Source organism: Lycium barbarum, chromosome 11 (genome assembly GCF_019175385.1).
Source record: "Lycium barbarum isolate Lr01 chromosome 11, ASM1917538v2, whole genome shotgun sequence".
In the NCBI taxonomy this organism is placed as follows: domain Eukaryota; kingdom Viridiplantae; phylum Streptophyta; class Magnoliopsida; order Solanales; family Solanaceae; genus Lycium; species Lycium barbarum.
The window spans coordinates 37,640,771-37,712,859 of NC_083347.1; the positions used below are offsets into that span (position 1 = coordinate 37,640,771).

Here is a 72,089-nt window from a genome sequence, read left to right on the forward strand (position 1 = left end):
GAAAGTGCCGATTCTGAAACAAATAAGCAGACGCCAATCACAAAACTACGTAGATCATCCAGGATCAGGAAGCCGATTCACAGGTACTCTCCATCCCTCAACTACATTCTACTCACTGATAGAGGGGATCCGGAATGTTATGAAGAAGCAATGCAAGTCGATGAATCGACCAAGTAGGAGCTGGCAATGAAAGATGAGATGGATTCACTATCGGCAAATCATACATGGGAATTAGCCGAGTTGCCAAAGGATAAGAGGGCATTGCAAAACAAATGGGTTTATCGGATAAAGGAAGAACCCAATGGAAGCAAGCGTTATAAAGCAAGGCTGGTTGCAAAGGGATTTCAACAGAAAGAAGGCATCGACTATACGGAGATCTTCTCTCCCGTAGTCAAGATGGTGACTATCAGAACTGTTCTTGGACTGGTAGCAAAGGAAAATCTACATCTGCAACAGATGGACGTGAAAACTGCATTTCTTCACGGTGATCTAGACGAGAAAATCTACATGCGACAGCCGGAGGGATTCAAAGTCAAAGGAAAGAAGGGCATCAAACTCTCACAAGAAGAATATGTGAGGAAAGTTATCAAAAGGTTCAACATGCATGATGCCAAGCCAGTCGGCACTCCCTTGGCTGGACACTTTCGGTTGTCAAAGGATCAGTCGCCGACAACCGAGGATGAGAAGAAGCAGATGGACAAGATACCTTATGCATCTGCAATCGGTAGTCTTATGTATGCAATGATATGTACAAGGCCAGACATTGCACATGCAGTGGGAGTTGTCAGCCGATTTATGAGCAATCCGGGAAAGCAACACTGGGAGGCTGTGAAGTGGATATTCAGATATCTGAAAGGCAGCTCGAGTTCAGCTCTGTATTTTCGAAAATCAAAAACAGGATTGCAAGGGTATGTTGATGCTGACAACGGTGGTGATGTTGATAGCAGAAAGAGCACATCCGGGTATGTTTACACCTTCGGAGGTACTGCAATCTCTTGGGTTTCCAAGTTGCAAAAGATAGTAGCTCTCTCTAGTTGTGAGGCTGAGTACGTTGCTGTGACGGAGGCCACAAAGGAAATGATGTGGCTACAATCTTTTCTGCGGGAATTGGATCAGGACCACGAGGGAAGTGTGCTATATTGTGATAGCCAAAGTGCCATTCATTTGGCAAAGAACCCGGTCTACCATGCTCGAACGAAGCACATACAACTCCGGTACCATTTCATTAGATCAGCTTTGGAAGATAGAGCGCTAGTGCTTGAGAAGATCGCAGGGAGTCAGAATCCAGCAGACATGCTGACAAAGGCAGTGACGATAGACAAACTGAAGCTATGCTCAGCTTCAGTTGGCCTGCACGAAGTATGAAACTAGGAAAGAGCTGCTGCATCGATCAAAGTGTGAAGACAAATTAAAATTAGTCTTCAAGTGGGAGATTTGTTGGGTCCGTCCCCTTATTTTGAGGAAGAAAACACCTCCCTTATTTTAGGGAAGAAAACACTTCCCTTGTTTTGAGGAAGAAAACATCTTCCTTGTCTTTGGAAAATTGTCAAGTGCTTGCTTGAGTCACTAATGACATCAATAGGTTCATCTCATACCTATAAATAGGGAAGCTTTCTCATTTGCTAGATACACCAAAAATTGAAGAAGACAACACATCCCATAGAGAGAAAAATCTAAGAGAAATACTCTTAGTGAAAGGCTTACGAGAAGTCTTTGAGAGAATTTTTAGAAAAATTCTTGAGTGTAATTGGGATTGGGGTTGTGAGGTTGAGTGTTATAAACACTTGTAATATTTCTTCTTTAATAAGATCTGCAGCAGCAACGTGGACGTAGCTCTCACATTGAGGGTGAACCACTATAAATCTGTGTGTGCTATTTATTCTTCGCTTACATCACGGCGTAAGTAGGTTCTGTCTAAGGAGGTTGGTATTTAAGTGGTCCAGCTGTGACTCTCCAATCTTTCCTGTGAACCTGCTTATAAAGGTCGGATTTGGGATTCAAAAATCCTAACAATAATATTATTTTATGATTTTGAGAATCGTACTATTTTAACTGATTAAAATTTTCTTTCACGTGATAGTACTAATTTTTCAATCATAATGTAATTTCTGTTTTTAGATTACCACTTGTATAATATAGAGATCAAATAAACACAGTGAATTCTATTCCTAGTAAGATGATCAGAGGGAACGTTATAATTATAATCTAAAATGATTAATATTCAACATTAGTAAATCGATCAAAATATGAATACACACTACAACGACGTAAAACTAGCAACAAAATTGTATAATCACATGATTGTAATTATAGGAAATTAATTGGTGATCTCTATGACTATATCGACGAGACAAATTGCGAAATATAGTCATAATTCGAGGCGCCGCCAGTCAGAATTTTATAAGTCTGACTAAGTTCTCGCCTATGCCAAGTCACCAACAACCCTTTTCACTGCTTCCTCGAAAGCAGACTCGTCCCATTCACTACCCTGGACCAACACAAGAAAATGAGACAAAGTTGGTAACTTGATTGCTAGGAAAGACAAATCAAACAAGAGTTTTAACTTGTACAAATTGATTATCTAATTAAATTATTTATAAATAGAAGGGGAGCACCGGTAACGATAAAATTGTCTTCGTCACGGGTCGGCTCGTGAAAACAGCCACAGATGCTAGCATTAGGGTAGATTGTCTACATCATACCTTTTTAGCTACGACCCTTCCCCGAATCCTGTTAACGCGGGATGTTTTGTGCACCGGACCATCCCCTTTAAATGATTTATAAATGATAAAAAAGTAATTTAATACTACCAAATAATAATTAATAATTTGAGAAAAATGTTACTCCATTTGTTTTAATTGATTGTCCTATTTTTCTTTTTAATCTTTTTAAAAAAGATGCATCTTTCCTAATTTGGCTACTCTTTAATTTCAACATCTCTCATGATATGTTTAAGACCATAAGATTAAACGGCATTTTGATACATTATACATATCTTTAATTAAAAATCACAAGATTCAATTTTTTTTTTTATCTTTCTCAAACTTCGTATTAAGTCAAACTAAGACAAACAAATTTAAATGCATGGAGTAATTAATTTGGTATAGCAAATTTTGTTGATAGAACAAAAAAGATTATATTATCAATATATATAATTTAAATAGTTCCGACAAACTTGTAGGCCAAATAGAGAACTAGAAAGTTGGAAAAAGTTATTCCTATAATGAAAGTGACAATTCCCCACTACTTAGTTTTCTATTTTGGAGGGCGGAGCAGCTCATAGAAGCCTGAGAGAAGCATCACCTTAAATGGTTTATTTGATAATTGATAGTATCCACTGATTATAAGCTTTACTAAAAGTATGGTAAGATAGCTATATTATGATCCATTACAAGAATTGTACCATAAAATATAATGTATCTAAGCTATATACAGCATACGATGATAATATAATGAATTTCTTACTCGTCTATATAATTTAACATGTTACAGTAAATATTACTTATTAGGTCACTAAGAAATTCACGTCTATATAATTTAACATGTTACAATATATGTTATTTATTTTAGGTTACTAATTAGTGCTAAAAAATAAAGCTACATGTGACATCCCTTTAAATGACATGATAGTGTAAAATACTTTTTACACCATCACCATATATATAAGAGTTTAAACTCTATTATAATATCTGTAGATGAAATAATATAATGTTTAAACTAATGCAAAATACTTAAAGAAAATTAATGACAATGTCCTACTTGGTTTTGCTATTTTGGTATATAATCTTGATCTCAATTCCACTAGGGTTGTGAACTAGAGAACAAATTCCATTTGGATAACATTATAAACATGATTTTTTAAAATAAAAATAAAAATCTATATATCTTTAGGAACTTGTTCGATGAAATTATGCTGCCCAAATAAGAAGTGAATCGAAAAATTATCAAAAAGTACTTCATGTTGAGATTTCTTTTCTCCCATTACTCGAAGGGCTGAGTAAATCAAGCAAAAAGATACTCCATAATCCATCATATATGAAGGCAATTTCGGAACTTCAAAATATTTCCATATACATAAGTAATAAACTTTATAAGGAAAAACAGTGGTCCGGTTTACTAATTCAGCAAAATAAGTGTAAGATTTAAACTTTATATTTTGTACACTTACAATATAATCTAAAAAATGTCTATAATCAGGTCTGCTTATAATAGACTCTTGTGGTCCGGCCGTTTTTCGGACCCCGCGCATAGCGAGAGCTTAGTGCACCGAGCCGCCCCGCTCTTTAATTAGGTCAATAAAAGTCAAATATAGGAAACTTGCTATAATAATCATTCGTAATTGGAAAAATGTAAGATATCAACCACAACTGATTAGTAATCCTATAATTTCTTTTGCGCTGTCAATGTATATAATTTAAATTTAATTAGTTACAGCGGTTAGTTTCAGAAAGTAAAATAGGCGTACCTCAATTCTAATTCTCAAAGTTATGTGTGTTGTTACTGGTGCTGATTGAACCATCGGCCTGGTGTTTGCTGCTACTGACTCTAAGCTTACCTGGTTGTCAGTTTTCAAGAATTCCAGCAAACGAGTAACCAAATCCAACATGCTGCATTCTCCTCTTACTGAAACTTGCAAGTCCATTATTCTTGATTCTGATGTTGATTCACCTACATTTATTATTTCAACAGCTACCCTTTCATTTCCATCAAATGAGGAGGAGCTAATGGCATCTGATTTCATCTGAGGTTTAACTTGTGCTTCCAGCATTTCATTCTTTTTACTAAGTTCTTCCACTTGAGCTTTCAAAGAACTTAAGTATTCTGTTGTATTGGCAAGAACTGATGCTTTGTCCTTCTGCAGAAGAAACAAACCCTATGAGATTTGAATCATTTCATTGTAACATTATAAGTTTTGGATTCAAGTCTCAGCGGCACCTATTTATTAAAAAGAATATCTACGTACATGTGAGGAAGCATGTTGAAGACATAACTGAGTAATCATACCTTTGTACCAGGTGGGAGTAAAGATCTAAGTAGTTGAAAACTATCGTTAAGCTTTTCTCGTCTTCTTCTTTCTGAAATCATGTGATGAACCTGATTGCTAGAGGGGGCACGTGGGCTCGCCTGGATTTGTTCTTGCCTTTTCATCATATTTAAATTCCTGAAGAATGTAATGGATCTTCTCAAGATGTTTTCTCGTCGAGTTCTGGCTGCTATTTGCAAATTAGTATTAGGACCTAAACCCGATCTAAACCTTCTGAATGCAGTGGCCTTTTGTGTTGCTACTTGATAATGCTCTGTTGCTACATTTTCTCGCGATTGGTGAGAGGACGAGGAAGAAGAAGGTGATGTCATGACCGCTAGATACGCTCTTGTCAATGCAGCATCTTCGGTTTCTACTCTCGGGAATTGAAATGTCTGAATAGCTTGCTGCTGGTATGACATGGCAGTGGCAGAAACTGGTCTTATGGTCTGCTCGGAAAAGGTATCCGTTCGGGGTGGTTCTGGTACATACGACGTGCTAGATACATTGAAGAGAAGTGATGAGTATTCTCCCGGGCTATCGAGAGAGAAAGATGAAGATGGTGATGGCCTATTTTGATCAATTGGCAGCAATGTCTGATGATGAGGAAGCCCTCGTCTTGCTGCTGCTGCTGCTGTCGCCGCCGCTTGATTTGAGAAATATTCGGCCAACAAGTGTTTCATCCCCATTTCCAAGTTTACCTTTATAATGGAAGTAGTGTTTGTGTGTTATATAAAGAACTTACATATATTGAAAGAATAGATTCTTGAAACAAAGAAAGGGCGGTCACACAAATTTTATAAAAAATTAATGGTCTTACTTGAGGGCTAGAAGTCATTCCAAGCTCAATTTCTCCTATGGTGCACCCCATCCAGATAGTTGTCTGAAGTAAAAAAAATAAAAATCAGAAGAAAAGAGTTTCATTACCAACCACATTATTGTATATGGATCATGTGATCATGAGATAAATTATGTACAAACCTTGATCCCAGCTTCCTGCAACATTAATTATATAAGGTTAGCTTGGACATATTTAATAAAGTAGTGAGAAAAATAAATTTACTATTTATCACAATCAAGTAGTACCTGATAGAATTGAAGCTGCACCGGATTGGATGCATGTGTTTGAAGATCTGCAAACTGCAGCGCCATATAAGGAAGATTGTTCTTGAAAGCGAGTCCTGGAATGCGGCTGCAGGTGAATAAATACACTTACTTAGAACAATTCTCCTTAATTCTTGCTTCTATTTCCCTCCATAGGATAATGTTTATCTAATAAGTACCTACCCATTATCCATGATAAGCAATGAATGCTTATATTCTTCAAATAGCCTCTGGGCAACATCATTTTCTCCATTGTAGATTCCACCAAAGGACATGAAAATGCTACAAAATGAACTCAGATTAGTTATCAAGAACAAATTTATGAAAATGTGGCATGCTAGCTAGAAGAATGTTTTTGGGCATGTACATATGTCTGTTTCGTACTGGAAGAAGTATCTAGACTATGATGAGTAGAGGGGATGAAGAAGTAGTCTTACTTAGAAGGTTGGAAGTATTGCCAGAGGCATATGTAAGTGCAACCAAAGGACTCCATTATCTTTAAGAGAAAGACGGCGCGGTCTCCTTCTTCAAGGAAGAAGATGGAGTCCATGGATTGAGCTCCAACAAATAGAAAATTTCTATATATGCTTACTTCATGAGAAAGGTCAATAATGCTACAATGTGGTTTTCATAGTTCTTAAGCTTTTGCATGCAGTCAAGGTGCTCTGTATAGAAAACTGAAACATATTTATGAGTTTCAAGAAGTTCTGGATGAACTCAAGAGCTAAAAAGGTTTCATTATTTGAATCTTGACAGCTAACACTTTTGGCTACCATTCATGTTTGGTGGTAGTTTCTTGTGGGGGAGATTGAAGGAAAGATTTGAAAAGTAGTAAGTAGAAGGGTTGGAAGGATCCCACAAATATATCATCATAAAAGGAAAATGAAAGGGACCCCACCAAACTAAAGAGTGATGATATATATGTGGGCACTACAAGTCTTTGAGAAGGCTAAGGGGATATTGAAAGAAAAGTAGTAAAGGAAAAATATAAGAACCTGAATTTTTCAAGGGATGAGAAAATTAGATTTGGAAAAGTCGGAGAGAAAAGAAGTAGCCAGCCAAGAGGGTGGAAAAGTAATGGTCAAAGTCCACCAAGGTAAAGATTTGAATTGAGTCAAGGGAGGATGGCAGAAAGTGACCCTTCCTTATTTTTCTTTATGTAACGTTTCTGGATAATTACACTAACCTAATCACACAATCTCTCTTGTTCTTTAAAATTGCAGAAAGGTCTCACCTATTTGAACACATATATAGTCAAACCTCTTTATAATTGTCACACGTTATAACAACATTTCACTATAATGGTCTGATTTTCTCCGGAACCGATTTTTTATATTATGTTTTACTTCTCTATAACAGCATTCTGCCTATAACAGCAATGACATTCATTATAGCGGTACACTCTTTGTAAAATTACCTCTCTATAACAGCCACACTCAAATATTGTGTAATAATATTTTGTAAGAAATATATTATCTATAAAATAAAATATTAAAATATTTATGATAATCATCATTAATGTCATGTATATAGTAAATTTCAAGTACGAATATCTAAAAATCTTCAATTATACTATTAAGTTCTTTAACAGCCTTCGAGGAAAAGCTATTGAATTCCCTTTTGCTGAAAATTTGAACAAAAATCTTCGTCAGTTCAAACGTTATATTATTACTAAGAGACTGAAACTTATGAAACAATCTACAATTTTAGAATTCTTGCATCAAACTTGAAAATTTAAAGTTTCAATTAATTTTAAATGCATATGTTCCTTAGATTTTAATTCTTTATCGGTATGGTATAACTAGTTATGGATTTTTTAGTAATTTATTAGTCCTTTCAATTTTTAATTAATGAAATCTGAAAATCAATTGGGATTTTAAAATTAACAAGTATTTTTGGTTTCGTTTATACTAGCTTAAAAAGTAAAAAAAACAAAAAATGTGTAGTTTTGTTTATAACAGTTAAATGAAATCTAAACACCAAATGCCAGTATACATACATAGCAACACCTCACTATAGCATTCATGAAATTTTCGGACAAACGCTATCAGTATAAAGAGGTTTGACTGTATATAATGTTACCTAGTAGATACTCCCTGTTTATTATTATTATTATTATTATTATTATTATTATTATTATTATTATTATTATTATTATTTGTTCCAAAAAGAACTTTCTAAATTTGAAAAGAATTCAACTTAAACTTCTAAGTTCACCTTTAAGAAATTCTTTTATAGTAATATAAATGTTATGAAATGCGTAAAGAACTATAAATTTCAAAAGTTTTGTAATCACATCTATATTGTGACATGCTTATGATCACAAGTTCCAAAAATCTTCATTATCTTTTCAAACTTCGTTTCTATTCAAGCTTTACCACATAAATTAGAAAGGAGAGATTATCATGTCATTTTGTAAAATCAGTTTAGAGCCCGTTTGGATTGACTTATTTTAAGTACTTTTAAGTCGAAACAACTTTTAAACCCTTTTGTAGTGTTTGAGTAAAGTAAAAAAGTGTTTTCAAACACTTATTTTTAATCTAAAATAACAAAAATAAGTTAAAAATTAAAAGTTAAACTTCCTTATGATTTATGCTTAAAATAAACTCATCCAAACTGGTAGTTACGTGACCTAGCATTTACTTATTTTACTAAGAATTTTAGTAACAGCACATGATAACATAAATGGTTTTAGTCTTTCCTGATTAAAAAGAAAGTTATGAAGTAGAAAATCAAAATGTATCTGTGGACGCTGAAATTTTATTAAATTTAAATTCACACGAAATGGATTATATTAAAATTCGAGATATATTGTCCAAATAAATATTGTGGACTAATATAATTGGATTAATTATTTAAGTTCAATTAATATGAATTTAATTAATGGTTTGATTTTGTTGGGTTAGTCCATCGATTTTGGCTACAAATGATGAGCCCACTTTACTAAGCCCAAGATATCGTCTTATTTAAGAGGCTCAGTTTGGTGTCACATATCAAATGACGTAGCACGCCAAGTCAAACAAAGGAGCCAAAGGGATCATTTCAGATTAAAAGCTAATGAAATGTGCACGTGTACAAGTGACATATGTTCCGACTAATCAAATATTGTCATGTCAACTTCAATCTGATTGGTCGAAAGGATCGAGTTCGTTTTTATCACAACTTCTCCATCCTACAACTATAAATAGAGTCCTCATAATTCAGAAAGGGGACCAAAATTAAAATGAGAAGTCAGAGGGACCTCGTGGATCAAACGCTACAAGTTTTCTATGAGCTGCAAGCATTCCTCTACAAGTTTCAAATACCCGAAGATCAAGAACAAAGGCAAATTAAATACCTAGGCGTTCAAGATCAAATTCAACGAAGGCAAATCAAATACCAAGGCCTCCAAGATCAAAGTTACTTGTTCATAGGATAAATACTGTCTATGGCGGCGATCAAAGCGTTATACAAGTCAAGATCAAATCCATCAAATTCGAGATCAAGCTCAAAGGACCTTAAATTTATTTACTGTCCAAAAGAAGAATCAGATGATTCATGGAGATTGTAACACTCACTATATCTATGATCGTTGCAATATTTTTCTGTCTTAATATTATTTTCTCGACGTAAATTTTATTGTCTACGGTACCTTATGGCTACAAAATACAACTCTTCTATAAGATAATCTTTAGATAAAATTATCAAATGAATAATATTCGAATTTTAGTTATTATATTTAGGGGGGAGATGTGTTTGTGGATGGGCTGTCATAGAGTGCTTTAATCATTTTATTTTACTAAAATACGTGAGAGTTAATCATTTTTAAAATGGATTTTAAAGAAATATAGAAAACAAATGGATGTTTTGTTAATAGATCGATCGTCCTTTTAAGTAAATAATTCCAAGTAATTTTTTTTAATATAATCTATACTATATTAAAAGTGTGAAGGCCTTAGAAATGTTAATTGATTTTTTTGTCCTTCATTAAAAGATTCTATAATAAACAAAATTGTCATTTACTATTTTTATCAAATTATTATTTTATTATATTTATAATATTTCACCCACCTTAAATTATTAGGATTCCTTTAAACCAATCAATATTACTTAGTTGTCTTTCTTTATTTAGGTTTAACATTCACTATAGGCTTCTCTACCAAAACCGTCGCAGGCAACAATTAGGTTTTTGTTTCATTATCTATACTACCACTTTAGGTTTAGTTTTCAATTATACCTCAATTTCTTTGAGAGAAAACAATTTAATCAGGGAGCTTCTTATCCTTATCACGGTTTCCTTGATAGTTAGTATGCAAAGCTTATATTTTTTCTTCATTCCATATTCTTTAACATAAAATTTTGATAGTGTCTATGGCTGCAAAAATAATTTGCTTGTGATTTAAGGTAAGCTTTTTAAAATTTAATTTCTCCTTGAAGTTACAACTTTGCTTGATCTAGCAAAGCTCTTATATTTGCTTCTTCATTCCATATTCTTTAACAAAAAATCTTGATAGTGTCGATGATCGCAGAAATAAATTTGCTTGTGATTTGAGGTAAGCTTTCTAAATTTTTAATATGTTCTTGAAGTTATACGATAATAGAAGATTGTATATTTTGATAGACAATCGCTAATTGAGAAGTTGTCAATTGTGGCTTTTGTTTGTACTAATATTCATATACAACTAATAATTTGCAATTGACTTATTTACAAATTTGTATAGGTTGTTTGGATCAATATTGCATTCAGTCACAAAAAATTTACTCATTGTTGAAGGTCGTGTGTCCACCAAACAGTATATGAGAGACCTGGTTGTGTACCAGTTCCCTTATGCAATGTTGTATGTAAAGGACACAGGATGTTACCGTGGAAAACTCCTTGCCCAAGGGATTAAAAACCACGACCTACCCCTGTAGGATTTCAACTCCACTACACGAGCAACTTCAGGTTACAACTCTATCGTAAGCTAGGAATTAACTCCCATAATCCCTCACCCTTAGAATAACGCTTTATGCAACCTAGGAACTAACCCCCGTAGTCCCTCCTCACTTGCAATGCTCCGATTACAATCACCTCTACTTGACTAACTCTAGCCAAGGACCACTAATACACCTAGACTAACTCTAGCCTAGTGTACCACTCAAAAGCTTGCGGAAACACACTTCCGGCAAATACACTTTGAGACTTTTAAAAACACCTACAAATAGCTTCTTAATAAAAAAGAGTAGATTTATAAATCAAGCACAAACGAACTAAGACATACAAAAACCTAACGAACGTAGACAATATTTTGTGTCTGGATCAGGTTCTTCAGCCTGTAAATGGCTTTGTTATTGAGAGATCTTGAGAAACTTGCGTCGGTAAATTTTGCACAATTTGAATTAGGTTTTTTCAAGTCTGCCCAATATATTGCCATCATGTTGTATTTATAGTGGGAGCAAGTGCGGTGAAAAGAGACCACTCTTCAATTTTAACCTAAAGCATGGGTCATCTTATTGCTGTACTTGTGAGCAGCAAGTGGCTCGGCTTTACAGTTGTCCTCTACTGACGGTGCAGGGTGCACAGGGAGCAGATTACAGACCAGGTCTTTATCTGTTCTGAAACAGTTTGACAATCATCAAAACATGAATTCACTTGGAACTATCAATTTTTCCCTTTTTGATGATGACAAACTCATAGACTGATGTTCCCCCCCTAAGAACCAGCTTCCCACTTGTTCCTCCTGCGAAGCAGATCATCATTGTCAAGGCACCTGTAACATGTTAGCAATATATAATACAACACATACAACACATTCCTCCTTTGTATATCTTCCCCCTTTTGGCATTATCAAAAAGTATAGCATATCCTTCCAATTTCAGTGTCGCCCTCACATAGAAGGAGCCCAAGCACATTAAGACATGACAAGCAGAAGATAAAACAAGCAGAGGATTAGCTACTGCCTTTACAGAGAAAAAGCCAGATCAAGCCATTATCAATGACAGCTGAAAGCAACATACATAGCAATTTTCCAGATACAACATATGATAATTAAAACACTAAAGAGAACCAAGGTCAATGAAGAAGATTAGAGAGGAAAACTTGAAAGATAGTGAGACAGCGAGAACAAGACGTAAGCATGGAGATGTGCAGATCATGGAATTAATATGGCTAAGAGACAGAGGCAAAGGCCTTGATAAGGTTGTCCAAACGTAAGTTGGCTGCCCGCTGATCGCTGACTAGCTGATCTTTGATCTCATCAATTTACTGTTTCAACTGTTCATTTTCAGCCTTCAGCCTTGTGTTTGCAGTTTCTTGTTTAGCGCAGGGATTAGGTTCCTCAAGCAACTAAGTCTTCAAGAGAACATTTTCAGCTCGTAGCCTATCCATTTTAGAAGTTGCTTTTTCTTGAGCATTAATTAGACTTGAAATAGTCGAAGTAGGTCCAACCCCAACCCTCTTGGGTATACACTTGCACTCCTCCAATGTGGTTATTATGACCATCTGCTTCTGGGTTCCCTCTGTGGCCTTGCCAGTTGTCACTCTAAAGTGTTCAAAGATCTTTGTTAAGAAGAAACCATAAGGAAGACCATGTCTACACTTGTTGGTATGTACGACCTTAATCATGTGCCCGATCATAAGAGACGGTAGGCTAACAAATCGATAATTTGCTAGAGCTTCAAGGAGATACAGGTCGGTGATAAAAGCTTTACTTTTCCCCTCAATTCTTGACAGCAACACTTTGTTAACAAGCTCGAACAGAAACTGATATTCAGGCTTGAGTTGTTTTTTGAAGATCCATTCTCCAGTGGTTGTGCCTTCGAGCTTGACAATCAAGTCCTTGAAGGCTTGAGTGGCTTTTCCTTCCACGGACTTTACGATAGGTAGATCGAGGATATTGCTCAGCCTAACTTCATCCAATTCAATCTCAGATCCATTCACATGAGATATCAAGGTGGTGTAGTAATTAGAATAGCAGAGGTTTGCATAAAATTCCTTTACTTCTCTACCAAACACTTTTGGTCCCGGAGCAACAAAAAGATGACTCCACTGTTGGAACTCGACAACCTCTAATAATTCATTCATTCCATTGTACTCGGTGATCTTTTCATCAAACTCTCTTCCAAGTAGCACTTTTTGCTTCCTCAAATTCTCTTGTCTCTGCAGTTTTAATTTTCTGAGTCTGCGTCTTTTTGCAGAGTGATCATGTAATCCTTTTGAACTGACTTTTCTTTTCTAGAAGATGAGTGATGGGTGTAAATTATTCATAATTTTATACATAAAAAAATAAGTTTTAAAATAAAACATGAATAATTATATCTTATTCTCGCATGTTTTCTGACAGAATCTTGCATGAAGAATATCTCGGAAGAATGAAAAATAAGCAAATGCCAAAGAGATAAGAAAATATTTCATGGGTGCAACCACAAGTCCATGTTCACAACCGTGAAATTTCACATGTGGGAATTACATAAAGACAACATTGGGAGAAGTTGCAAAATCCACGGGTGTGACCACCACTTTCATACTCACACCCGTCAAGTGTTGGCATCAAGAAAGAAGTTGTAAAATCCACAGGTGTGACCACCACTTTGATACTCACACCCGTGAAGTGTTGGCATCAAGAAAGAAGTTGCAAAATTCACGGGTGCAACTACCGTTGTCATACTCTCACCTGTCAAGTCTTGCCATCAAGAAAGGAGTTATAAAGTTCACGGTTGTGACCACCACTCCAAGAAATGCATTCATGGGGAGATACTATTTTTCCTATAAATAGAGGCATCACTTTGCTTAGAAATTATCTAATCCAATCCTTGAGAAACACATAAGAACAGTCTTTGCTCTATTTTCTCTTCTTTTTATTTTATATTTGTAGGAGTAGTATTTTATTTTTAATTTCTTTCTTACATACTCCTTAATGGAGTAGTTTCTTTTTGTTGGGATAGTTGAAGAAGCTTGGTGTGATGTTATAATAATTATCTTTACTTTAATTTTTTCATGTCTTGATATTCAAATCTTTGATCTTGCTTCTTTTAGTCCTAATTCTCACTGAGGGATTAATTCAAGCTAGTTTGTCGATTCAAAAATCTCAATATTATTTCTTTTATTCCTAATTCTCACGGAGGGATTAATTCAAATAATTTTGTTGGTTTAAAATTGTTATCTTATTTTTTTGGGTCCTAATTCTCACGGAGGGATTGACTCGAATAAGTTTAATGATTTGAGGGATCTCTATTTTATTTCTTTCAGTTCTAATTCTCGCAGAGGGACTGACTCAAATAAGTTTATTGATTTAAGGGCTAAGCGCAAGAGGTCTTTATTCCTCATAACACAAATCAAGTCAAATAATTTTTCCTATTCTTTTGTGAATTTACTAGAATAAGATTTTATTATAATTGTACAAAGTGGATTCAAAGACTTCCAACTCTTTTCTTTTTAAATTTTCTAATAAGTTGTTTGTTTTATTTTAAGTAATTTATAATTTCAAAACCTCTCCTTTCATCGATTGGATTCTCTCAAATAGTAATCAAGACAATACACATTTGTAGCCTAGGTGGTTCCAATCTCTTTGGGACGATATCTTAAACTATACGAGAATTTGACAGAGTACGAGCGAATTTTACTATGCACTATGGCCTCATCAATGAGGATCTCCCATTTTCTTTGGAATGCGCATCGTTCTCCTCAGATGCTTTTTCCTTTTCATTTCTTCTTCCCTTAGAGTTTCTTTCTTCTTGAGTAGGATTTTTCTCTTTCTCTCTCCCGACTTCAAAAATCACGATATTCACCGATAGATCAATGTCCTCATCGATGAGCCTTTTTCTTAGCAGTGTTGTTCTCTTTTTCCCTCCAGCCTCCCTCGACTTCTCTTGAGTAGAGGGACCAGATTCCTGTGTAAACTTCCCTCTTAACAATTTTGCTTTCTGACTTCCACCGTTGCGTTTTTCCACTGGTTGAACAACATCATCACAACACATCTCACTTTCTACTCCCTTCTCTGCCATTCCATGTGTCTTTAAGTTTTCCTCAAAGATTTTATTTCCATCAGCAGAGATATGCTCCTTTTCACTGACTTGATCCTCTATGTCCTCAATCTTTTCTTCATCTTCTTTTGAATTCCTCAATGTATTGAAGAGCTTCCACAACAGTCTCAATAAGTTTGGAGGGACGACTTTTGGAAGAGGATACAACCTTTTTGGGAATCTGACTCTTGTGAGTCGCGGAGGAGTCCAAAATTTTGGGTTTCGAGGGAGTGATAAAAGGATCTTGATTCGACAATGTCACGACCCGACTAGGGGCCGCGACGGGTACCCGGGGCTAACCACCGAGCACCGCTCGTTCTATTACTCGTCATACTCATTTACACTCTTTTATCAAATTTTATTCAAATCATAGAAAAATCATCTTTCATTTGAAACATACACACTTTCGTATACATTGGCCTTTCGGCTATCAAAACAATATATATATACATATATCCATAATAGCAACTTCGTGAGACCATATAACTCACACTGCGTATCTACGAGCCTCTACTAGAGTACTAGACATATGGACGGGACAAGACCCCGTCGTGCCCAAAATACATATACATATATATACACAAAAGTATAAACCCGATTAGCACCTCCGGAATAATGGAGTGCTCCTGAAAATCTGCTGATAGCTCCTATAGGTCTGCGCCGTCTCCCTGTCTACCTGTGGGCATGAACACAGTGTCCAAAGAAAACGGACGTCAGTACGAATATTGTATTGAGTATGTAAGGCATGAATGAAATAAACATGATAGAGAATCATAAGTCATGAGGTGAAGGCAAAACCTGTGCGACCTTTAAGGATGAATGCATTTCATACATATATCACATATACATAATCGTCATACATGAATCATCATAGCGTATACATCATCATGTCATATAATTCATCATCGTAATACCGTATCTGCTCATACACATAAAACGTTATCCGTATTCGGCCACGTAGGGATCGACAATATCCGTATTCGGCCACGTAGTGGCTCGACAGTATCACATACACAATATCCGTATTCGGCCACGTAGCGGCTCGACAGTATCCGTATTCAGCCACGTAGTGGCTCGACAAGTTCACGTACATATCTTCCATATTCGGCCACGTAGTGGCTCGACCATATTACATACATCATAACATGGATCGGTATATCTCATCATCATTGTCATCACATACATCTCATAAACGTATCGTAATCTTTCATTAATGCACACATTTCAATTTAAAGACAATCTATGAAAATCACATCATATTCGTAGCACGAATTTCGTATAAGTATCGTATGATAGTCTTTATAATATTTTTGGCTTCAGCTCATCATTACCATTATCGTTTCTATAGCATATCTCTCACCTTTATCTCATATGAAATCTTTTATGAACATAGACTCGTAATTTTTCGGAACATTGGTCATAGGACGTGCATTAAGGCTTATGGACAATCTATAACAATGTCAGGGTGACATGAGGTCGAGAACCCCCGAGTCCATTATGGAGCATTCATACGCATTATGCCTCACCTTGAAGGAATTAGCATATAAGGTGAGTGTAGTCAATGAACAATATCAATGGATCGTAATATGGATCATTAGCCTTATAGAACCATGATATTATAGGCCTTAGTATCTTTAGGCTTAGACTAATCATCATCATTATCGCATTCGTAACATGCCTCTTATCTATCCCATATGGATATTCATGAACATAGGCCCTTAGTTTTCCGGAAAGTAGGAAAGTCATGGAGAGGTAAGGAAAATACTATCATCGGAATCATATAAGGATCATTAGCTTCGTAGGAATATCATATCATAAGCTTTATGACCTCTAGACTTAGATTCATCATCGGTATTGTCATGTTCGTGACGTATCTCTTTTCTTTTTCTCGTATGAAGTTCTTTATACTCGTAGATTCATAGTTCGCAATATGTAGAAAAATCATGGAGAGATAGGAGGATTCATACCATAAGATTCATGCCTTAGAAAGAAAGGACTAGCCTTACATACCTTTGTCGTTTACTAATATGTCACTTGCTTGTTCTCCTTTAATGCCCACGTTTCTACCTTCAAGAGAAGTCGCATTAACATTAGTTAATCGGCTATAAGAACGTGTTACTATTTCTAGGGAAAATTGGGCAGCATTCCCTTTGTTTATACAAATTTTCCCATGTTCTATATCAACTTGCAAACGTTCATAACAACATTCACAATATCGCAAACAACAATCATCATTCATCTACATTTCCCACAACTCACCATTTTCCTACAATTTCTTCACAATTATGATTATAGCTCACTATCGCGTTTTCTCATATATAATGCTTATTTCCTGGTCTAAACATCATTTACAACATATTCATAATCATGGCACATCAACGTTTATGGTTCCATTCAACTACTATTCAATTATGACACTATTCTCCCATTTAAGACCCATTTTCCATGTCTTTCTACAACTCAAGCATCTTAGCTTTCCAATACCTTAAACAATATGCTAAAGTCATAAAACTTACCTTAGATGGTGGTGGAACAAGCCTAGAGTGGAGTTCTTCTTCCTTCCTCAAAACCCTATTTTTCCTTCCTTGGAATTTCTTGGTTTGGATGAACTTCACTTGAGTTTCACACACTTTGTTTCATGGATTTGGTGTTGTTGATCTTGATCTCCCTTTGATTCTCTTAAATTTTGTGGATGAAATGTTTGGATAAGTTCTAGAGGGTTCTTGAAGGTTGTAGATGAAATATGAATGGAAATGAATAAGGAAGCCACTTATAATAATCACAAAATCTGATTTTTAATGAATAGTCATCGGGGTGTACAGTGGTCGTAAACCACAGTTTACGGACCGTATACTAGTTTACGGGCCGTATAACGTGGTCGTATTTAAGCATATAAAAAACAGAAAGGTTTGTTGGAGGTCATGATGGTTTACGGCCACAGTTTACAGGTCGTATTTCAATTTACGGTCCATAAACTGGGTCGTATTTTACCATTTAAACTTTGGACAGAAAGTTGAAATTTTTGGAACGTTGGAGGACGATGGCAGTAGACGGTCCGTAAATCACTTTACGGGACGTATTCTGTTTTACGACCACTGGCTGAATTGAAATTCTACAACTTTCTTATTTCCAAAAATTCATGAATCGTCATTCCCTACTTAGTAAAACATCGTACACTCATACTCTTCGTTGGTCTATTCATTGTACGTTCACGGAGAAATTTCTGAGGTGTAACAGACAAAATAGGAAATTTTGGTAAAGAGGATTGAGGTTCTGGTTCTGATGAGATTGAGCTTTCAGAAGGAGAAGGAGCAATCTTTATTTTAGGCATGGTCGAAAATTCATATGAGACATGATCGAACCGAGAGAGGAGGAAGTGGAAGCCCAGAGTTCTTCACTAAGAGTTCTAGAAAGAGAATAGTCGGAGAGTTCAAGGAGAGTGGGATGGGAGCCTTTTAGTTAAGTAAAGTTAGCGATGAACCAATTTTGATTGGCTGGGAGAACGTTTCTTAATCAACTGGGTTGGTTTAGATAGATGAGGTGTTTTGGATCAGCGAGGTTGATATAAGGAAATAGTTTAATAACATGACACCCTTTAGCAATTTAAAGACATATCAGTACTGAAGAACTACTAACCTGAGTTTAGGGCACCAGGTTCTTCAACAAACGAGAATCAGAATGAACTCTGAGAAAAAGCAGATTCTTCAATACTTCAATCACCCTAGTATTTACCTGTGTGTATACCTTTACTCTTATTAATTCCATTCATGTACAAGAACCTTTGGGGGAGCACAACAGATTTCTTATAGATGGGAGAGTGTAGAGTCAGTTTTGCCACAATCTAAAGGATACACTCTCATTTTGCTAGGTCTTAAGTGAGAACAGAAACTTGATTTATTTTTGTTTGGTGATGTCTAATATTTGAGCCACACTGAGTATCCCTTTTGACTGCCTCCTCTCACTCAAGCCTTTCGGGAGAATTATTTATCAGACTTAGGAACCCAAACTAACTTGTGTCCCTTATCATGATAAAATGGATGAATCAGATTCTTCTTTGTCTATGCAGGAAACACCTTCTTCCTTGCCCAGAGACCAGGTCCCTCCATTTTGAGTTTCCATCTGATGGATTTCTTTCTTTTCTAAAGATACTGACGTCTAATTTTGAAGGCATCCTTGCAACAATTTCTCCAAGCATTGTGTGTATTTAGAAGATTTCCACTCTTAGTAATGATTTTTTTTTACAAGGTTGTTAGCAGCTTTATCATCCTGAACTTCAATTTTCTTCTTGCCTTCACAATCAACCATGACTATAGGAGCAGTCTCATTCATTGACCAGGACCAAGTTAAAGATTTTTCCAGAGAAATACTAATCCTTTTTAGATCCTCTTGTAGTTGTCTGTTCTTTTCTAGCTCAAAGGTGAACTTCACTTTGAATTTTTGAAGCTCATTTTCTAATTCAGGTTGAGCCTCACAGGGTTCTTCCTTTTTCTTTTGGAGTATTCATCCATTGCTTCTTTTGATTTTTTTAATAGAGTTTTTTATCTTATTACTTCAACAATTTGATTTTCAAGATCTTCAATGGAGGCTCCCATATCGTCTCTTTTAAGTTCCAACCCATTGATTTTCTCATAGAGAGAGTTGTTTTCTTTACCAAGACTATGAAAGGCATCAATTAGAGCATTCGCCAAGGACATCAACTTTATTTGAGAGTAATTTTTTAAGTTTTTCTGAACTTTAAAAAAGTTTACCTCAGTATCTTCATCTTCACTGTTCGAGTCAGATCCGGCCATGAGTGAACACGTTGATTCATTTTCAGAAGCCTCATTGTCATTTATCATGAGTGTTTTGCTTTGGACATTCTCATCTTTAGATCTACCGAAGATATCATTCCTAGCACTCTGCTTGCGAGAGGGACAAGTTCTAACAATGTGGCCACGTTTCCCACACTTGAAACAGCAGCATTGTTCTTTTGATTTTTCTGAGTTTCTTTTCGAAGCTGACTATTTCTTCGAGCTTTCTTCTTGCGTCCTTGATTTAAATAGTTCGGGTTAGACTCCTCCTCTCTTGAGTTGCTTTCGGCAGCTGCCTTGTGGCTCAGACTCTCTTCTTCTTTCAACTTTCTCCTTTCTAGATCTTGCACGGTTTCGTCATTTCTTATCTTGAGAAGTTTGAACTTTGTACTGAGCTTGTCAAATCCATTGTGTGTACTTTTGAGAACCTCCCCGATATCCTTTGTTGTCTTACAAAAGGCAACTAAGTTGTATTGACCTGATCTAATGCTTCGAAGAAGAATCCTTTTAGCCTTTTTATCCGTTTGCATGGTATGGCTATCTTGTACAGAAGTAAGAGTGCCATCTGAGATAATGTCCCATAACTCTGGGTCCTCAGCAATTATAAATTCTTTCATTTTACCCTTCCATCAGTCATAGTGTTCTGTACTGAATCTTGGTGGTTTTGAGATACACTCACCCTTCGTTTGGTTTGACGAGCTAGCCATGAAGAGGATCCTTTCTAGGTGTTAACCTTTTAGAAAGAACCCGCTCTGATACCAATTGTTGAAGGTCGTGCGTCCACCAAACAGTAGATGAGGGATCTGGTTGTGTACCAGTTCCTTTATGCAATGCAGTATGTAAAGGACACAGGATATTACCATGGAAAGCTCCTTGCTCAAAGGATTAAAAATCACGACCTGCCCCTGTAGAATTTCAACTTCATTACATGAGAAACTTCAAGTTACAACTTTATCGTAAGATAGGAATTCTCCCATAATCCCTCACCCTTACAATAACGCTTATGCAACCTAGGAACTAACCCTCATAGTCCCTCCCCACTTGCAATGCTCCGATTGCAAGCACATCTACTTGACTAACTCTAATCAAGGACCAGTAATACACGTCGACTACCTCTAGCCTAGTGTACCATTCAAAAGCTTGCAGAAGCACACTTCCAGCAAGTACCCTTTGAGACTTTTAAAAACACCTACAAATAGCTTCTTAATAAAAAAGAGTAGGTTTACAATTTAAGCACAAACAAAATAAGACATACAACAACCTAAAGAACGTAAACAATATCTTGTGTCTGGATTAGGTTCTTCAGCCTGTAGATGGCTTTGTTCTTGAGAGATATTGCCATCATGTTGTATATATAGTGGGAGCATGTGGGGTGAAAAGAGACGAGTCTTCAATTTTAACCTAAAGCATGGGTCAGTTTACTGCTGTACTTGTGAGCAGCAAGTGACTCGGCTTTACAGCTGTCCTCTACTAACGGTGCAGGGTGCACAGGGAGCAGATTACAGACCAGGTCTCTATCTAGTTCTGAAACAATTTGATAATCATCAAAACATGAATTCACTTGGAACTATCACTCATTTTTTGTAAGGAAAGAAAATTTATTACCTCTTTTAATTAATTGTATTGTATATATTACATGATTTAAAAATTCTATTATTAAGAATAGACGACATTGCATCTGGCGTTCATGCATCTAGCAGGAATTTTGATAGTTGCATGATTGCATCTGGCTGAAATATGTAGGAATTTCTAATATTTTGTACTTTAAAATTCATTAACAGAAATAAATTTGCTTGTGATTTAAGGTAAGCTTTCTAAATTTTTAATATGTTCTCGAAGTTATACAACAATAGACGATCGTATACTTTGATAGACAATCGCTAATTGAGAAGTTGTCAGTTGTGGTTAGTAATATTCATAGACAACTAATAATTTGAAATTGACTTATTTACAAATTTGTACAGGTTGTTTGGATCAATATTGCATTCAGTCACAAAAAAGTTGCTCATATTTTGTAAGAAAAGAAAATATATTACCTCTTTTAATTAATTGTATTGTATATACTACATGATTTAAAAATTGTGTTATTAAGAATAGACGACATTGCAGTTGGCGTTCGTGCATCTGGCTCAAATATGTAGGAATTTATAATATTTTGTACTTTAAAATTCATTAAATTTTCATCTTGTACCAATATTCATTAAAATTTCATCTTGCATCAATCGTTAATTAAATCATGTGACGAGAACTATAATTCCTTTCATCTTATGTATTTTGTTTTGAGTGTACAAATAATAGGTGGAGTGGACATATACAAATAGCTATCGAGCGGATAATTACGCTTCACGGTTCGGCTTATTGGTTATCGGCTTTTAAAAGTACTGATATGCTAGCCAACCGATAAGATATTCGTTGGTTCGGTATCGGGGTAGCAATTATCGGACGGTGTATCGGTTAATCAAACAAGTTGGTATACCAAGCTATTTCACAGTAAAAACTAAAAACTTTAACTAAATATTTGTCTCAAAAAAGTTGGGAAAAAAGTAAAAGTGCAAATGTAAGTAGTAGGGAGAACAGTTGAACATAAATAACTAGAAATTTGTAATTGATCAACTTCACACATGTTAGAGATACTTGATTAATAAGTATGTAGCAGGAGAACACTTGAACATTAGCTCCAATACATTTTCATTGGAGGCTTGGAGCAGATGAGGACTAGCAAGGAGACTTGAGCATAGGAAATTACCAAATTGAGCGAAGGTGTTGCTATACTATGTCCAAAGTACTTTATATATAGGTGTATCTATATAAAGTTAATAATTCTTAACGGGTTAACGGCTAACTGCCCGCACCGTTAAGCCGTTAACTATAAAATTTCAAACCATTCCCCAACCACTAATCCAATAACCCAATACCAATAAGCCGTTAAACCTAATTTGCGGTTGTGTTATCGGTTACGGTTCGATTTTGAACAGCCCTACTAATAACATCTTTGGCCAAGCTTTTCAAAGAAGTGCTTCTGAGGAAAAACTATTTTTTTAGCTTCTGAAACAATTTTTACTACTCTTCAAAAAACATTTATTTTCTCTCAAAAGCTTGACCAAACACCTCATAAATGGCTGATGATGATCGATCCAATCACATATGTACCTAATTAGATTCGTATTTAGTTATAAATTTTAAAAAATATGGGAATATTATACTTATAGGGGAAATAATAAAAAAGCTAAACCATTATCCAGTTTAACCATGCCAGACTTTTGATCGATAGTTGTTTAACTATTGAGTGAAAAAGCAGTAAATGGGTGAGACGAGTTTGTTTCCAACTCTGTCTTTCTTCCTTTTTTAATTAATGTCGGATGGTTAGAAAAATAAGGAAATATTATACTTTATTGATCAAAGTAAACTTGTACTAGCCAAATACTTAGCAGGTTACTTTGCATATAGTCTCGATTCATATTTTAAAAAGTCTTTTAATAATTTCAAATGCATATTTGGAATATTATTTATGTTATTTTGTTAACAAAAAGTTATTTTCGTCGATCAGGGTACACATGCAAATGCTTTGCCTTTTAAAAAAAGATTTCACACTGGATAAATAGTCTTTTAATTATTTTTCTAAAATTCAGGACTTTAAAGTCAACAAAATATTTGCTTACTAAATCTTTTCTTATTTGAACTACCATGTAGGAAGTCCTAATATTTAGAACTTTATTTAATATCAGGTAAAAACTTACCTTATGTAAACTTCTTTCCCACTCAATCAACATTTCTTTATTGTTTTCTTTAATAGAACATATAATAGTTGAATTTTGAGTAAAACGTAAAAACTAGACAAGCTATCCTCAACTTGATGATCACTAAAAAGGGAGCAATAGATAAGAACATGAAAAAAGAGAGGTTAACTCTCAGGAAGAGAAACAAAAATGTTGCTTCATGACTTATAATGTCAGTGTTTAAGAAGTTTTAGGGAGGAGAGTGCATAAAATAAAAAGAAAAATATTGTGACTTGAGTTCTGATCTTATGATAATTAGTTTCTCTATTTCACCACTTACGAGAAAATTTCTGACCCAATAAAAATACATTAATCTAATGGCGAGAGGTAGAAAAAAAAATAAAAAGAAAAGGATTAAAAGAGTCGAACTACGAAAGTGTGTATAGAATTCTTATATATGGAATAAAATTATAATTATAATTAAATATTTAAAATTTGAGATGAATTAATATCAAGAATATGAATTAATAAAAATAAATTAATTCCTTTGATTTTGCAAACAAATAATTAATATTTGAATAAACTAATTAGCAAAAGAATCCAATTTAATCTTTTTCAAATTCCTCATATCAGTAATTTATTTTTAACTCTTAAGTATATAAATTTGTTAAATAACAAAATATTGGTGGTGAAAGAAATTAGAAATAAAGTAAAAGATTACAATAAAATGTTAAATGTCAAATTGGTTATAAAATACTAATTTAAAATAATAAGGATGAAATAGTAGAAGATAAAATATAATGTTAATAAGTGGTCCTTATCTTTTGTGTTAAACGTAATCTTGCAATATTACTACCTATATTCTTTTATATATTAGGTTATTTCACTATTAAATAAGCATGAATATAATTAGTGACAAAAAGTTAAAAGTAAAATTCCCTATTTTCAACAGGTTAACGATGAATTATCATAAATGTTTGATAGCTAGTAGCAATTTAGCTACGGATTAACAAAAAAGTTCGTAGCTAAATCTATTTTTTTTTCTATGTTTTTCTTGTCCAATGAGGTACGCACTTCACGCGGAAAGCGCGTATTCATTTATAAAAAAATGAATTTTTCTTACATAAATTATTTATTAATTCACGCGATACAGACGTGCAACGCACGTACACTTAAGATTAGTTCTTCTTAAATATATAGATATTTCATTTGCCTAGAACTAGTAAAACAACAGAACTTTAACATATGGCGGGACTTACTTTAATTGCAAATCAAATACAGTATATATAGAGGTATAGGTAAAGTGAACACTAATTAGGAGTATATCCTTAGGAGTATATCCTTAAGGGAGGTTACGCAAATACTCCTACTTTAATTGCTGATATGTGTTGAGGTGGTCTTAAATTTAGCTTCTTTAGTTAAAAAAATTTATTCGTTTATTTATAATAAAATAAAAAAAAGAACTCCCAAATGGTGTTTGAAGCCGAGTAGAATGATCCAATGGATATTAATGTAACTAATTCCCAGAACTTTCTCCAGCTTTCTACTTGTCAATGATCCTGACAAAGACTGAAGATTTAGTTCACATATTAAGAGTTGGTGGATGAGGAAAAAGAGTACCTAACTTAAGTTGGTCCCTAATTAAAAATGTGCATATATAAGAATTCTATAAACTACTAGATGTTGCATTCCGTAAGTAATTTTCTCCATCAGTTGTTCAATTATGTACGTAATAGCTCCAACATGCAGACAATGATCATTATGAGGTGCTTGAAACACGCAAAATGTTGCATAGATGTAGACTATAGATATACCTCTTTCCCTCACTTACAAGGCGTCTGATTCTCATCATAGACACTGTATAAACTCTCAGTTATAACAAAGCACTCAAGTTCTTACTTTTCCGTTACACTGTCTTCCAGTTCCACCCAAGACAATTCAAAAAGATCTATTTTTCTCTCTCTATTTATTGCCTTATAATTTGTTATTCTTATTCTTTATTTCAGTTATCTCTACAAGCAAGTCATTTAGTATCAAAATACTAATATTTGATCATTGTGATGTGCGCATCCTTGACTTTTAAATAGAAATCTACTAGATGGCCTATGCATGGGCATTTTCCCAACACTGCTGTAAAAATGATACCTAACGTTGGGAAAGGTATTCACAGTTCTTGAAATTGTGTGGTAGGATTGTCAAAAAAAAAAAAAAGTATCATCAAATTGAATTTTAACATAATATTCTTCTTACAATATACAATCATTTGTGAAACAAAGTTATAAAAAGTCACATTCTTAAGCTTGCTAGAAAGACCAAAACAGTGAGATTGTTCATGTTCATGCAGGTGCTCCAACTTAGCCTAAGCTACAATTGGGTGAAATCTAAATTTTAGCAGCTGCCATTGGCAACACATATCTTAACTGGGTATCCGCTGAAGAAAGAAAGGCAAGCATTAGAATTAGAGTGCTTCTTTGGGTAGTAAGTAACCATAAGGTAGGAAAGTCTGCAAATTAACTGGCTTCATCAATCATCTTCTGTAGGTATTGAGTCCAATTAGCTCCGACTAAATCTATTCCCGGCCTTGTGATATTACCTGAATATGAAATTGAAAAAAGTTATTCAAGCAGTACAGAGACTAAGTGATATATGATTTGAAGGCTAGCCATTGTAAACCAAATCCTCCTCTTGATCCAATCATGCGCATCCGTTAACATACTTATAATGTTTTTTGAAAAGACAAGTTCCTTAGGTTGTATAGAATGAGGATTTTTGCAATGACATTTATATGTAGCTAAGAAATAGAAAATGAAGATAAAACAGAGAAAAGATTTTAATGATCCGTACTTTCTGTTTGGAAGTTCATAGTTAGGGTCCTCTTTAACATCTTAAGAAATTAATCTAACCAACTGTAAACCGGCCAAGCAACAGTTTTAATATACTCTGGTTGAGAATAACCACTAATATGACCACTTTGATTCTTAGGTTCACAAAGAAACGACATAGGCACAAGTCTCAAAGATATTGGATGCACTTTTCAGTTCTTCATATAAACTAAACTTGCGAGAAATTCAAAGTAGACTTGCCATGTTTCCTTCATCTTCCACTAAATGCCAGCATAAGCAGGTTACTGTAAGCCAATCCAATCATCACTAACAATTAAAATTCTAAAGTATTTATAGATGCATACAGACAGTCAAAGAACTTGATGATGAAACCAAGTGACTGTGTGATTGGTATGCCATAAAATGAAGGTAATCTGTTTATACTTGTTCCTCTGCGAGTGGCTTTTCAGGCCCCTCTTGAAACCATTGCTGAGTGTACATTAAGCAATTAATATATTTTGAAAATAAATTATTTGAAACTTAGTGTATGCCTTAGGTCTTTAGCTTGTTTTATGATGATCTATTTAACATCTGCAAAATAGGCAAGAACTTACAATCTCTTTGGTAAAAGCGAAATTTAGTAAAGACTAACAAACACCTTAAAAGTTACCCTCCAAAATTAAACGGGACACCTAAAATTAATTAAATAGCTAAAAACACCGTCATGATAAATGGTTGCAAAAGAACCCAGTGCCTACAAGAAACTATAGATATATTAGAAAGAACAATTACAAGCCTAGGGTGCAAGGAGAGTGACATCATCTCCTAATGGTGTGCTTCTTCATGGTGAAGGGATTTTATTTTTCTCTCATCATTTTCAGATGCTCTTGTGGAATTCTTTCTGAGCTTTTTTTCAAGTATGTTAATTCTTAACTTGCTGATTGCATCTTTCAAATGGAACACAACCTTTTCTATAGCCTCCACTGCCATGAATTTGCTTGCACAAGTTCTATAAAACTAATCCTCCTATACCTACTCTTTCATCGTTATTCATAAACTTCAACCACCAGATGAAGTTCCCATCAGAAACCATTCTCATCCCCAAGAAATTGTAGTTCTCATTTAAGTTATTCAATTTAGTAGATCTCAAAAGAGCACAAATCTTTTGAATTTAAAATAAATCTATGAGCCAATTGTGTTTGATAAATGAAAAAGGCAGTGTTGAATTGTCAATATTTAGGGGATAAGAGTAGGATCCAATTGTGGGACTTTTAACAAATAAAAAAGGCAGTATAGAATTGTCAATATTTAGTCTGATGGGAATAGGTTCAAAACCTAAACCTATCTAATGCTTATGGTTGAAGGTACGTCATTAACATGTAAAGTAAGAAAACCGGAGAAATTTAGTCAGACAACTAATAATTAATTGGGACTTGTTTGTGCCAGATAAAGCTACGAAAGATACTTTAAGTCAATAAAACTATTAAACAACATAACTTCCCTCTTTCTTTTCCTTTGTTAGAGATTTTTTAAGTGCATCAACATCTCCAATAGGAATTAGAATTCCGTGGAACCAGAAATTAATAGAAATGGATAAAAGTAAAAAAGAAAAAGGTCAAAGCAAGTGCATGGAGTAACAATATTCTCCTTTTTCCTATTACACCTACATATTTGTTATTACTTGAAAAAGTCAGGTAGAGCTAAATAATGGTACCTAAAAATATCAAAAAAGTAAATCGAAGTGCTAACCTGGGATAATCTTCTTTCTATAGCTGCTTCAAGATATTGAATTGCTACTTATTTTTCTCAATCTGATTTTGGCAGGTGATCCATCAACATGCCTTGAATGCAATAAAATGCATCATAAGTCCACAAATATAGAGAGAATAAGTTGTAGTTAGATGTAAAGCGATGAACCAATATTAGAATATCTGAATACATAGGAAATATTAGTACCTAGTAAGCTCTGGTCCTTTGGCCCCGCTGTTGTTATGGAAAACCACATGCTGCATATCTGCCAAAGTACACATCATACAAATGGAAGTTTTAGTCTATCGTTGCACCAAATGGTCACAACTGAGTAGTCATTTTCCTGCCAATTAAATACATATTTGACCTTTCTTTATCAGCTGATCCTGCACGCATGCCTACAAACATCAGTTGGTCTGGCCTTCTTTCACCGTAAATAAATCCATGATATACAAAACCAATCGCTGTGGCATCTCTTGATTTTTTTACTACCTCTAAGAATATTGCACAAGAATTGCTTGATCATCGAAAACTTTTCCAGGTCAGCAATTGTAACACCATTTTCCTCATCAGTACTTGCAATATAGCTTCTGTTCGAATGTTATAGTTCCACACTTCAGCATTCGACATATTGCATCTAAGATTGGTGAGGGCAACACTTCAGATAGCATACCTAGTCTATCACTTTCAATTAACTTAATTAAGGCGTGCCTCATTCCCGTAGTAACACCAATTAATCTTCTCATAGAAGAGGCAAAACAACAATCTGCACCAACAGGATGAAAATAAACACCACCAAAAACAATACATCAGTCAAAATAAATGCAAATAGAAAGTTCCCAAATTGCACTGAGATTGTAACTCACCTTTATGATAAAAGCCCAAGATTGGCTCGTCAGTGATCTTGTACCCCTCTTAATTATTGGTATTGTATACTATCAGCAGAACACAATTCATCATTGCATGACTCAATTTACAACTGAAAAGCAACTCTCAAATCATATTGAAAATAAATTAGTATGTTGTAGAATACCTATCAAAAGAGGAAAATTATTTTTCAAAAAGTTTATTTCAGCATATTATCAAACACCCTTGGTGTATTTGTGGGCCAATCTATAATCTACTAAAGTGTAGACGTTGCTAAAGTCTTTTTTTTTCATTTGGGGTGGTCTTTAATTTTTGCCCTTCAAATTGGTATTCTTTAATTTTTGTCCTTCGCTTAATACCCAAAATACTCCAATTTAATAAAAAAAAAAAAAAAAAATTTTGCAAGGAAGATATTTGAATTCAAAAGGCAGAATTATTTTGAGCAGAATTTTGCCTCCACTTCCCTTGTGCGGTAATGAGAAAACTGAAAATTGAAAAGAAAATCAAAAAAAGTACTCAAAAAATTAAAGATAAAAAGAAAGACTGAGCAAAATAACCACAAAGATTAGAAATAAAAGTTGATTAATAACGACAAGATTAGAAATAAAAGGTGAGTAAAAAAGGAAGTAGAGAGAAGAATAGAAACTCACCGCAGAGAGAGCAAGCAGAACAAGAGAGAGGGACATAGAAAATTAGGGAAAGACAGATGAACAGTTTCTAACAAAGTTAGAGAAAAGAATATAAATGGTCCTGAGAGTACGAGCCCGTTTAGATTTGCTTATAAGCAACTTATAAGCTGTTTTTAAGCTTTTTTGAGTGTTTGGCTGGTCAGTTTAAAGTCATTTTGTACTTAAAATAAGCTCAAAAAAATAATTGGACTCATTTAACTTAGTTTATCTAAAGCAGCTTATAAACTGAAAACAGCTTATACGTCAAAAAAAATAAGTTAAACTATCCCAATTTATTTATTTTTAGCTTATAAGTTGTTTGCAGCTTATACGCATAAGCCCATCCAAACAGGCTCTATGTTCAAAATAGTCACTTAACTGTGCACTTAGCGGTTTTGGTCCTTTAGTTTGCTATAAGTTAATAAAAATGATCCCTTAACTATGAGGGTTGATTAAAAATAGTCCCTTAATTATGAACTTAATAATTTTGGTCCTTTAAGTTCGTCAAAAGTTAATATTTTTAGTCTCCGACAAAATATTCATCAAATTATGTTTATTAGATTTGACTAGAATAATGAAAAAAAAGAAAAAAATAAGCTAGAACTCACATTTAGAGGTACACATTATTAAAGAAACGGTCAAATACCTCGGGACAAAACTGACAGATATCAGTCAGTTATAGGAGAAAACATAGAAAAAACCTACATAATTTATAATGTCATAAAATAGTGTCTTGAAACACAAAGAGACAGACTCTGTCGATTAAAACCGAGTGAGTCTATCGGCTAAGTAAAATACACCAGATTTTAGAAATAAATTAGAAATAGCAGAAACTACAAAAGTTGTCACTACTAAAAACAAGTGAAATAAATATGGTGTAATGATTATCTTGTTGTTTTGTTGTTTGAATTTTGTTGTTTTAAAAGTATTTTTGCTATAGATCATGGTTTTTATTATGGTGTAATGATTATCTATACTTTATGCTGTCATGTTTTCATGTTGTAGTCATTTTTCCTAAAATAAATAAAGCAAGAAAACAACTCTAATAAAAAATAACATTGCCACAAATAGATTTTTTAGATGATTATGTCTAAAATTGCTAGGATAGAGATCCCATGGCATTATATTCCTGAGGCAACTTTATTCGTTTTTTGTCATTGCTCTTATACTTTTTACCCTTCTCCTTCTTCGAAATATACGAAGAAAAAATAGTGCAAATATTCGTCGAGGGTGAGAAGGACTAGTAGATGTGGAGATCAATGATGAAGTGAATGATGATTTCATTTTAAATATTATCTCGGCTATTATAATTTTTTATATTGTTACCTTTCTCAAATAATAATTATAATAATTTTTTATATTATTGGATATTTACTTGTAGAATTTTAATGAAAATTTTACTTTTGGTTATTTTCTTAATAAAGAAATTATAAAATTGAAGATACATGAGACTTTACACTCCTGTTTCGGGGCTTAAGCCTCGCCCATGCTGCGTGAAACTCCTCGCCCCGCGCCCCCGCCCCCGCCTCTTAAAACAATAACGTATACAATATATATATATATACATTTAAAATGGGTTTATTTGTTACTTTAATTATTATCATGAGGATTAAATTTGTTATTTAAATATTTTAAATCTATATATTAATAATGGGAAAATACATAACCCCCAACGTATAGCCAGATTAATTGTGACGCACTCAACCTTTGCGGGCGACCTATTACCCGCAGTCTTAATTTTTCAGTATTTTAGTACCATTTTCTGACTGACGTGGCAAAAAACAAATTGAAGCCCAGCTGCACAGTGGAGAGTGTTGCACACTCTCCGCCACATTGGTGCCACGCTGTTGCCACGTCACTGCCACTTTTCCTTTTTTTTTCATTTGATTTTTCTTTTATTAATTATATTTACACTAATTAACCTCTAATTAACTATTAAACCATTAATTTTGTCTTCTTCATCACTAAACTCTTCTTCTTCTTCTTCTTCTTCATTTCAAGAAATCCATCAATCTATTTTCTTCCTCCATTAGCACACACACATTCAACCCATTTTCTTCCTCCATTAACACACACACACACATTCAACCCATTTTCTTCCTCTATTAACAACACACATTCAACCCATTTTCTTCAACTCATTTTCTTCCTCCATTAACACACACACATTCAACTCATTTTCTTCCTCCATTAACACACACATTCAATTTAATCATCAATCATAAAGAGCTTATTTTCAAGAAATATTCAACCCATTTTCTTCCTCCATTAAAACCCATTTTCTTTCTCCATTAACACACACACATTCAACCCATTTTCTTCCTCCATTAACACACACATTCATTTGAAGGCAAATCAAACACCAAAATATTTTTAACCATTTTCTTCAACCCATTTTTAATATTTTTTGTACCTCCTGTTGCTGTTGCTGCTGCGGAGGAGACGACGATGCGACGGCGGCGGCGGTGGTTGAGGAGAAAGAAGAAGAAAGAGAAAAATAAATTGCATTTAACAATTGAAATGTGGAAGAGAGGGACGGAAGGTGTCTTCAATGTCTTCTTTCTCAATTTTAAGCATCTGAGTTGCAACATTTCATTTTTTTCAATTCACTCGCCATAATTTTTTTTTTTGCCACGTCAATCGAAAATGGTACTAAAATACTGAAAAATTAAGACTGGGGGGGTAATAGATTGTCCGCAAAGGTTGGGTGCGTCATAATTAATCTGGCTATACGTTGGGGGGGGGGGGGGGGGTGTTTATGTATTTTCCCTATTAATAATATTTATCCCACATTATATCTCGCAAAAAATAATACAAAAGTATTAATGCATAACTTGCGGGTATTTTATAAGACGGGGTAAAATTGCGAGCAAAATAATATATGAGTTATGTTGAATTTTATACAGAGATTCCTTTTTCAAGGAACCAAACAACTCCTTTAAGCATGCATAAGTCTCTAAAAATTGGAGATGAATTAGCAATTCCTTTTCAACGGTGACCTAAATTTTTACAATACTTTAATTCTGATGTTGACGACGTTTTTTTGGTCAGTCAATGTTTCTTGTTTGTTATTGCGAATTATTTTGAAAAAAGTCACTAAGTCATTGTAAGTCCTAAAATACATGGAGAATTGAAAAATTAGAACCTCTATATACAGGAGTTGCTACAACATATATGCTTGGAATTGCTTCATTAGAACTTACTCCATTATTTGTCAAGGTTACAAAAGTAATGCTATATGTCATGTCTATTTTCAAAGGTTAAATTCTATTCTTTCTTCTTCGTCTTTTTCTTTCCTCTAAATTACAAAAAAAAGTTATAAAGATGAATTATACAATAAATAAATAAAAAATAAAAAAAAGCACAGATCTAACTAAACTTGAGATTGAAACTGCAATTTCTTTTTCGATCAAGAAAATTTGGGTACAAGAACCTTTTCAATTTTGCCAGAATTTTTTTTCTCAATTAATTTCATTTTTCCATTAAAAAAAATGCTAGATCGAGAACATAATTTTTTTCTTTCAATTAAGAAAAACAAAACTTTGTCGATAAAGTTCAAATGTTCTTGTAGACCTAACAAATAAGTTTGACAAAAAAATCGGATTCATTCCCAGCTCCTTCCTCATCTATGTGTTTCAGAGTATTCTTCTTCGTGTAATTATTAGTAATAGAGACGAAATGAAGAAATAAATCTCTGTCGTTGAAAATAGATGATGTACATGGTATTAGACTAAGGCCCTATATGCTTACACTTATTGGATGTTTGCATGACTTGAAAAATTATGGATTTAGCGTTCTAGGACATCAAAATTACTGGGTTTGAAAGTAAGAATTTATACATATTCAATAAATATTTAAATACAACTACATGATTTAGACCAACGTTACTAGGTTCGTTCGAACTCGTAATCGGAGCGCTAGCTCTGCCCCTGGATGTTTGAATCTGTCATGCCCCCAACCTGCGGTGGCACGTGATTTACACCCGACCTGTATTACCCGTTGAGTGAACCTTGTTCTACCTAGTTGAAAATGAACTTCACATTTAAATAAAAGCTAATAAAGTATTTGATTAATAATGTCTGGAAACTAAATAGAGAATTTAGTGTAATAACTTTGGGGAATTATATCCACTGACAAGTTACTAGCCGCTGAGAAATAAAAATTGGAATACATGTTCTACGAACATTACCTGAGAAGAATGTAATATATAGAAAGCTGAAATAAGTTTGACTATCTCTGGAAGAAGTCAACGAAGCCCACCAACAGAGTCTAAGAAGTCTACCTCTAGCTTCATGCCTCGTCATCTACATTCTCAACACCTTCCACACGAAGTAGGAAAGCTCAAACAAGCTTAAGTACCAACGATAGCTACCCATTAAGTCTCATTGACAACTCCCTAGGTAGAGGAACAAGACGTTTTGGGCTAATTAAGTATAATGAAAATGCAATAAAGAAACATTAACAATTCATTTATCTTATACTGAAATATGTAAGCTGAAATTGAATCAGACACCTGAGCTACTAAAATATCTTTTTATTTGAAATTTTCTGTTCTGAAAGTTTAACAAACAATGGCTCTGCGTGCGTGAAACCTATCAACATACACAGGAGATGTTGACTTATCTCCCATTGGAAATAATAGCACGTGCAAGTGTGGGATAGCTAACCCTTGCAGAAAGTGGTGCTCACACTTGAGGAGGTTGGCTACTTCTCACAAGTTGAATGTGATCACATTAATCTAAGTCTGAACTGAATCTGAGCAATACAAGCAATTGCATGCAAACAAGTAGTCGAATCATATTATGAAATTTAGTTACTTTCTACTATTCTGAGTTATGTATATGAGCATGGATAACTAGTTTCTTTTTGAATTAATAGCTTACAATATTTGAAATCATAAAACTTAGGTTCTTACTTGCACTCACAATCATATACGCTTAAATTTAATACTTAGGCAATCTATCGAACACATGCTAAGGATTTTCTTGTCAATATTTTCAATTTGGGAATGTATGCCTCAACTTATCTTAACTTCTCGTTTCTTTCAGGAAATCCTTATTCATAACTGAAAGTTACAAGCTTTAATTTAAGCGACACCAATATCAACGGCCAAACTTTAATAGCCATTAAATGTTTTGGCGACAATACCGATTGTTGCTGAAGGCAATTTTAATTACCGCTAAGGCCTTTTTTGTAGTAGTACTCCAAAATTATCCTCAAATGATCCTCATGCTCCAACTGACTACAAGAGTAGATCAATATATTATCAATGAACACTATAACAAAAATGTCGAGAAAGGCTTGAACACTCGGTTCATAAGATTCGTAAATGTTGGCAGTGCATTGGTAAGCTCAAAGGGCATGACCAAAAACTCATAATGGCCATAACGAGTCTGAAATGCTGTCTTGGAGATATCTTGCTTCTTGATACTGAACTGAAGGTAACCTAACCTCAGGTCAATCTTGGAGAAACAGATCACACCCTGAAACTGGTTAAATAAATCATCTATGCGGGGTAACGGATACTTGTTCTTGATAATGACTTTGTTCAACAATCCATAGTCAATGTACGTCTGCATAGTACCATCTTTCTTCTACACAAACAACACTAGAGAACCCCAAGGTGGCACACTAGGTCTGATGAAGCTCTTATCGAGCAAATCCTGAATCTGTTCCTTTACCTCATTCAATTCAACTGGTGTCATACGATACAGGGGAATAGAAATGGGCTGAGTCTTCGGTAATGTATTTAAGCAAGACTCAATCTCCCGAGAAGGAAGCAATCCTGGAAAATCCTTAGGAAACACATTATGTTATACCCCAGAAAATTTCGCGTTACTAAGGCTGCAGACGGCTTAATGTGAGCTCAAGGAGGAGCAAATATTACAAGTATAAAGGATGAAATTCTGCTGTATTAGCATGAGGATAGCATGAGGATGATATTTGGAATTCGTACAGTATGATTGGAATGATACGTTAAAAGATATATCGCCCTCGTAACCGTAAGCTGAGGTGGGGCCTACATGATGGGGTTTTTATAAAGGACATATGACAAGTTATATGGAAAATATATGTGAAGTTAAACACAACTCAAGAAGGACCCTTGATCCAAATCCAAGTGTAACCCTCCAAAAAGATGTTTTTAAGTTACGTTTTCGGGTGATCTGACTTCGGGAGGCCATAACCCCATCATTATTTGGGAATTTGGGAAAACTACAAATATAACAGTTGTAGATAATTGAATTATCTTTCCAACCATATGTCGTGGGCCTTCACACGACATAGGGATAAAAAGTTATGGATGTTTTAAGACAGAAAGGTCAAGATGAGCAGTGGGCTCGGCCCAACCCGACGCCAAGTCGGGTCAGGCCCACTTCCCTTGCTATTTAAGGGAGGTTTTAATCCTGATCATCCTCATTTCATACCAAAAAGTCTATAACATGGTAGAGAGAGAGAGAGAGAGAGAGAGAGAGAGAGAGTGAGGGGATTTTAGAGAGATAAGCAAGGCTTCGATCAAGTTCGAGGCCCAGAAACCCGAGGCTCGTGAAGGATAAAGTGTAGTACGAGTTGTCGTCGTCGTTTAAAGCTAATTATTGTTCTTAGGGGATGATATTTTCGTGGTTGAGCTGCTGCCAAGGTATGTATAAGGTTCCTTTTATGTTATTAAAGTGTTTATTTAGAGTTTTAACGGATTAGAACGGAGGAAATAATATTAAAAACTCGTTTGGCATTTTTGGGAAGTTTATGAAGGTGGGGCTGTTTCAGTGGAGTTAAATGGACGGAAATACCTGATTTATGATGTATATTTATTGTCGATATTGTTGTTTGATGTTGTTGCTGATAATTTAGCTGAATTGAATTTTCGGGTTTGTCTAGTTTATAAAGGAAATGCTATCGAAATTCTGTTAGAAATAGAGATAAGTTTAAGGGATTGATTATAAGGATATATATTGGATTAATTGTTGGTAAATTGATATTGTTGATAGATTAGCGTGACCCGAAGATGGATTGTGGTTAGCTGGAAAGCGACAAAGGTATGTAAGGCAAACCTTTCTTCCTTTGGCATGATTCTTGTTGTTATTCATCCTATATGTATTCCCTATGATTCCATTCTTAGATGAATAAGGTCTAAATGTTTCTTGTGATGGCTTATTGATATTGTACTCCTATTCTGTTCTGCAGGGAACACCCATGAGGTGCCAAGTTGAGTTGTGTATGTGGTTTTATTAATGATGTCGAGGAAATGAGTTTTATACTAAAGGAAACATAAAGTTTGACTTTCAAAACCACTCCGAAGGGGGTGCGAGATTTTACTACTTCATTTGATTTACGATTTCTATTTACATTCCATAGTATCATCCCTTTGTATTCATATGATCATTTATTCTTTGGGTAGGGCAATAAGATGAAATTGAGTAGAATATAAGTAGTAAGAATTTCATAACAATTCTAACCTCAAACATTGAAGTATGTCCTCTTAAGTCTAGTGAGATACAAATTTGATAACTTCTTATGAAAGACTAAGGCTAATAACTGGATTGTGATGAATTGAATAGCGACTTATGATTTGAATTGAAATTGATATTTGTAGATTGAGTTTGTGTTGATATGATGGTGATATTAAGCCGGAAGCGGCTGCCCGAAGGGGCTACTGATACGCTCAAATTACACCTATTAATGATGTAAAGCGGACGTTGTCAAATATAGTAACCCAACAAGGTTGGGGTCGAATCCCACAGGGAATATGGAGAGAAAAGAGTACTAATCGTATGTGATACTAGTCTTTAAAAGCTTCAATCCTATTCCTGATAGTTTGAAATAGTTGTTGAATAATGTAATTAAGTATTTTGACTGAAATTGTATTTAATGCGAAATAGAGACTAAGGTTGTGTTCCCCAATTTGATTAGATATTATGCTTCAGGTTTCAATGTGATATACTTCTAATGGTTGTTCTATGAATATGCACTTGGTCTCTTAAGAACTTCTTAATGTTTTCCAACAGTTAAGTCGTATTTCCTCTTTAAGATTCTTCCGAATGTAAAAGAGTTGCAATCGAAGAATGACCAAAAATGTCAATTTAGACTTGTTCTCATCCCTAAGTTAGTCTATTAAACGAGGGTTAACGCCTCGAGTCATTGTCATTCAATCTTACCAATACTAACTTTCTTTCCCAAGAAAAGTTAATATAATGGCTTAGGATAATGCTTGCAATCATCACCCAACGCTAAATCACAAAAACTGAATGAATACCAACAACCATTATGCATATATCAATAATAGAAACTCATTCACATAATATCCATCATGGGACTCACAACCTTAGCTTTAAAATTAGCTACTCATAATCTTGACTAGCAAAGAAAGCTTAAAAGTTGACATAATATACTTACAATGCAATTACAAGGTGGAATGGAAGTGAAGTAGTTTACTTTAAATGCTCCAAAAACTTCTAATATGAAATACCTAGAGTTTATGCTCTCAAAAATATATCTGGCTGCTGAATTAAAACCCTATATTAAGTATTTATAGAGCCAAAAATCGCGCCAAGTTTCTGGACAAAAATGCCCTTACGCCGCATCGTTACGGACCGTAACTCAGGTTACGGTCCGTCCTTCATTTCGTCATTTGTCCACTTGTTGTTACGGCCACCATGCGACGGACCGTAACCTGTGTTACGGTCCGTCCTTCGGAAGCGTAACTTGTGACAATTACTTGGCAACTCTCTGGAATTTTGGCTGATGTTACGGTGAGATGTTACGGACCGTAACACGACATCGTAACACTGATGTTTCCATGAAAACTTTCTGGAAATTTGGCTCCTGTTACGGTTCAATGTTACGGACCGTAACATGAGTTACGAATCCAGTTACGGACCGTAACATGAGTTACGGACCGTCATTTAGCTCCAATTTGTCCGTTTTTCAGCATTTCATCTCATTTCCGATTCTTAGTTAACCAACCCTATAAAACACAAAAATAACATAAGAAATAATGTAAAAACACTTAAAAACAAGCAACACTTCTAGTTACAAAGGCATAAATGTGTCGAAATTCACGGCACATCAGCTACCCTAGCTAAGCCGGAAGCGGATGTCCGAAGGGACTATTGTGTTACTAGCCGGAAGTGGCTGTCTGAAGGGACCATTCTGTTAACATGTCAGAAGCGGCATGTGTGTTGGATTACATTATTTACTTAAAGATTGTTTTGAGACTTCGTATGCATATTTATGTTTCTTCCAACGAAGGCTGCAGGTATTGAGTTACATTGTGATTTCTTCTCTCCTAAGTCAAATTATGATTATGATTTGTTACCACCTTACATACTCAGTACAATGTCCGTACTGACGTCCTTTTGCCTGGGGACGTTGCGTTCATGCCCGCAGCCCCAGATTTTTTCGCAGGTTAAGTGTATAGCTAGGATGCTTGACGTCAGCTGGGATTGGCAAGTTCCACCTCATTCTGGAGCTGTGCTAAGTCATGTATAGATATGTATGATTATGGGTATGTCAGGGCCCTGTCCTAACTCATAATGTTCAGTTTACTTCTTAGAGACTTCTGCACATAGTGTCATGTGGTATGTTTGTCGATATGTCGACAAAGTGATGTCAGTTGAGTCATTTGTGAATTTTAGAAGAGTATTTATTTTAGATGATTTCAATTGGTTTAAAGTACTTATTTGATTGAAAGTTTTCATAATCGTTATAGAGATAATGATTTATATTTGGAAAAGTTTTATGTTCTTAAAAGTTTTTGAAATGATAGGTTTTGATAGAGCGAATGTCTAAGGGTTCGCTCGACTCTGATGAGAGTCGGGTGCCCGTCATGCCCTACCAGTGTTAGGGTGTGACACATTAGATAGTCCCGTACTACCGGAACGCTGACAATAGTCACTACCTCAGCTCTAGTATCTCTCCGACCGTGGCTATGAATTCCAACCAGCCCTCAGTAATCACCTTGTGAGCCTTGATATAAGAAATGATCCACTTTTCTAGATCGATCGAGTTACCCCTTGGTTTCCTTGATTGCGATTGTGTCTTCCTGCCATGTTCACCTGGTTCGCTACAACAGCAAACAAGGTGTGATGGAATAGAAAAAGTTTTAAAGAAGAGTACACAACAATTAGTAATTTCTAAACCGTATTCCCCGGCAGCGGCGCCAAAATTTGATACGCTCAAATTACACCTATTAATGATGTAAAGCGGACGTTGTCAAATATAGTAACCCAACAAGGTTGGGGTCGAATCCCACAGGGAATATTGCGAGAAAAGAGTACTAATCGTATGTGATACTAGTCTTTAAAAGCTTCAATCCTATTCCTGATAGTTTGAAATAGTTGTTGAATAATGTAATTAAGTATTTTGACTGAAATTGTATTTAATGCGAAATAGAGACTAAGGTTGTGTTCCCCAATTTGATTAGATATTATGCTTCAGGTTTCAATGTGATATACTTCTAATGGTTGTTCTATGAATATGCACTTGGTCTCTTAAGAGCTTCTTAATGTTTTCCAACAGTTAAGTCGTATTTCCTCTTTAAGATTCTTCCGAATGTAAAAGAGTTGCAATCGAAGAATGACCAAAAATGTCAATTTAGACTTGTTCTCATCCCTAAGTTAGTCTATTAAACGAGGGTTAACGCCTCGAGTCATTGTCATTCAATCTTACCAATACTAACTTTCTTTCCCAAGAAAAGTTAATATAATGGCTTAGGATAATGCTTGCAATCATCACCCAACGCTAAATCACAAAAACTGAATGAATACCAACAACCATTATGCATATATCAATAATAGAAACTCATTCACATAATATCCATCATGGGACTCACAACCTTAGCTTTAAAATTAGCTACTCATAATCTTGACTAGCAAAGAAAGCTTAAAAGTTGACATAATATACTTACAATGCAATTACAAGGTGGAATGGAAGTGAAGTAGTTTACTTTAAATGCTCCAAAAACTTCTAATATGAAATACCTAGAGTTTATGCTCTCAAAAATATATCTGGCTGCTGAATTAAAACCCTATATTAAGTATTTATAGAGCCAAAAATCGCGCCAAGTTTCTGGACAAAAATGCCCTTACGCCGCATCGTTACGGACCGTAACTCAGGTTACGGTCCGTCCTTCATTTCGTCATTTGTCCACTTGTTGTTACGGCCACCATGCGACGGACCGTAACCTGTGTTACGGTCCGTCCTTCGGAAGCGTAACTTGTGACAATTACTTGGCAACTCTCTGGAATTTTGGCTGATGTTACGGTGAGATGTTACGGACCATAACATGAGTTACGGACCATAACACGACATCGTAACACTGATGTTTCCATGAAAACTTTCTGGAAATTTGGCTCCTATTACGGTTCAATGTTACGGACCGTAACATGAGTTACGGATCCAGTTACGGACCGTAACATGAGTTACGGACCGTCATTTAGCTCCAATTTGTCCGTTTTTCAACATTTCATCTCATTTCCGATTCTTAGTTAACCAACCCTATAAAACACAAAAATAACATAAGAAACAATGTAAAAACACTTAAAAACAAGCAACACTTCTAGTTACAAAGGCATAAAATGTGCCGAAATTCACGGCACATCAACACCCCCAACTTAAGCTTTTGCTTGTCCTCATGCAACTACAATAAGATTCACTACTAACACACGACATTTTAGCAAAATAAGAATGACTACGGTGGTTTTGGCATGTGTTTCTAGCACGGACTCGTCAATGCAAGAAATATATTAAGGCTCTTATCCATCTCCTATTTGTGACACAAGACGCACATTTAAGAAAAATTTCAATTCACTATGCAACCTCAATTAATGACACAATCATAGTACGGGGGTCTCTATGCACATGAATTTCAACTTCCGGAAAACCAGTTACTTTGAAACCTACAATCCTTACGCCCTCACATAGTCGAATGTCCCAACACACATTTTCAACATAAATGAGACAGAAGACTAAAGAGATAGAAGAACACTCACACTCACAAAGAAATTTGCATACCATGCGTGCACATACCATAGGCTTGCCTTTATTTTCCATGCCTTCAACTTTGAACAATTTTATTGTGATCACATTAGGACTTTTTGGGCTTGTAACATTGGCTTAGGGACGGGTAGGATGAATATTTGGATATCGGTGACTCACCCTCCTCGACACTTCTTTTTTACTTCATTCACCATTCTTCCTATCATTTCCGACCCTCCATCTTCAGCGTGAAGTTATTTAGAGCTTATATACCTATATATCTATAAAAAAAAATTGTATATACATATATATATATATATATCCACGCTGAATTATGCCCCTTAATATTCGCGATCACCCCCAACAGGCCTTTGAGCTTCATTTTTCGCATTTTTCACTTGTCACCCCCAACTTAGGCTTTTAGCCTCATTTGCCATTCTTCAGTGTCAAGGAGGGACTTGGTGTCAAATGGGTTTATTCACAGAAAGGAAAGAGGTTAGTTCACGGTTAATCGAAGAAAAAGTCTATAGGCTCAAAATGGGAGACTAGGGATCATTTTCTGTACGGGCTAGGCTCATTTAAGATAAACAGGCTTTGGGTTTAATACAAAAAAAAGCCTAAGATCACTTCACAATCAAACTCTCCTTAGAATTTACGCACGACCAACCGGGCAAGTTCTAGATTACAAGCATCATATGCAAATAGAAACTAAGAACTCACAACACAATGGCATAAGGATTGTTTAAATACTCTGACTTCATTTCCGTTTGAAGATTTCACATGCATGAACACCCTTTCTTTGCAATGTCATTAAAAGAACCATACATGTCAATATCAACAACTCATTCTTGATGTACATCACAAATTATATATATATATATATATATATATATATATATATATATATATATATATATATTTAGGGATATCATTGAACTGTAAAAACCACTTTCATCTATGCTAGAAACACGGACCACCACCACTTAAGTCATCATTACTTTACTTCTATATTAAACATCCTAAACATGCCAAGTTTAACATACACATAGCATTTTTCGGGAATAGAACACATAGCAAAGACTAGCCGAAGAAGGTCCTAACACATAATTAATAATAAAAACAATACCAACAAAAAAACAAACAATAACAATTGTCCTAAACACATGCTTACTATCACAATTTGGGATAAAATACCCACCAAAAACAAAAACAATAAAAACAATATCCAGTATACTAAAACAGCAATCCCAACAAACAACAACAATTACCCACACCCCCAACATAAAACCATGCATTGCCCTCAAGGCATCAATATAATGCATCAAAAGAACGGAGGGCCTCCCTGGAGCGCACTAGGCGCTCGGATCTGCAGCAGCATCATGAGGTGGAGCATTGGTGGTGTCAAGCTGGCCAACACTGGAAGTCCCAGTCACAGTGGGTGGGGGAGAAGCATGATGAGCCGGCTCAATGGGATGGGTTGAGCTAGAAGTAGCTCCTGCGGTGTCAGAACTCAGTCGGGACTCTTGGCGGATCTTCTTCAAAGTACGCCGCTCCTCCTCCTCCTCATTCTGTGGGGGCAAATCAGCAAATGGATCAAGGCTCTGGAGAATGGGGTCGAGGTTTTCATCATCTGGCGAGGCTCTCCTGCGCTTCCCTTTGGCCAAAGAGGGGATATCCTCTTCCAACTCCTCGTCGTGCTCTTCCTCAACCGTGTCCTCGATGTCATCATCCCCTAGTAGGCTCTGAACCGGCTGGTATAGGCTCTGTACCAACTCCGTGTGTACTTTAGGAAGCTGGTCCGTTGCCACAGCCACTTCCTGGGCCTTCAATTTCTGCACATCATCCTTGCCAGACCGCAACTCACTTCGAATAGCGCCCAACTCCATAGCAGGGTGTGTCCTGGTCAGCTCAGTCATTCTGTTCTCAATACCATCTATCCGAGAGTGGATCCGTAGGTGGTCATCAGCCAGCTGCTCTTTGATTGGCCGCAACGCAGCATCAATGGCTCTTTTAGTGTACAATTTCAGCTCAGTCATGAGCTGTTTAACTTGCCTATCTGTGCGATCTGCTTGCAGGACCACTGCCCTAAAATTCTCCCTATTGAACATCATTTTTTTCGCAAGCTCGGGTGGGACTCCCGGTATTGGCTGAGCCGGTGCTGGGCTTGCTCCAGTCAACGAGGTAGGACCACCCGAAGTAGGTGCGGCTGGAGCTGGCATGGGCTGTGTAGCATGAGCAGCCGGTGGAGCCTCAGAATCTGTGGGCTGACCCGCAGCAGCTTCCTCAGCACCCATGATAGCCAAGGGGATAACATCTGATCCCATTGGCCCCTCCGGGACCTCAGAAGACGATGCAGATGGCATTGAACCCTGGCTCAACACATCATCCTTCCCCTTTGTGATGTCATAAATACTTCTGGCGATCACACTGTGATCAATATGGGGTAGGGGTTCTGGTTCTGCACGCAAGCATAATAGCGTAAGCAGGCATGGATGAATGAGGGAAGTGGTCGGCTGAGTGGCTCTCTCTCGGAGATCTGTTGATATCAGTCGTCCGAAGTTGATCTTATACCTCGACATAATGGCAGCTACAAGAACAACCCTGTCCAGAGTCAAAACATTATCTGTCTGGGTAGGGCGGATGCGAAATAGAACAATCTGCCACCAAAACTTTGCCTCTGGCGTGAGGGAGTTTTTCCAAATTCACGCGGTGGCTGTCAACTTTGGCACCAAGGCCCATTCGGGATCTGCTGTTCGTGCAATAACTGAAGCTACCCATTTTCGGACGGAGATTGTATCTTTCTGTTCAATTTTGTATACAAACTCCCCTTCTTCCGCTGCTGTAGGCTCTATATAATCCTCCCCGAATAGTATTCTATTGATAGTCGGTACTTGACTTGCGCGCTGCCCCTTTTTTAGTGATTTGAATACAGCAGCCCCGTACGAAGCGGAGAATTCCTGAACAAAAATCGCGATATAAGACCCCACAGAGTTTTTCAGAAACTCTAACTTATGGAAGCGGATAGTGTCACGAATGCCTGGATAACCATCGAGACCGTCGAAACTGACGGTCCTCTCCTCGAAAATACTCCGCCTTGGGTCCTGCCCCTCATTCTTTACCAGCTCACACCCCTTGTTGTACAAATCTTCAGATCCCTCCACAGAAAACCGGAGGATCTTCTCATTCATAGCTTGCATCCGAATGTCAAGTTCTCTCCTTTCCTGCTCGCGCTCTTTTTCGCGCTCCTCCGCAGTAGGCTGTCTAATAGATGGTTGAAGTCGGTGTGGTGGGGTGGCAGCCTGCCGGGGTTCACTCTGGCTCGACGAACTCGACGAACTCGACTCCTCAGCCGAGGAGGAACTTTCTGATGGTGGGTCTAGCCGGCTAGGTGCGACTGGTGGGGCTGGCCTGCTAGGTGCGACTGGCCGCTTTGTAGTCCTGGCGCCCTTGATTAGATCGTCGTCGCGCAACCTTGAGGTTACTTTGTTGGTAGCACGACCTTTTCCTTTTTCCGCAACCTTAGGTGAAGCCTTCTTTGCTTGTCGTAGTTTACCCATACCTGTGTAAGGTAAAGTTAGATATAATACACGAGAAGCTATTCAATTACACAGTGCATTGGTTCAAATTATGGCTTCAATTAGCTCAGGCATCGTAACACAGTCGACGGACCGTCATACGCGTTACGGTCCGTATCATCAAACCGTAACTCAGTTTGTTCATTTCTAACACAGGGACCGTAACACAGTTGACGGTCCGTAACATAGGTTACAATCCGTAACATCTCACCGTAACATGACCAAAATTTCCAGAAAAGTTACTGGAAATTTGAGAGGTGTTACGGTATGATGTTATGGTCCGTCACTCGTGTTACGGTCCGTAACACCTTACCGTAACGTCTCTCAAAATTCCAGAAAGTTTTCATGGAAACCATCGATGTTACGGTGTGGTGTTACAGTCCGTAACATAGGGTACGGACCGTAACATCCCACCGTAACATCAGCCAAATTTCCAGAAAGTTTTCATGGAAATTATCGGTGTTACGGTGCGATGTTACGGTCCGTAACACACGTTACGGTCCGTAACACAGAATGACGGGCAACAGATTAACAAACAAATGGCTTGGCCAAATTTTCTCGTTTTAAGCACGAGGACAAGATTTTCGACTTAATGCTCCATGGGTATGTTGTAAAACAATATTTTATCCCCTCACATGCCTCGGGTTACTCAGACTTCACCCGGTTTTACTAAAGTTTTTTATTGGGGACTTTTATCGAACAGTTGGTGGGCAAACCGATTTAGTAATTTCACGAATGAAACTTTCAACCGGATTGCCCTCCAATTTAGTGGGAAACAATATGCTTGTGCCTACGAATCTTGCAAATAGCACACATACCAATCCCAACCCCCATCCATTTTCAAACCCCGCACAATTAATCGATGGGAATTCAAACTAAATCAACACAGTCAAAACACTAATTTCAACACATATCATATGAATTCACGCATAAAGATCATAGCATTTGTCTCGATAAAAGAAGAAAGAGAGTTAAGACATGGTGATACCTGATCGTTGGCGATGATTTGACGAAACTCGAAATGCAAAGACGGGATTTTGAACGATAACAAAGCAACTAGGTTGAGAAAGATATTAAGGAGAATGGGATATATAGAGAGGGGGAGATTAAGAGAAGAAGAAAGGATTTAATGAGAGAAAGGGAGTTAAGAGGGAGAGGGAAAAAAATATGAAGGAGGCGGTTCGTTTGGTTTTTAAAAAAATTGTAACCGTCGGGTTATGTATTTAAACATAACCGACGGTTACGTTCCCTTTTACGGACCGTAACATGAGATACGCACCGTATCACGTGTTACGGTCAACCATACGACCCCGTTTTATTTATTCATTAATGACCTGGCACTACAGCTGACGGACCGTAACTCGTGTTACGGTCCGTATCACCTAGCGTAACATGTTCAAAATTTCCAGTGAATGCCCAGATTTTGTATCAAAGTTACGATCAGGTGTTACGGTCCGTAATACGTACGACGGACCGTAACTCATACCGTAACACTCTTCCTCATCCTTCAGTGATTTTTGATTTTTCTTTTTGCTTGTTACGCTCCATGATACGGACCGTAACATGAGTTACGGGCCGTAACTTGGAGCGTCTCGCCTTGGATCACTCAGCAGTTATTTGGCCTCTTCAGTTCTCAAAATCCTACCACATTAGCACATCAACAACACCAAATAACACAAAGGAAATACAAAATTTAAACTACTTACAAAGCGGTAAATGTGGGTTGCCTCCCACACAGCGCTTGGTTTAACGTCACAGCTCGACGTGATACCTCATTTTCGAGTTCAGGAGCCGTATTTCAGCCGATACCTATCAACGACCTTACCATCATCAATACACCAATGGTAATGCTTCACTCTTTGTGCATTCACCTTGAAAGTACGAGTGTCATCCTCGGATGTCACCTCAATGACGCTTTCATTTGGGGAAACATTTACAATTTCAAAAGGACCAGACCACCGAGACTTTAACTTGCCGGGAAAGAACTTTAGGCGTGAATTGTATAACAAGACCAAGTCCTTTGGCTGAAAATCCCTTTTTAGGATCTTCGAGTCATGATAGTATTCCATCTTCTCCTTGTACAGTGTTGCACTTTCATAGGCATTGTACCTAAATTCATCCATCTCATTGATTTGAAACAACCTCAGTTTTGTCGTTTCATGCCAGTCCATGTTCAGCTTTTTCAATGCCCAAAGGGCTTTATGCTCAAGCTCAATAGGCAAATGACATGCCTTCCCAAATACCAACTTATACGGTGAAGTCCCGATAGGCGTTTTGATTGCCGTGCGATATGCCCATAAAGCATCATCCAACTTTTTGGACCAGTCAGTGCGATTTACATTGACCGTCTTTGCCAAGATGCTTTTTATCTCTCTGTTTGAGACCTCAACCTGGCCACTTGTCTGAGGATGATATGGAGTGGCAACCCTGTGATGCACGCCATATTTTTCAAGAAGATCAGCAAATGGTTTGTTGCAGAAATGAGAGCCACCATCACTAATAATAGCTCTAGGAGTGCCGAATCTAGTAAAGATGTTCTTTTTTAGAAAGGCATTGACTCTCCTGCCATCATTGTTAGGCAAGGCCACTGCTTCCACCCATTTAGAGACATAATCCACCGTAACAAGAATGTATTTCAGGCCGTAGGAGCTCACGAAGGGCCCCATAAAATCAATTCCCCATACATCAAATAGCTCCACCTCAAGAACAAAATTCATCGAAGTTTCATGCCTACGACTTATTGTGCCCTGGCGTTGGCATTTATCACAAGAGCGTGCCAACATATTTGCATCATGATAAATGGCTGGCCAGTAGTAGCCACACTCTAGCACCTTGGCTGCGGTTCTATTTCCACTGTGATGCCCACCAACCGGAGAATCATGGCATGCCTTCAAAATATCCATCACCTCAGACTCCGCCACACATCTCCGGATCATATTGTCAGCACACGTCCTGAATAAGTAAGGCTCATCCCAATAAAACTGTCAGCAATCTCTCAAGAATTTCTTCTTTTTATATGCCTTCAACTCTTCAGGAACGATACCAGTCACCAAATAATTGGCAATATCGGCATACCATGGTGCCACATCATTGGAGATGACCAAGACTCTTTCATCCGGAAAAGTGTCATCAATATCCAGCACATCAATCGGTTTCCCTGGTGCTTCCAGTCTGGAGAGATGGTCAGCTACTTGATTTTCTGACCCTTTTCGGTCTTTGACTTCAAAGTCAAATTCCTGTAGCAACAATACCCATCTTATCAACCGAGGCTTAGCATCCTTCTTCGCCATCAAATAGCGCAATGCAGCATGGTCAGTGTGAACCACTACCTTGGCACCCAACAAATAAGCCCGGAACTTTTCAAAGGCATAAACAATAGCAAGTAATTCTTGCTCCGTTACTGTATAGTTCAGTTGAGCTTCATTCAGTGTTTTGCTGGCATAATAAATTGGGTGCAGGATTTTGTTTAGTCGCTGACCAAGCACAGCACCAATTGCAAGACCACTGGCGTCACACATTAAATCAAAGGGAAGTGACCAATCCGGGGACACAACAATAGGTGCGGAGGTTAATTTCAGCTTCAACTCGTCGAACGCCTTGATGCACTTCTCATCAAAATTGAATTTGGACTCTTTTTCCAAGAGTTTGCACATTGGATTTGCAATTTTAGAGAAGTCTTTGATAAACCTTCTATAGAATCCGGCGTGTCCCAAGAAACTCCAAACTCCTTTTACTGAAACGGGCGGAGGGAGTTGTGAAATCACATCAATTTTAGCTTGATCAACCTCAATCCCTCTTTCTGAAATCTTATAGACAAGGACAATGCCCTCCTTGACCATAAAATGACACTTCTCCCAGTTGAGCACGAGGTTGGTCTCCTCACACCATTGTAGCACCCGATCAAGATGACCCAAACATTCATCGAATGAATCTCCCACCACAGAGAAATCATCCACGAAAACTTCAAGAAAGTTTTCAACCATATCAGAGAATATGGACATCATGCATCGTTGGAAGGTAGCTGGGGCATTGCAAAGACCAAATGGCATCCGGCTGAAAGCGAATGTCCCATAGGGACAAGTGAAAGTAGTCTTTTCTTGGTCTTCCAATGCGATATTAATTTGGTTGTACCCTGAGTACCCATCCAAGAAACAGTAATAAGATCTTCCAGCTAGCCGATCAAGCATTTGATCAACAAAAGGCATAGGGAAGTGATCCTTGCAAGATGCGGTATTCAGCTTCCGGTAGTCCATACACACTCTCCAACCGGTGACAGTCCTTGTTGGAATCAACTCATTTTTAGAGTTAGGGACAACAGTGAAGCCCCCTTTCTTTGGCACACACTGGACTGGGCTTACCCATGGACTGTTCGCAATCGGGTAAACCACCCAGCATCTAGCCACTTAATAATATCCTTCTTCACCACCTCTTGCATCGGTGGATTTAATCTTCGCTGATGCTCAACACTTGGCGAACTTTCCTCCTCCAACTGTATTCGGTGCTCACAAATTCCGGAGGGAATCCCCCGAATGTCTGCAATAGTCCAACCCAAAGCTCTTAAATGCTTCCTCAATACTGCGATGAGTCTTTGGATTTGGACCTCATTCAGAAGTGATGACACAATAACTGGGAGGGTGGTATTTGCTCCAAGAAACACATATTTAAGATGGGATGGAAGTTGTTTGAGGTCCAACTTCGGTGGCTCAATAATTGATGGTTTTGCTGGAGGAGTTGTTCGTTTCTCTAAATCAAGAGACAGTTTCTTGGGTTCATAAGAATAAGACCCCAGACCGATGAGTGCATTCACTGTCTCAGTATATCCCTCCATTTGTTCAGCATCAAAATTCACCAAGATGGCCGATAGTGCTTCACTCAAGCATTCTTCCTCCATTTTGAATTCCACCGCTTCATCCACCTCATCAACCAAATTGATGACTGAAATACTTTGATATGGACAAGGTAATTTCATGCCTCTGCTTGCGTGAAAAGTCACCTCCTCATCGTTCACCCGAAACTTTATTTCGTGCTTCTCGGAATCCATAAGAGCCCTCCCTGTCGCAAGGAAAGGTCTTCCCAGAATAATAGGAATTTCTTGATCAATAGCAAAATCAAGAATCACGAAATCTGCCGGCAGTAGAAATTTCCCGATTAGAACCAGCACATCATCAACTACCCCCACTGGCCTTTTTATCGATCTGTCAGCCATCTGCAACCTCATGGTAGTTGGCCTTGGCATCGCTAGCCCCGATCTCTTGAAAATTTCCAGGGGCATAATATTTATGCTCGCCCCGTTATCACACAAAGCCCTGGCGAAATCTTGTTGCCCTATGGTGCATGGAATTGTGAATGCTCCAGGATCTTCCCTCTTTTGCACTGTGGTCTTGGAAAGAATAGCACTAACGCGGTGAGTGATACCCACAGTGTCGTGTTTCAATGGCTTCTTTTTCATTGTTAAAAGATCCTTCAAATACTTAGCAAAGCCAGCATTTCTTGGACAGCGTCCATGAAAGGAATGTTCATTGTCAACTGCTTGAGTTGATCATAAAATCGCAAGCACTTCTCATCTTCTGTTTTTCTCACTAGCCTTTGAGGAAAAGGCGGTGAAGATTTAAACAATTGGCTCAAAGGGCGAAGAGCGCCGAAAAGTTTTGTCTTTCCCCTTTCCTGTTTTTCTCCCTGTGCCTTGAGATTTTCAAGATTTTGCTCCTCTTCAGCCACAATAGGGACTTCCTCCTCTGCTTCTTCCTCTACAATAGCATCAGGTACATCAGGCTGCGCTTCTTTTTCAACGGTTGGTTCCAGATCAATCACCTTTTTATTAGCACCTTGAAGTATTTTTCCACTTCTGGTGCTAATAGCAAGTACATTCTCCATAGAGTTTACCCCACTACATTTTGGATTTGGAACTGTATCACTCGGTAGTTGTCCCCGTTGAGGAGTATGCACTTCTCGGGAAAGGTCTCTGAATTGCGCTTCAAGCTTCTAAATGGAAGCTGAATGAGATAGTTGAACCTGAGACATTCCCTTGATTGTGCTCTCTGTTCTGTCTTGATTCATCAGCATTTTCTGCATCATACTTTTCAGTTCCGCAGAATCATTAGACGTGTTGCCAGCAGAGTTATTAGCTGAATTATCTCTCCACTGATGGGAATTTGATGCTTGCCCCCTAGGTGGAATGTAGGGGTTCGAGCTCTTGTTGCCATAATTATAGTTGTTGTAATTCCCTTGACTTGGATTTCCCTGATCATTTCTTCCATAATTATTCCCATGGAATTGTTGTTGAGGCTTTTGCCATGGGTGATTACCGGGACCTTGATAATTTTGCCTTTGATAGCCCCCTTGCGAGTTGTTGACATAATTCGCATCTTCATATTGTGGCTGCCCCTCTAGATAAGCTTCTTCAGAGACTTGGTACATTCCGGGAGCATGAGGTGGCATCTCCTCGACAACATTCACACCTTTGGCTTCTTTCTCCATAAGCCTCTTTGATAATAAATCCGCGGTGGTTTGCAATTGAGCAAAGGCATGATCTCGCTCATGATTTTCTTTGGCCACCGCGGCAGCAGAGGGACAACCATATGACAGGGTTTCACTATCACTAGAATGCCAAGCTTGGTTGTGGGTAGTAAGCTTGTCGAGCAACCTGGTGATGTTGACAAATGATTTGTCCATAAACCATCCCCCTGCTGAAGTGTTGACAGCAATTTGATTCATGGTATCTAACCCCTTGTAGAATTTCTCGGTGAGGATAGCATCCGGAAATCCATGGGTCGGAGATTGAGCTAGATAATATTTGAAACGCTCCCATGCTGCATATAGTTGTTCCCCCGGAAGTTGTTTGAACTCAAAGATCTTGTCCCTAAGCTCAGCCTTTTTGCTTGGTGGAAACCACTTTTTCAAGAATATATTGGCTAACTCATTCCAGGTATGAATGGTATTGCTAGGGAGCTTTTCATACCATTCCTTTGCTTGGCCAGCCAAGGAATATTTGCAGACTCGTAACCGCAGTGCATCAACAGGAACAGCACCTTGGGATTGTTGAGAACATACATGCAGGAAATTTTTCAGGTGTCGGAGTGGACAATCCTCCGAAGAATTTCGGAAATAGCCTTCAAGTTTCAATAGCTGATAGATAGAGCTATCAATTTTGAAATTAGCATTTCCCATTCTAGGAGGAACTACATTCTCATCCGCAAATCATAATCAGCTTCGTCGATGAATTCCGCAAATACATTCTCATCCTCCTCTTTTTCTGGTGCAGGATGGTTCACTTGGATTCCCCCTTGGTTTCCTTGATTGGGATTGTGTCTTCCTGCCATGTTCACCTGGTTCGCTACAACAGCAAACAAGGTGTGATGGAATAGAAAAAGTTTTAAAGAAGAGTACACAACAATTAGTAATTTCTAAACCGTATTCCCCGGCAGCGGCGCCAAAATTTGATACGCTCAAATTACACCTATTAATGATGTAAAGCGGACGTTGTCAAATATAGTAACCCAACAAGGTTGGGGTCGAATCCCACAAGGAATATGGAGAGAAAAGAGTACTAATCGTATGCGATACTAGTCTTTAAAAGCTTCAATCCTATTCCTGATAGTTTGAAATAGTTGTTGAATAATGTAATTAAGTATTTTGACTGAAATTGTATTTAATGCGAAATAGAGACTAAGGTTGTGTTCCCCAATTTGATTAGATATTATGCTTCAGGTTTCAATATGATATACTTCTAATGGTTGTTCTATGAATATGCACTTGGTCTCTTAAGAGCTTCTTAATGTTTTCCAACAGTTAAGTCGTATTTCCTCTTTAAGATTCTTCCGAATGTAAAAGAGTTGCAATCGAAGAATGACCAAAAATGTCAATTTAGACTTGTTCTCATCCCTAAGTTAGTCTATTAAACGAGGGTTAACGCCTCGAGTCATTGTCATTCAATCTTACCAATACTAACTTTCTTTCCCAAGAAAAGTTAATATAATGGCTTAGGATAATGCTTGCAATCATCACCCAACGCTAAATCACAAAAACTGAATGAATACCAACAACCATTATGCATATATCAATAATAGAAACTCATTCACATAATATCCATCATGGGACTCACAACCTTAGCTTTAAAATTAGCTACTCATAATCTTGACTAGCAAAGAAAGCTTAAAAGTTGACATAATATACTTACAATGCAATTACAAGGTGGAATGGAAGTGAAGTAGTTTACTTTAAATGCTCCAAAAACTTCTAATATGAAATACCTAGAGTTTATGCTCTCAAAAATATATCTGGCTGCTGAATTAAAACCCTATATTAAGTATTTATAGAGCCAAAAATCGCGCCAAGTTTCTGGACAAAAATGCCCTTACGCCGCATCGTTACGGACCGTAACTCAGGTTACGGTCCGTCCTTCATTTCGTCATTTGTCCACTTGTTGTTACGGCCACCATGCGACGGACCGTAACCTGTGTTACGGTCCGTCCTTCGGAAGCGTAACTTGTGACAATTACTTGGCAACTCTCTGGAATTTTGGCTGATGTTACGGTGAGATGTTACGGACCGTAACACGACATCGTAACACTGATGTTTCCATGAAAACTTTCTGGAAATTTGACTCCTGTTACGGTTCAATGTTACGGACCGTAACATGAGTTACGGATCCAGTTACGGACCGTCATTTAGCTCCAATTTGTCCGTTTTTCAGCATTTCATCTCATTTCCGATTCTTAGTTAACCAACCCTATAAAACACAAAAAAATAACATAAGAAACAATGTAAAAACACTTAAAAACAAGCAACACTTCTAGTTACAAAGGCATAAATGTGTCGAAATTCACGGCACATCAGCTACCCTAGCTAAGCCGGAAGCGGATGTCCGAAGGGACTATTGTGTTACTAGCCGGAAGTGGCTGTCTGAAGGGACCATTCTGTTAACATGTCGGAAGCGGCATGTGTGTTGGATTACATTATTTACTTAAAGATTGTTTTGAGACTTCGTATGCACATTTATGTTTCTTCAAACGAAGGCTGCAGGTATTGAGTTACATTGTGATTTCTTCTCTCCTAAGTCAAATTATGATTATGATTTGTTACCACCTTACATACTCAGTACAATGTCCGTACTGACGTCCTTTTGCCTGGGGATGTTGCGTTCATGCCCGCAGCCCCAGATTTTTTCGCAGGTTAAGTGTATAGCTAGGATGCTTGACGTCAGCTGGGATTGGCAAGTTCCACCTCATTCTGGAGCTGTGCTAAGTCATGTATAGATATGTATGATTATGGGTATGTCACGGCCCTGTCCTAACTCATAATGTTCAGTTTACTTCTTAGAGACTTCTGCACATAGTGTCATGTGGTATGTTTGTCGATATGTCGACAAAGTGATGTGAGTTGAGTCATTTGTGGATTTTAGAAGAGTATTTATTTTAGATGATTTCAATTGGTTTAAAGTACTTATTTGATTGAAAGTTTTCATAATCGTTATAAAGATAATGATTTATATTTGGAAAAGTTTTATGTTCTTAAAAGTTTTTGAAATGATAGGTTTTGATAGAGCGAATGTCTAAGGGTTCGCTCGACTCTGATGAGAGTCGGGTGCCCGTCATGCCCTACCAGTGTTAGGGTGTGACACATTAGATAGTCCCGTACTACCGGAACGCTGACAATAGTCACTACCTCAGCTCTAGTATCTCTCCGACCGTGGCTGTGAATTCCAACCAGCCCTGAGTAATCACCTTGTGAGCCTTGATATAAGAAATGATCCACTTTTCTAGATTGATTGAGTTACCCTTACATTCTATATACAATTTTATATGTATGTCAAACCAAACAAGCTTGTAAAGACAATCAAGTGTGGCATAACAATGCCGCCAACCAGTCCATGCCTATGATAACATCAAAATGGATCATCCGAAGCTCAATAAGGTCCACCAAGCTTTCTTCCCTAAATAGAGACCATTCAATCTCGATACACCTGATCTGCTAGTATATATTGTGTCACGACCCAACCGGAGGGCCATGACAGGCACCCGGAGCTAACCCATCGGGCACCTCTCATAGTACATTCACATTCATCTCTCGGTGAGCCACATGGCCTATTAACAATCCTATGACTCAATAACCCTATTTCCAATGACTAAAACACTTATATATATCAACGTCAACAACTATGCCCATACATATATACATAAGCCGACGAGGCTAACTAAAATAATATGCCAAAATATGAACCGACAAGGCAAAACACATATACTATACACGAATGTCTACGAGCCTCTAAGAAGAGTATTAAACATCATCATAAAGACGGGACAGGGCCCCGCTATGCCCATATATACACAAAAGAATAGTACCCAAGCTGCAGCGCCGGATCAAATGGAGCTCCTCTAGGCAATCTCTGGATAAGCAGCCTAAGGATCAAGACTATCTCCCTGTCCACCTGCGGGCATGACGCAACATCCACAAACAAAAGGACGTCAGTACGGATAATATACTGAGTACATAAAGCATAATCAATAACATAATGGAAGCATGAGAAATAACATAAAATAGAAAAGTCATGGGAGGATAGAGCCATTTATACCTCTAGCGACATTCAGCATATTTTTTTACCTTTTTTCTAAAAGAAACACTTCTCACATCCGCATGCTTACATATGCAATAACTTGCAGTACAATACCACATCATACCTAGCCATATAGGCTCGGTATTATCCGTACCCAGCCTTCTCGGGACTCGGTCACATCCGTACCCGGCCCTCTCGGGACTCGGTCACATCCGTACCCGGCCCTCTCGGGACTCAGGCACATCCGTACCCGGCCCTCTCAGGACTCGGTAGTATCCGTACCCGGCCCTTTCGGGACTCGATAGTATCCGTACCTGGCCATATAAGCTCGGTGTCCTTAATAGCCATACTTAGATATATACATACATATATATACATAGGAGTACATAGGTATCATCAACATCATCATCATCATCATTATTCTAATTATATCTTTCTTTAGAAGATCAACTGTCATAGGATGGGACCAATAGTGTCATGTGAATATCAAGAACTGTGAGCTTTAATGATTCTGGGAAATGAAGTCATTATGGAAGACGTTATGAAATTCATATGAAGATATACGACAAATGGGAACATGCCTTAAGAAGAAGGGTTAGCCTTACATACCTCTTTGTGTTCTTAACTACTTAACGTTCACTGGCCAAGCTTGAGAAATCTACATTTAAAAGGATTCAGACCTTGGTTAAGCCTTAAAGATACTCTCAAATTCAAACTAGAACAATTCATGAGTTAACGAAAATTGGGCAACATTTCTCCTATTTCATCGACTCTCACCATATTACCAAACAACTCCAAAACAACCATAATAACATCCACAATATCATAATCACGTAATCACATTCCATTAAGTCTCTGAATTCATTCTCACATGCAACTTATACCAACAACTTCACATCAACCCTTAGCACATTTTCATACAACGCTCCTTCATCATCATTATTACCTTTTATAACAAGAACATATCCATATCATACTAAGAATCATGATTCAAGTTAGCTTACTACTCAAAAACATCATATAAACTATATTTAGACCTCATCTTCGACTTTCTCCATCTACCCAAGTTGTTCAACAACTAAGCATTCTTGATAACATGAAATAAGCATGAAAACTAACATTTTTATCTCATAAGAATGAGATTTGGAGCAAGTTATCAACTTGTATGAAAACCCTAGCCTCAATACCCAAGTTACTCTTGAAGTCTACTAACCCTAGTGAGCCTTCCAACACATGAACACCTTAATTCTTGCTATTTGATCTTTGTTTTCTCTTGGGTTTGGGTGTAATATGCTTGGAAAAGGGTTCTAGAGCTTTGGAGAGATTGGAGGAAGTGTGGGAAATGAAAAAGGAGCAAGGGTCGTCCATACATATAAAAAGAAAAGTCTGACCCGACCCGATTATACGGCCAATTGTACGGGCCGTATAATTTATACGGTCCCTACAATTGGACCGTATAATTCTACCAGAAAGTCACTCTTCTCTGGAAGCATTCTACGGACCATTATACGGGCTATATAAATACAGTTCATAAAAATGTCTGTACAACTGGAAATTCCCGAATTTCATTCTCGTCGACTCGTTTGACTTCCAATCCTTGTGGAACCTTCTTGGTACTTACATAACACTTTATTAATCATCTAAGAGTCCGTATAGCATCCCCTCAAGACTTCGCTAAGTATGTATCGAATTAACTATCGTGAAAACCTTTCCAAACACGACTTACATTTTACTTCCTTCAATGAACTTAGTTCCATCGATCCATATAACTTCAAAATCTTATGGCATGCTGTTAAAACTATTAGATACCCTCATTAATCTCATAAGAACCTCGTGTTCGTCTTAAGCTCACCTTAGTCTATTCACAAGACAACAAATCCGGAATTTTCGAGATGTAACATATTGACTCCCTCTTTAGGGGTAGATACTAGGAAATGTCATCTAAGTAGTCAAGTCCTCACTCCATACAAGTAATATAGAATAGAGAAATATAAAAATATGTAGATCCAGGATCCATCAAGGTAAATACCGCATGAGAAAAATTTGTGAGAATACATGTAGCAATTGCATTACATGCATCAACATTTTGTCTGCCAAAGAAAAGAAACGGGGATGTCTACCCACTGCTTGTGCACCCTTTCTTGTTGCTCAACAACCTCCCTGAGGTGTTTCTCTAGCTGGGACCACAATCATAGGTGGGTCCGCAATAGCACTCTGTAGTCCTGTGCTTGCAACTCTGGGACATGAATAAGCAAAATGGCCCTCTCCCCACAAGTGTATCATCTTGTGGAACCTCTTATCACTTTCCTGAATGGTTCTTCCCACAAAAAGAACAACGAAGAGCCTTAGCCTGGGAAGTAATACGTCTCTGTTACTGATGCTACTACCGCCCCTATCGGGCTAATTGAGAACTAGGTGAATATTGAGACTGATGATGCAAAGCTTAGTGAGGCAGTCTAGACGACCCCTTTCCCTGAACACCCTTGCTCCCAGATGAAGCTGCACTGTGTACCTCTGATGTAAGTATCTTCTTGCACTCCCGCTCAGATTGTTCCTCATGATAGTACGCCTCTTGGCGCATAGCACTATAAGTAGACCTTCGCGCCTTAATATCCAAAGCAGTACGATGATAGCTAATCATGCCATCCACAAACCTCCTGACTGCTCCACTCATAAGAAATGATATCCAAAGCATAACGAGATTATTTGGTGAACTTGGCATCATACTGTGCTATGCTCATATCTCCTTGACAGAGTAGCTCGAACTTACAGCGCATGGCATCATGATGGTTAGGAAGAATAAACCTATCCATAAATAGTACTACGAACTGAGTCCTGGTGGGTGGGGGCAAATCTGTACGCCTGCTACAAGTACAAGTAGTCCACTACCTTTGCAAACTCGGAAAGCTGGAATATAGTGAAGTTAATCTAATGGGTGTGCAATATACCCTGAGTTCTAAGAATCTTCTCACACATGTCTATAAATCTATGGGGACCCACTAACTTGGAAGTAGCATCAAAGTCTGGTGGTCTAAAAACTCAAGAAAGCTCTAAGCTCATATTTTGGCACATGCCCTCCACCAGCAGTCAAAGCTGCACCCTTTGTGTGAGCTGCGGGATGTGAGCCTCAGCTGGAGGCGGTAATAGATCAGGTGGTGGTGTCTGAAAATCCGGTGTTGTTGACACATAATTTTCGACCTCCAGTAATTTATTTTAATTACTTAGAGTCCTTGGATGATAAACAAAGTGAATCATGCATTTTTAGAGATCAGAATGATTTTATAAAATTATGTAGGTAAATATTTTACCATTCTTATTGGGTAAAATAATTTCTATAATATTATAAATTATTTAGGAATTAATGGGCACATTTTTTAACAATTATGGGTTGTTTGCTAAATTTAACCAAAAAGGAAAAGAAATTTAAATAATTATTCGATTGATTAAATTGTCAAAAAGTCAAATTAGCAAATATTTTACTCCCTTTAATCCAAGGAATTTGATTAATTAAAAGAATCAACCATTTTACTCTCCAATCCTAATTCTGTATGATTAATATGCCTTGGCACCATTTGGTAGAATTAATCATAATTATTTCTAGTATTTAATCATGATAATTAGTCGATTAGTCAATCATGGCCATTATTGATAATTGACTTTTAATTGTTTAATTATTATTTGTTATGGCCATAATTAAATTAACTAATTCATGGTTTAAGGAAATTGGGGCCATTTTTGTAAAATTAGCCTCTTAATGGCCCTGATTGAAATAACCAAATTCATTGACTCAAAATAATTAAGGTCATCAGTGTAATTTAATTTTAAATTGGCTAATCAGGCCAAATATGGCCATAATTAAAATAATCAATCAGACTAACATCAATTAAGGCCATATTCGCAAAATTAAGTCCATTTACACAATTGGCCGCTTTTAAAATTATTTAATAGGTTAATTATGTCCTAATTTGATTATAATTGAAATATTATGATCAATAATCGATATTTTAGTTTTGCCCATTTACTAAATTACCCAATTTACCCTTTATATGCGCATATATATATATATACACACGTTATATACATGAAAGGGCCATCCTCATTTCTTTATAACTTGGACCGAGTCCAGTCCAAAAATGGACCAAGACCCGGCCCAGTCCCGCATCGGCTTAAGGGGTAATCCCTCCCCCCCCCCCCCCCTTTACATTTTACTTCATAACAAACGACCCCAACCCCTACCCCCCATCTCTGCCTTTCCCTTTCCTTGCAAAACCCTAAAACTGCCGCCTGATAACGTCCAAATCCACTCCTCAAAGAGAAAATGTACACGGTCGTATACAATATAATTTATCCAACTATAAGTCGGAGTCGATCCCACATGAAACAATATACTAGGCGATTCAGAAAGTAAGGAACTTTCACTTACTAAGCTAAGCCAAACGATAGATAATATTTTGATTTTTGGAGAAAATTATAACTAATGCGGAAATGTAAACTAATCTAGAAAGCAAGTAAAATGATCAATGATCACAAAAATGAATACAAAGGAAACTACGCTCAAGTAACGATCCAATGTATTTCATGATTTACAAATAATGGTGAGTTTATAATACTTAGCCTCGGATAATGACTCTAAATTAGCTTCTTCCGAAGACTAACTAGACTACCTAATTGAATATCCCTAAAGCAATTAGGAGCATTAAGAACACCCGAATATGGCTACAAGTGGTGTCGCCTATCCCTAGGTCGATTTCCATTAGATGAGGATTAACGCCCCAAATTCTTGTTAATTATTATTTCTCAATCTCGAGTTTGCCTCTTCCAAGTTTAAACCGAAATAGATGGGCGAGTCCTAGGGTTAGCAATTCCCTTAAGAAACATTAAAGAACAAGAATAGTTAAAACAACATTAACTCACTTCTATTGATTATAAAATCATTCAACACATAAGCAAAACAAGAGATTCAATCCAAACTTAAACAATGTATACTTCCATAAACAAGATTCAAGTATTGAAATGAATTACTACACACATAAATATTCAATAAATAGCAAGAGACGAAGAAATGGGTAAAGAATTTCTCATTGGGTGCCTCCAAATCTTCTCTTCCAAAGTGAGAATGAAACCCTAGCTCTCCAAAGCTCTCCAAGACTTGTGTTGAAATGCCAAAGATGATAAATAATTTCACCAAGTCTTGCTTTTATAGTTGCCTAATTTTTCCAAGTCCAAAAAATGACAAAATATGCCCCAGATTTCAGTTTTTGCAGTTCTGCCCGTTTTTGCAAATCTGTCTCCTTTTTGCAAAACTGTCTAGTTTTGACAGTTTTGCAAATCTGTCCAATTTGGCCTCTTTTTGACTTTATTTTCACTTGGTTTCTTCCGATCACTTCTAAATCACATAAAACCTGTAAAATAGATGTAAATGATATTAAATGCACTATTTTCTCAATCAAATATAACAAAAATATAAGATTAAAGAAGAGATAAGTTGGTAAAATACCAACTTATCACCGCCTCTTCACTCCCTCTCTCATCGCCAAAAATGGCAATAGTGCAGAGGTCTCAGACCTTTTGAAATCTTTGTACAACCATTTGCATGCAACAATTAATGCTTTAGCTCTATTTTCACTCTATCTCATCCAAACAGGGTGATAATCCTCCTTTTTTTTACTTTTACTTTTTATTTTTTTAATCAAAACGTGATTTTCTGCATTTTTGGTGTTGTATCGTGACTGTACAAACTCGATTCTCATTGGTTGTTGAAGTAATGGCTCGGATCGACCTACAATAGGTCAAATCCGACCGTGCATATGTATTACCTCTAGATCGCAGTCGTTAATTTCATAGATAAAGGTTTTGCATATGAAAAACTACTTTGTACCACATCAGTATTTTAGGTTGTTGAATGAACTTTGGGGTTCTAAAAATAGAACCAAAACCCTCACAAAAAAAAAGGTCGGAAAAAAGTTTGGAACAACCTTAAGAGGCTAGAACTTCGAGTTAAACTTTAACTTAAAAAGTTGGAGTTTCCTTAGTTCTAAAATTTGTTTTCTCTATTGTTTTGTGTCTGGTGTGGCTGAGTGTGGGATTTGGAAGCACAAAGGCCTTCAAATTCATTCTTTTACACGGTTGCACATCAAAAAGGTAATTACTTACTATTTTATCGCTTTCATTTAATTCATGTTTGTCTTAAAATTAGTTTAGTTGTAACTAAGTGCTACGTGTTTAGTTTGAGATATTGATATAGCTATGTTTTACTTGTTTTCACATTATGTTTTACCTAAATGATCAATATGGCAACATGTATCGGTTCCTGATGATTCAGTCTGAGGTTTGTTTGGTTGTTTGTTGACCTTAAAGGATCAACCCAAGTGGTGACTTATGATTAGTTGGTTTTCACTCTAGTTAGACCTGTTAAAGATAGTGTCATATGGAATAGAGTAAATGTGAGTTAAATGAAGAGATTTTCTAGGCCTAACCTGAAGAAAAAAATGGAAAATGTAAGTTGTTTTTGAATTCTGATTATTTAAAAAATAATTTGAAATGATGTGATAATTGAATTTTGAGATTAAAGGATCATAACCATCACATAGTTTAAGTTAGGATCAGTTTAACTACCCTGGATGTGAAGATGCTCTTAAAACAAGATGCTTGTTAAATAAAATGTGGATTAACTAAACTATTGAGGTTCTGTATGTACAATAGTCGTGTCAAAACCTGTTAACTTAAATATGTAGTCTCAATGAGCCTCTTGTAGGCCTGTTCATTTCATGATCTTGTCTCTGTGAAATTAATTCATGTGTAAAGGATATAAAAGGGTCTAGGTAGTTTAAAATAAAGGGTGTGCTTTTATAATCCAAATTTGAATTCTGATTATACAAACGGATTTAAATGCTTGCCAAAAATAAAATAGAGTTGCAGAACCCCTGAATGACTTTAAGAGTGATAAAAAGAAAAAGAACTGTAGTGAGTTAGCACGGACTGTTTGCATGTCATTAAGTATGTTGTGTTTCCATATGATGGATCACTTAGCCCTTCTTAAAAAAAGGAGCGGGGAGGGGGGAGGGGGGGGGGGGAGAAAAAGGAGGAAGGGAAAACTTGATATGAGTCTGTCCAGGTCATTTCATGAAAGTTGCCTGTATTATTTTATAAAATTGCATTTAGATATTGAATACCATGTTGATCATAGACAAGATCAAGACTGATAGTGATGTTCGTCCCTTCTTTAGGGTAGAAATATGTCATTCTCGTTCTGTCTTGATCTGCCCAGAGGTTTAGTTAGTTATTGCAGTTAAGCTTGTATAAATCATGTTATGTAAGGGATTGAAATCCTAAATATGACCTTAGTATGTCACTTGGTTTAGGATGGGGGTGGAGAATGGGATTTGCTTATGGGGAGTAAAAGGTGAGCTTAGGTATGAACTGGAGGTGATGACCAGTGAAGCCTTTGCTCCCCTTTTACTGAAAGGAAAGTTCTGGAAAGGGTAGGGGTAATGGCCTCACGCTGCACTGTCTTTTCTTCAGGACCTAGAAGCCCTTCCTTTTAAATCCTGTTTTCCTATAACCATGGGATCCATCAAGGTCATCCCCATGATTGTTTAAATGAGAGTTAGTGTTAATACAAAGGTTTTGGTCAAAACTAGTGTCTTTGAGGATCAATATGCTAGAATCATGTTGGTTTCAATATGTCTAAACAACCTAGTTAGTAACTTTAGTTTGAAGCTAAGTAGACCCTGAGTTTTGAAAAGGTTTTGATGCTGTGAGTAGGGTTTGTTAGCTTGAATGTATCGTCCTGTTTCAAATGACCCTCTTGATCTTTGAGACTCTATGTATCCTAGATTTTGTTTTGACCTTAGATGACTTTTCCTTGACATTCATTTGCCTATAATGGGAAGAGGAGTACAATTTAAGTCTGTCCAGATCTTTTTATGAATATGCTATTTGAATCATTGTATGAATAGGTGCTTGAATATTGAGTAGGAAATGGTCATAGTAAAGAAGAGATAGATAACGCAATCTGGTCCTTTCTTAAGGGGAAAATATACTGGTCTGGCCCTATTCTTGGTCTGTCCTTTCTTAAAACCAACCTTGAGATGAGGTGTATATGATTTTGTTGGGATTTTCATGATCACAAGGGGCTAAAATCACTTCAGAACTAGAATACTAAGATAAGGGTATTTGAAGATGTTAAAATTTGTGTCATTAGTTGGGTTAAATGTTTAATTGGACTTGGTTTAGGGCTGGTATTTGGAGAAGTCTAAGTGTGTATAAGTGAGTTATAAACCACTTGACATGAGGAAACCTTTTAAAGGCACATTAAGGAGAGGGTTAAGCATGAACCAAGTATAACTTGGAGCACAACACTTCCCTCCAATAAGAGGTGCCATGGTCTGTCCTATATGCCCATGGAGGTGTATATTCACACTGTCCATACTCTTAATCCTCCAACTGCTGTCAGTAAATCAAAGGGGAAAGGGAACCAGAAAAATGAATTTGTTGAGTGTTTGAACAAGCTGTTAAAAAGTGGAAGAAGAAACTACTCATTTCAGGTTTCTAATTCCTAGAAAATGGATCTGGTAAAAGTCTTAATGTCTAGATCTCATTGTGATAGGAAATGCTAAGCTATTTGAGTCATTGGGGCTGTCTGGTCTAAACAATTGTGTTTGAAATGAGTAGAAAGCCTATCTATAAGTAATTGGTTGATTTCTGGGAACAAAAGGGTAATGGTTGAGTTGAGATGTTGTTAGTGGAGGTTGTGTCTTGGAGAGAATATTAAAGTAACCAAAATCATTTAGTCTGGCTAAAACCTTGTGTCATTCTTTCTCTGTGAGGCCTTGTAATAGACATAGCTTTTCTTTTCCTTTTACCTATGTGGTAACTTATATGAATGTTGTATCCCCTTTCTATATACATGCTCTCATTATTGTAGTGGCTAAAGCAAAGGTTCATCCCTGTGTGTTTTTCTGGTAATTAAAATCTGCTCAGTTTCAGTCTCTTTAGGTTGTTTCAACTTAGACTTCTTGGTGTTCCAACCCTTCTTTGTGATCATAAGTTGTAATATGTTTGATCTTTTTTTTAACTTGCATCCCTCTACTGTGCTTTGTTATTGACTGGCATCCTGAATATGCATTGATCAGTTCTCACATTTGTTACTATGTGGACTGCTGATATATAAGGCTGGTGTGAATCATTTACCTAACATGTATGGGGATTAAGTTGAACTTGAACCAGCTTTAGTCTCAGATTTGGACACTGCTATAAGAAGTAGGGACTAACTAGGTGAATAAGATGATCATGAGTCCAAGACTTAAGCACAAAGAGTGTAAATATACACAGAATATACACAGGTTAGTGAAAAGGGGGAGAGGTATACATATAGTATACACTTGATATGATGTGTATATCATAGTGTACTATATGTATATAAATGAACAAGTTAGTCATATGTAGGGTGTATATAAATGAGTAAAAGGGATAGAAATCTCATTTAAGCCTTAAACTTTTAAATGAATCTCTATTTAGAAGGCAGTTGGGCCTAGCCCAATTCAAATTTAATTAAAAAATGGACCAGATTTCATTAGGTCCCAAAGGTAAGAGAAAAAAAGGATGACTCTGTTTGGTTCATCTTATGATTAAGTGTTTTTGGAGTTATTTTGTTATCTTATATCATCATATTGCAGTATCTGTTTTGGTTCCCCTACTATGACCTTGAGTTTGTTTTCAGTGTTATTTGTAATTAAATTATTTCAACATATGTTGATTTATACCATATTTATGCATGATTATGGGATTCTGATTTGTCCTATGGCTATACTGGTTTGGGGAACTTGAGGTGACTTGGGGTCTGGTCTTAGCCATTCCCCGATGTCCAATCATGCTTGGGGTTCATGAAACCCCTTGGATCTTGTGCGGCCTCGGGAATACAGATGGTGACGACTTTTCCCCCTTTCTTTGTATAAATCTCGACCAGTAAAGGCCATAGCATATAATCGAATACCTTAATTGTGTAACTTGTAGAAATTTGATATATATGTACATAGTTATACATATGATAAGTTCAGTAAATATTAAACTAACCAGGTCTTTTTTTTTTCTTTTCCTCTCCTTCACTGCATGGCCACTTGGGCCGAGTCCAGCCACTCTACTGGGCCAAAGGCCCAATAGGAAAATTCTTTCAGAGATTATTGAGTTCAAGAAAAGAAATGGAAGCTAATATTGTTAAAGACACAAAGAAGGCCCAGCCATGGGTGAAAATGGCCAACTAGGGGCTTGGTACGCCTCTAGTCTTCCCTTTCTCTTTATTCATGCATTATTTCTTATATGTAATTGATTGTATCATGTATTTGCAAAAATTGTAAAACTTAGGTATATTATTGGAATCATTATGATTATGAACTAGTCGTCTTAGGACAACGGTGCCTACGTCGTTTAGCTCGACTTTTAGGTCCCCACGCAATTTTTTCCAAACCTGAGCTTAGCATAAATGATTTTTCGAAAGTAAAAGTGGCTAAGAAAATAAATCAACAAAATGGATAAAAGGGGATTGCGCCATTATGGAATATTGTCATCGTTTTCTTGAAATAAAAACCAAATTGACGTTTTTTAAATCAAAAGAACGTTTTCTCTTTAAAAATCAGTTTCCTAAAAAGATTTCTTTTTGGACTAAGCCCAGTCAGAAAAACGATTTCAATTTGTATATGTATGTAGTGTATTCATACACCAGCCAAAAGTCTTTTTGGACTAATTCCAGTAGAAAAAATGGGAATTTTGGGGCTAAGGCCCAATTAAAACCACATTTTCAAACCTCACTTAACAAATTTTCAGAAAAAAGAATGCCTATTTTGGGCTAAGCCTAGTAAGCGGAAAAAACAAAAAAAAATGGGCTAAGGCCCAACGAAAAATCAATACTGCCTTCCTACACTTAATTAATTTTCAGAAAAGAATAAAATTTGGGCGAAGCCCACGTAAAAATATCACCTCTTTATTACAAATATTGGGCCTTAAGTTTAAATTGAAGGACCAAGAAAAGTTAGCTTTTGTTGTATAAAAGCAACACTTCTTATATATACTAGACGACCTATGCCCGTGCTCCGCACGGGCCCAACACTTTAGATTATAGTGCATCTATGTGTATGTAGTTGTCTTTGAATAGTGATTATATATATATATATTATATTATGTTCAAAACACGATTAATATAACATTGTAGTTTGTGCTTCGTATCTAAAAATTTATTATATTAATGTTTGCTATGAATACAAAATCGGCAAATTTATTAATATTTTTTATATAAAAAAAAGACTTGTTTAAAAGGAAACTATTTTCCTCTCTTTGAGATAAAACAATAGCAATATGTAAGCATCAATTGATACTTTTAATTTTAATTCGATTAATTTAAAGATGTAAAATACTAATTATTTTTTTATCAAATTTTGATTTGGATAATTCTAATTCAAATTATTAAATTAATTTTACATGTTTAAAACGAAACAAAGTAGAAATTTATTTTCTATTTAAACGAAGAAATACTATTTTTTAATTTTTGGTAAATATTCTCGGTTTAGCTCATTTTACTTGTCATGTTGTCTTTTGCATGGTTTTTTAAGAAAACGTCGATTAGAATTATAATTTGACTAATTTACCTTATTCATTATTTGATCTCCATTTGATATATTTTTTTTCACGACATTAATCTCTTTTCACATTTATTAGAGTAAGAATAAAAATAAAAAAGTAATTAAATTCTATCTTATTTTAAAATATAAATATTTTAAGTATATTTATTTTAGTGAACATAACAAATAAATAACATGACGGAATAGCAAATACAACAGTTTAATATCTAGATTAGATCTCAGGCTAATATATAAAAAAAAAAAAAAAAACTGTATGGTTTGACTACTTAACTTTTTGAAGAAAAACAATTTCATCTGCTTCCACTAATGGATTGATACGCACGTGGCAATGAATCTATCATTATTGACTTAATGAGATACTTTGGAAATTACATGAATATTGTTTGATTTTTTAATATGGAGTGCACTTTTTTTTTTGACATTATTAATTTGCACTATTTTTATGCATATATATATATATATATATACTATGTTCAAAACACGATTAATATAACATTGTAGCTTGTACTCCGTATCTAAAACTTTAGTATATTAGTGTTTACTACGAATACAAAGTCTGCACTTTTTTTTGACATTATTTTTTTTAATATGGGGTTCATTTTTATTTTTTTTGATATTGCTTGATTTTGTTAATATAGGGTCTACTTTTTTTTTACAGTGAGTTTGGAGATGGTAGGTTCCACTTTTTTTTTATTATTTTATTTTTATTTTTATATTGCTTGATGTTGTTAATATGAGGTCCACCCTTTATGGGGGGCACTTTTTTTTTTGACATTATTAGTTTGTACTATTTTTATGCATATAATATATATACATATACTATGTTCAAAACACGATTAATATAACATTGTAGTTTGTGCTCCGTATCTAAAACTTTATTATATTAGTGTTTGCTACGAATACAAAGCCAGCACTTTTTTTTTTTAACATTATATTTTTTTTAATATGGAGTTCACTTTTTTTTTTTTTATATATTGCTTGATTTTGATAATATAGTGTCCACTTTTTTTTTCCCCATGAGTTTGGAGATGGTGAGTTCCACTTTTTTTTCTTCCCTTTTTTTTTATTGCTCGGTGTTATTTAGTATGGGGCCCACATTTTTTTAAGGGACAACGAACGACGAAGCATGGGTTTTATATAGTTTTTTTTATATTGCTTGGTGTTGTTTAGTATGAGCCCACCCTTTTGGACATTATTAGTTTGCACTATTTTTATGCATATAATATATATATACTATATTCAAAACACGATTGATATAACATTGTAATTTGTGCTCCGTATCTAAAACTTTATTATATTAGTGTTTGCTACGAATACAAAGTCTGCACCTTGTTTTTTTACATTGTTTATTTTCTTACTATGGGATTCACTTTTTTTTATTTTTTATATATTGCTTGATTTTGTCAATATGGGATACTATGTTCAAAACACGATTAATATAATATTGTAGTTTGTGCTCCGTATTTAAAACTTTATTATATTAGTGTTTGCTACGAATACGCACGTGGCAATGAATCCATCATTATTGACTTAATGAGATACTTTGGAAATTACATGAATATTGTTTGATTTTTTAATACGAGGTGCACTTTTTTTTTGACATTATTAATTTGCACTATTTTTTTTAATATTAGTTGTTGTTTAATATATATGGGGCCCACAATTTTTTTTTAAAATTAAATTGGAACGGATATATATATATATATATATATATATATATATATATGTTAGAATTATGGGGCCCACAATTTTTTTTATATTAGTTGTTGTTTAAATAATATATATGGGACCCACAATTTGTTTTTTATTAAATTGCAACGGACGACGAGAAAGTGAGTTGGAACTCACTCTTCTTAATAGTAGAAAAATTGAAATCCGTATAAATCATTTGTAGACATAAAAGTTTTAGATAAGGCCATTCTGAAAACGTGTTAAACGGATTAACCCGGACCATGGATGAGTCAAGCATGAACAAAACCCATTCATCCCAAACTTTAAATAACTAAACTTTATTATCTTTGCAAAACCACTACTATCCTTATATATAAAAGGAACTAGTTGTATCCGAATATTATAAATCCAAACCTAAATACCCTATATGTAAAGGGGATATACTCACTTCATTTTATAAAAAAAAATGATATGCAAAATGACAGACTTATAATGCGGGAAATAAACACCAAATAAACAATTCATGCAAATACTAATACATTGGAATTCGAAGGTCAACCGTATAGTACGGACCCTTAATACTAGGGTGCCTAACACTTTCCATAGGGGATCACCAAAACCCTTACCTAGAACTTCGGATTACGAAGGATTTTTCACGGTGTATGAATAAACCCTTCAAAACTGATTTTCCTAATTTCCTAAAAATTAGGTGGCAACTCTTTAAAACAAAGTCCGAAAGAGCACCAACGAATTCGAAATAGCTTTCAGTGCTATCCTCGCCCGCGAAATGCAAACCGTTACAAGTGTAACTTACTCCTCTAGCGTAAAAGTGGCTGGAGTCTGACCACCCACTGCCTCATGAGCTTGAGAAGTAGCCGGAGGCGTAATCCCGTACAGACGAGGGACAACAACGTCTAAGAATAAAACCATCATGACCAATAATTCTCGTGGTACTAAAATCATCACTCCCTCAACTGGGGTTGCTGCTGGTATATCTTGAACCACCCTCTCTACCAGAAGCTCGAGTGGTTCCTTACTGTCGGTTGGGGTCTACCTCTAGGCCTGACAGCCTATCGTTCTGGAGCTCATCCTCGTGACCCAGTTCTCTCCCTTATTGGGCCGCGAGTCGTTGGTGCACCCCCACGCCCTGTAGATGTGACAATTGAGTCTTAACGAACTGTGTAAGAAACAACAGATTATTTCCTTAATCAATGCTATAACACAATAACAATAAGAATGAATGAAAACTTTTCCTAAAATTCCCATGCAGCCCCTCGAATATAAGAACAAACGTCTCGGTACCAATCTTCAAGGCTCTACTAGACATCGCTCCCTAACTTCCAAGGAAATAAAAAATCTATAGCTCTGATATCAAGTTTGTCAAGATCCAAATCTGGCACTTAGGCCGCGACATGGCATATGAAGAGCCACTACCCACTAGACGAATTCTCTAAGCTAAACGTGCGAAAAAGTAAAGGAAAATAAGCGAGATTTGGCAGTATTTATTCCAAATTAATAGGTTAACTTATTTACTAACTGAAATATACCTAATATAATATTTGGTTTCCTATTTTGAGATAAAAGAACTTTAGGAAGTACTATTTAAGTGAGATTCATGATTATTCATGTTATTGATTTGGGTGAAGAGTAGCATGTACTCGGAGCTGGTATATTATTAGGAATTGCTTTGATTATATTAGTGAAAACTTTTTTTTTGTTTGAATAAAGATTACTGACCAACGTGATTGGGAAGACTTTTGTCACGACCCAATTCGCGAGTCGTGGTGGCACCTACACTATCCCTCCGAGTAGGCGAACCACATTACTATTAACAAGTTAAATAAGCAAAAAATTGAATAAGAATAAGTTGTCAAGTCTTAAATACTTAGCATAACTAGAAATGTCACGACAACCCCAAAATCTGGTCATAGGGCACAAGAGCGCTAACATAGGTTGGAATAAAAGTCTGAAAATACCCGAAGGCTATATACTGTCTGTCGAACCAAAAAAAACAGAATTAAATAAGAGGGTCCTTCAGGGGCCACGGATGACCAAGTAGCTCACCCTGAATGACCGAAAGATGTCACCCTCGCGTATCAGCACGGGGCGTAGAACTGGAGCCTGGATCGTACTCTGCACTCAACAAAAGTGCAGCAAGAGTAGTATCAGTACAACACTAGTACCGGTAAGCATCATAGGCCGACAATGATTAGATAACGCATGAAGAAGTGGAAACTAACAAGTAGCACATAGAGCAAACAGGTATGGTCACGTATCATATATAAGTAAAGTGTAAAGGAATCATGAAATCAACCAAGACAGATATAGTTCACCAGATGATCAGTCAAATATATGAGTGAATGAATGCAATGCAATGCAACAGTCACCTCTCTCACTCCACTCTCGTGCACACATGCTAAGGGCAGTGCCTCGAAGCCATGACCCATGGGGGACCCGCGAAGTGTACCACTCGTGCTCTCCGGCAGAAACCTCGGAGGCTATCAATCACTCTCAATCTCCGGCAAAGACCTCGGAGTCTTTCTGTCACTCTCAATCTCCGGCAAAGACCTTCGAGTCTCTCAATCACTCACCTCACCAATCATCACAACAATAATATGGAAAGCATGTTATGCATGATATTAGTATCAACAATATCACCAATATAAAATCAACAAGTACAAATCATATTACTGTCCACTGTTAAATTATCAATATTACCATTCCTTTTTATGTGATAAGTGAGCTAGTATGTGACGGAGATACAAACAGGTGATAATCACAGAAAATAAAACATTTGGCGACAAGCCAACAACTGACAGAACCAACCTAATTAGAATTCATCTGCACTACATGCCCGAAGGCCTAACATGCTATTCCCGTCAAATTCTACAACTACATACGATTTTCTAATCAAAGTCTAACTAAAGTAGACCGTAACCTACCTCAATGCCGAGCGAGTGCCACGAA

At 36.5% G+C, this 72,089-nt stretch overlaps 1 protein-coding gene, 1 non-coding gene and 1 pseudogene across 2 annotated transcripts; 1 reads left to right on the plus strand and 2 right to left on the minus strand.

The window, feature by feature from the left end:
* Positions 1-2,177: 2,177 nt before the first annotated feature.
* Positions 2,178-7,050, minus strand: LOC132617343 (putative transcription factor bHLH041). Its single transcript, XM_060332335.1, has 8 exons — positions 6,565-7,050; positions 6,311-6,409; positions 6,110-6,215; positions 6,005-6,019; positions 5,844-5,906; positions 5,005-5,724; positions 4,466-4,855; positions 2,178-2,488 (listed from the first exon to the last, which is right to left on the minus strand). Exons 1-8 carry the CDS (start codon positions 6,675-6,677, stop codon positions 2,423-2,425), a joined length of 1,572 nt encoding a protein of 523 aa, XP_060188318.1. The 5' UTR covers positions 6,678-7,050; the 3' UTR covers positions 2,178-2,422.
* Positions 7,051-25,993: 18,943 nt separating this feature from the next.
* On the minus strand, positions 25,994-35,423 carry LOC132619748 (ACT domain-containing protein ACR4-like; annotated as a pseudogene).
* Positions 35,424-52,026: 16,603 nt separating this feature from the next.
* LOC132620577 (small nucleolar RNA R71) lies at positions 52,027-52,133 on the plus strand. The gene has a single exon (XR_009575020.1). It is a non-coding gene; the product is annotated as a small nucleolar RNA R71 (small nucleolar RNA).
* Positions 52,134-72,089: the final 19,956 nt, after the last annotated feature.

Coding starts and splice junctions, on each gene's coding strand:
- LOC132617343 (XM_060332335.1), bottom strand. CDS start 6,677: ATGGACTCCATCTTCTTCCTTGAAGAAGGAGACCGCGCCGTCTTTCTC. Junction 6,410..6,564: donor CAATACTTCCAACCTTCTAA/GTAAGACTACTT, acceptor TTCATTTTGTAG/CATTTTCATGTCCTTTGGTG. Junction 5,725..5,843: donor GAATGACTTCTAGCCCTCAA/GTAAGACCATTA, acceptor TCCATTATAAAG/GTAAACTTGGAAATGGGGAT.